General features: G+C 43.5%; 2 protein-coding genes and 2 pseudogenes across 3 annotated transcripts; all 4 read right to left on the reverse strand.

The window, feature by feature from the left end:
- Positions 1-2,073: 2,073 nt before the first annotated feature.
- On the reverse strand, positions 2,074-18,892 carry col6a2 (collagen, type VI, alpha 2). Of its 2 annotated transcripts, XM_056420777.1 has the most exons (32): positions 18,714-18,884; positions 17,106-17,191; positions 16,880-16,980; positions 16,604-16,747; positions 15,478-15,840; positions 15,374-15,394; positions 15,215-15,280; positions 15,021-15,119; positions 14,074-14,100; positions 13,884-13,910; positions 13,724-13,768; positions 13,515-13,568; positions 13,366-13,428; positions 13,218-13,280; positions 13,054-13,107; positions 12,939-12,974; positions 12,783-12,845; positions 12,582-12,644; positions 12,426-12,488; positions 12,285-12,347; positions 12,142-12,192; positions 11,965-12,063; positions 11,818-11,880; positions 11,615-11,650; positions 11,484-11,529; positions 10,762-10,914; positions 10,532-10,626; positions 8,212-8,393; positions 7,937-8,115; positions 7,791-7,829; positions 5,426-5,760; positions 2,074-3,158 (listed from the first exon to the last, which is right to left on the reverse strand). In XM_056420777.1, the coding sequence occupies exons 2-32, from the start codon at positions 17,173-17,175 to the stop codon at positions 2,889-2,891; spliced, it is 3,033 nt and encodes a 1,010-aa protein (XP_056276752.1). In that variant the 5' UTR covers positions 17,176-17,191; positions 18,714-18,884; the 3' UTR covers positions 2,074-2,888. The 2 variants fall into 2 exon arrangements, with proteins under 2 accessions (XP_056276752.1, XP_056276753.1); XM_056420778.1 differs by lacking the exons at positions 2,074-3,158; positions 5,426-5,760 and adding an exon at positions 5,979-7,146 and having other exon boundaries at positions 18,714-18,892.
- Positions 18,893-23,301: 4,409 nt separating this feature from the next.
- Positions 23,302-24,943, reverse strand: LOC130198450 (zona pellucida sperm-binding protein 3-like; annotated as a pseudogene).
- Positions 24,944-37,916: 12,973 nt separating this feature from the next.
- LOC130198451 (zona pellucida sperm-binding protein 3-like) lies at positions 37,917-38,867 on the reverse strand. Its single transcript, XM_056421615.1, has 6 exons — positions 38,861-38,867; positions 38,592-38,772; positions 38,413-38,518; positions 38,232-38,317; positions 38,050-38,122; positions 37,917-37,958 (listed from the first exon to the last, which is right to left on the reverse strand). Exons 1-6 carry the CDS (start codon positions 38,865-38,867, stop codon positions 37,917-37,919), a joined length of 495 nt encoding a protein of 164 aa, XP_056277590.1.
- Positions 38,868-44,001: 5,134 nt separating this feature from the next.
- On the reverse strand, positions 44,002-45,542 carry LOC130198452 (zona pellucida sperm-binding protein 3-like; annotated as a pseudogene).
- Positions 45,543-71,525: the final 25,983 nt, after the last annotated feature.

The raw sequence follows: 71,525 nt of genomic DNA on the forward strand, positions 1-71,525 counted from the left end.
CACACAATAATATCTCATGAAAATAATCATGGGCCTAGCTGAGGTCACCACTAACAAGACGGCAGTGTAATTCTTTTCAAGAAAGTTACGGATTTGCTTAAAATAAAATTCAAATATTGCCATAATATTAATAATATTTATTTTTTGCTAATTTTAAATTGAATTTAGTCAAAATCCGCACAGTAATATCTCATTAAAATAATCATGGGCCTAGCTGAGGTCACCAATAACAAGACTGTAGTGTAATTATTTTCAAGAAAGTTACAGATTTGCTTAAAATAAAATTCAAATATTGGCATCATATTTATTTTTCGCGAACTTTAAATTGAATTTATTCAAAATCTGCACAGTAATATCTCATGAAAATAATCATGGGCCTAGCTGAGGTCACCACTAACAAGACTCCAGTGTAATGTTTCAAGAAATATACGGATTTGCTTAAAATAAAATTCAAATATTGGCATCATATTAATAATATTTATTTTTCGCTAACTTTAAATTGAATTTATTCAAAATCCGCACAGTAATATCTCATGGAAATAATCATGGGCCTAGCTGAGGTCACCACTAACAAGACCGCAGTGTAATTTCTTTCAAGAAAGTTACGGATTTGCTTCAAAGAAATATCAAATATTGGAAATATATTACTATTATTTTCTTTATGAAGTGCTTTCATTTAGAAATCAAACGTCAGAATGTCTTGATTATCTCTGGGTGACACCTTGAGGTACTCTACCACGAATCAGAAGTGAAAGTATTTTGTAACTACGCACCATTGTATTCTAAATCTATTTTGAAATTAGACACACATTTGCGCATGAATGTGATTTTCTATATCTTTTATTTTGACATTTTAAATCAGAACATCCAATATTGGAATAATTACCTTCTTTTATGTATTGTATTCATCATTAATTCAATTCGTGATTTTTCATCTCTTCAATTAGTTTAATCTATCACTATGTTTGTATTTAAAGGCGTGTTTCGTCATATCACGTTCACCGGAAGTTCGCTCTTATTTTGAAGACAGTTTTCACACGCTCGTACCGTAATGCCTGGTATATACGTGTACTGAAAAAAATCGTGCGGGCTGGCTTGACTGTGTTTTCCGAAGTGGCGGCTGGCTTGACCGCAGTGGATCAAGTCGGGATCAAAGTCAAACACAAATCTAACCGACATGCACTGCGGGTCGATCGATTCTGCGCATTTTGAACGAGCCTGTTTGCACGTTACTCTGGGGCTCCCCGAGGTCACGGTTCCCTGCACTGGTCAAACCTCATGCAGACTGATCATCATGCAAAATGGCCCATGTCAGATTAATATATATTATCGGATTAAATTGTATGTATATTATGTATACACTCATGTTGCATTTTGGAAAAAGAATTCTAATTTGAATGACTGTATACACAGTTGAATAACTTAAACTATTATAATAATACATAAAGTGTTTTGGTTTATTTAACAACATGTTTTATATTTTGTGTTTTTTAACCAGAATCTACAGAGTAACTCATAACTGAAAGTGTCGAATAAATGTAAAGCAGCTTCTCTGTACAGCAGAGGGAACCAGATGCACAGATCATGTCTCTGATGGGATCATGAAGTGATGATAAATATTACATTACAAAAGCACGACAGGTGTTATGTTACGTTTTATGTTATGATCCCTATTCATTTTTTCCAAGAAAATATTGTTGAGAGCCTTTTCCTTCCTGCAGAGATTACAGTGATTTAATGGTATTATGTAACTTTGTAACACTAGTCACATGTCATCTATTGTTCTGTCCATCCTGGAGAGGGATCCTCCTCTGTTGCTCTTCTTAAGGGTTCTTCCCTTTTTTCCCTGTAAATGAGTTTTTTTCTATTTCGTGGGACTTTTTCCTGATCTGATGTGAGGTCAAAGGTCAGGGATGCTGTATGTTTCCAGATTGTAAAGCCCTCTGAGGATAATTGTGATTTGTAATATTGGGCTATATAAAATAAACTGAATTGAATTGAATGGAACACTCCACATGGATCAAAAACATATAAACACGTGACACATGAATATGTTGCAAACACAAAAGACAGTTTTGGGGTCACCACAATTGAGGCTTTATTTGTAATTCATGTTTACAGATCGGTTCTCTTACGCTGGTCTGTGAATGCAGTTTTAACCACAGCACATGCACATGCTTGTTTGTGCGATTCCTGTGAGGCTAAGTGAGGGGCATTTATGTGAGATTTGTTGTTTCCCCATGGAGAAGATAAGTGTACTTTCTTTTATTTGAATCCCCTGAACACACTTAAGTAATTACAGCATAACACAATGTAACACGGTTTACAGAACCACTCGAACGGCTATGTCCTTTATTTCTACTTTAGCACCTTTAATGTCACCACTAACTTTGTGAAGAAAGACTGTGGGGGGGGGGGGGGGGGGGGGGAAGAGAGAGAGAGAGAGACACTGCACACTGAAGAAAAAAAACAATATAACGTAAAAGCAAATTAAGGCGTGCAATTACTTTGGTAGACATTCAGTAATTGCACACCTCTCCTCTGGGGAACGTACGAGTGTCTTTGACTGGAAGTGCTGACCACAGACTTAGAAGGAGCAGAACAATCAAGTTACAAATGATACGGCATGCTTACGTGTGTGTGTGTGTGTGTGTGTGTGTCAGCTGGTCCTCTGTTTGGGCTTTTTGTAAGACAACCTTCTCCAGCGCAACCCCCGGGATGGAGTGGCCGCCTCGGTGCCTGACATCCAGTGAGGATAAAAACGACCCCAGAGATCTTGTTGGTGGCTCCGCGTGTATTTATTTAAGCGCGCGCGCGCGGAAGGCGCTCGCCCACCTGCTCACACCATGGGGCCAAATAGTATGGTGCGGCGCGTGCCAGGTCCCTCATTAGCATATCCAGCGGATGAAGCGGTCAAAGAACGACGGCTTGTTCAGCGCCGCGTAGTCGGCTCCCCTGAAGACGGCCGACATGTCCCCGAGCGACAGCTTGCGCAGCACCTCTTCGTCCGTGTCGGATCCCACGGCGATGACCGTGGGGACGCCCTCCGCACGCCTCATGGCCGACACGCCCTCGTCCAGCTGCTCGCTGGCCGTGACGCCGTCAGTGACGAACACGAAGGCCAGCTCGGCGTTGCGACGAGCCAAGCGCTCTCCCCGCTGCACAACACAACAGGCAACGTTAAAGGGTTCACGCCCCCCCCCCGCCCCCCGTGGGGGTCAAAGGTCAAAAGCGCTCTCATGTCTCTTGCGCGCGCTTGAGCTAGAAGGCAGCTTCACATAAAGACAGGAAGTAAAACCACAAGATGTTCTATTTCTGTAAGACGAGATGCGAAGATTGATACCACTCTCATCTTGGTGTGGTGATTGGCTTAGTTTAGTATTGTGGGGAAACAACTAGCTTGACTTAGTTCAAATGGAAAACACCCACTAAGAGACGCATGAATACGCATGTGTAAAAAAGTATTTCCCCCCCCCCCTCGGGACTACTTCTTGGTTGGCAGAGACTTCCTCTGGTTTTGTTCTCCACCTTGATGAAGAAATCACTGCAGCTGCAGAAAACAGTCATAATAACCCCCCTGTGAAAACACAACTCGTTGTTTTTGAAGGTATTGAACAAACAAGAGCAGCTGTAGAGCTGCAGGTAAAAGGGTTCTGTCGTATTTGGACAGAGCGAAGCGAGCTGTTTCCTGTTGTTTTCAGTCTGTGTGCCACGCTAAGCGGACCACCTGCTTCACAGGCACTTGAGTGGTATTGGTCTTCTCATCTAGCATAAGAAAGTACATATTCCATAAATCCTTTAACTCCCACGTAAAGCAAATCTCAAGGACTGCATTCTTTCATCTACGTAATATTTCAAAAATCAGGCACATCTTGTCTCAAAAAGTTGCAGAAAAATTGATTCACGCGTTCGTTACTTCGAGACTGGATTACTGCAACTCCTTATTATCAGGCTGCTCTAATAAGTCTCTTAGGTCCCTCCAGTTGATCCAGAATGCTGCAGCTCGTGTTCTCACTAAAACTAAGAAAAGAGATCACATCACTCCTGCACTAGCTGCTCTGCACTGGCTCCCAGTAAAATCAAGAATCACTTTTAAAATTCTTCTCTTAACGTACAAAGCCTTGATTGGTGATGCTCCATCATATCTTAAGGAGCTTGTAGGACCATATTGCCCCACTAGAGAGCTGCGCTCACTAAATGCGGGACTACTTGTAGTTCCTAGTCTTAAACAGTAGAATGGGAGCCAGAGCCTTCAGGTATCAAACGGACTTTTTCTTTGCTCCGTCCCGATGCGCGCAAACCGGTGTCGGAGCTCTGCGGCGCACGAGACGGTGGGCAGAGGACTGTTAACGCGACACGTAGAGACAGAAATGACGTGCTGCTGCTGTAATGTGGCGCTATAGAGAAAGTGACGGGGGGGCGGGCCCATTTTTTTTAATGTCATGCGATCTACCATACTACGCCGCGATCGATTGGCAGGTCGCCGCGATCGACCGGTCGACGTATTGAGCACCCCTGTCCTAGAGTCTTAAAAAGTAGAATGGGAGCCAGAGCCTTTAGTTATCAAGCTCCTCTTTTATGGAACCAGCTTCCACCTTCAGTCCGGGAGGCAGACACAGTCACCTCGTTTAAGAGTAGACTTAAGACTTTCCTCTTTGACAGAGCTTATAGTTAGGGCTGAATCAGGTTCACCTGGTCCAGCCCCTTGATATGCTGCTATAGGCTTATAGCTGCCGGGGGACATTTAGGATGCACTGAGCACCTATCTCCTCTTTTTTCTCTCCTTAGGGATGAATTTTCATCTCTCAATCACACGTTACTAACTCTGCTTTCTCCCGGGAGTCCTTTTGACTTCACGTCTCATGGGGTCATTGGACCCTATGAGACGGCATAGATCCTATCTGCTGATGGATCATCGAGGTCTGGGTCGTGGAATTCCTGCTACCGACCACACCACTGTCCTGTTGAGACTCCACCCACTGTTGAGACTCCGCCCACTGTTGAGACTCCGCCCACTCCTCCTCTCTACCTCCATCTGCCTGATGGATCGTGGAGGTCTCCATCATGGAATATGCCTACTATGAACTATTCATACACTCTGTCATATTCATTGAATGTATTTAAACTCTAAATCTGTCCTTCTGTACACATGACATCTATTGCACCTGTCCATCCTGGAGAGGGTTCCTCCTCTGTTCTCTCCTGAAGGTTTCTTCCCTTTTTTTCCCCCTGAAGGGTTATTTGGGAGTTTTTCCTGGTCCGATGTGAGGTTTTGGGGCAGGGATGTCTATGTGTACAGATTGTAAAGCACTCCGAGACAAATTTGTAATTTGTGAAATTGGGCTATACAAATAAACTGAATTGAAAATTGAATATTATTTAAAAATAGAAAAGTTGAACAAATCCAAAACAAGTTGTTTTTTACCTGTGGAATCACGAGGTTGTTGACAGCATAGATGATGGCGCTGCCCAGGGCGGAGGAGGAGTCCATGTATTTCACCCCCGCCAGCGAATCAGAGATCACCGTGAGGTTGTGTGTGAGCGCGAACTCCACCCTCTGTTCTGTGGTGCTGCCGTACTGCAGCAGAGCCAAGCGGGCATTCCTCTCGTCTGTCTGGCCGCTGGCCAGCGTGAGGCGGCGAGCCACGTTCTCGATGAACTCTTTGGCCTTTCGGTGGTCCTCCAGTCCCATCCTCTCAGAGCCGTCCAACAGGAACACCACGTCCACCGGCCGCTGGACACAGCTAGCCACTGCAGGCTCTGGAACAAACACACACATATTTATGTAGGTATGGAGATTTAAATCTATCACGATGTTCGGCGAACTACAGCTGGAACACAGATGCGCAGGAGTCAAATCCAGCAACACATATATGCTTTAGCACACTGTAGTGTGTCTTCTTTCATGCATGCTAGTGGCAGTCGGATTGCATCTGAACCTTCTCATATCAGTCGTGTGGCCTCATCAAGAAAAAAACTTCTTTTTTTTGTTTGCTCCATAATTTTATTCTCTTGAGATGGCAAGATATAAAACATGAATACATGTTATACAAAACAACATCGTTCACATCAGTAAGTTCCCATCACAGAGCTAACATGGTACCATGACATTCGGTGAAAGCCGGCCTTTGTCATCCTACTTTACAAGCCAAGCCACATGCAAATCCAATCAAGGACATAACATACAATAGTTCCTTCATCGTCAGTCGTTGAACCAAACCTCCACATACACCAACGTGTGACTCATGTACAGTAAACTGTCTCTAAAACTAGATCTTTTCCACATGTCACGGCCTTTTCACAAACATGACTCATTCACGGAGCACAAGAAAAAAAAGGAAAGGCTGTAACCTTGGATGTGTGCAAAACAGCAATAAAAAAATTAAAATATAAAGCCATCAGAGTGATTCAGTGTGCTGGTGATTCACAGTGGAAACGAGGCTTCATCAAAGAGCTACTGTTCACTGGAGAGGGTCACGTGAACAGCTCTGTGGACCAATCTGCCTCCAACAAATGGCATCCGCCTTCCATGTGAGTGGAACATGTTCCTCCACCAAATGATATGTATCGTATTTCCAACAGACAATACTTTTTAGAGAGACAGCTCCATGTATATTGATTTAGAAATATTCTATGAGGAGAGGGAGCATCACATTTTGATAGTAACTGTAAATAAGGCTGCTCTGAAATGTGCCAGCATCATGTCATTCAAACCCGTATGCATACAGCCCAGGAGTTTATTGCACCACTAGATTTATAAAATGCCCACAGTTTTGAGAAAACCTATTCTACGTCCAGCAGTAAGCTCGTTAGTTATTGGCGACCATGATGCCGAGGTAGCATGGTTAGCATATTAGCATTAGCAGAGTCCTAAGGCTTTCTCTGGGTCTCCCATAATGTCTCCATAGACATATTTGAAGGAGTCGATGAACAGCCGGGTCCACTGCTGCCTGTCCGTTCCCTGGGCAAGTTTGGCTCTCTGGGCGGTGTACGCCAGGGTTGCAACGCCAAACCCGTACTGCTGCTCGCTCAGGCCGTTCAGCAGGCTGGTCACACCCTTCAAAGAGGTGGGGACCAATGAGGGGCTGCCTTCCTCAGCCAGCGGCTTCCAGGGGGGAGGGGCTTGCCCCGCTGGGACGCCCCCTTCTGAAACAAGTGGGCGGAATAACATCGTGGGCGGAGTCCCACAGACACGACGCATCAACACAGCCAACAGAGATGCCGGAGCTACACCGAGTTGCACTAGTTTGCAAACGTTTGGCCTTTTTTTTGTTGGCTTTACAGCGGCATGAATTCCTTGCATCGTGGCAAAGGAGGCGAAATGATGTGTAAAAAACCACAAATTTAAGACACAACTTGTCTAATCCTGAACAGAGCTTAAAGGCGTCAGTATGCTTCAAACAAACTAGTTGGTCCCCAAGTCGCATCCGGACACATCTGAAGGCCCAGATGTTACCTTCTGTTCTGAATGGCCACGCTTAAAGGCGAGGCCAAACGCCTGCCGTCACGAGAGGGGCTGGGCGTGTTGAATCATATTAACAAGGATAACAGAGCACACTTTCAGACTCTTTCTCTCCTCAAAGGCATTCAAGGTGTTCGGTTCTACACGCAAAAAGTGACGATAAGACATTGTGTGAAGAATAAAAACAGAACTGACAGTTTCTGAGTGATACATAGTTTTGCAATTCTGACAAGCACTTCATTTCAAGCATGTTGACGCCTTAATAAAGCCGGTTACTTTGAAGTCTTTGAAGAGGACACACGAAGCGATACATATTTTAAAGTCTTACCTGATTTACAAGGGAGATCTGGGCATATGAGGATGGGATCTAAAGCCAAGATAAAGACAGAATATCAGAGAAAAAGTAGAGAACAGAACAGCGTTTGTATTCTAGCTAACGTAACTGTACATAATGTCCTTCCACAAGGAGTGTACCTGGGCAGAGCACGTTTTCAATCTTGTTGAGGAACTCCTCTGCCACCAGGTCTACAAAGCGCTTCATGCCCATCACCCTGCCCTCCTTCTGGCAGGCGATGCTCTTCAGGATCTCATTCTCCTCGATCTGGTCGAACATGTCTCCGATACCAATAGCACTCACATCGACGCCGGGATGACTGCCCATGCAAACACAAGCATTGAGATGGTTGATTTCTCATCGACACAAAATGCTAATTCTGAATCAGACCAAATACAGCTCCGGCGCAAGGCACCCGCAGAGGGAGGTGAGCAGCATGTCGTCGTCTCTGGGGTCGAAGCGTCCGTCTGTGATGACAACGACGTTGACGTTGGCTTTGGCCCTGCGGCTGTCCTTGATCAGGTGGTCGTAGGCGTACTTCAGAGCGGATGGAGTCCACGTTCCTCCGGCGATCCACTCCAAGCGCTTCACTGCATTCTGAATAGTGGAGTCGTCAGAATGTGAGACATGTGGACGTACAGTGAAGACACCACTTCCAGCTTCCATCATCTTTACGTCGTTACACTGCGGCCATTTTGAAGACATTGGTTGTGGTTCGGTGGTGAAAGATCGCAGCCATGGTTGTGGACTGCACTCGGCATAACGTTCAGAATTAGCATCTTTCAGGAGCTGCCTTGAAATTGACAGCAAACAATAACTGTCCCACTGGAGAATTGGGATTCATCCATTTGCTTTTCACAGGGAATCCACAATTAGTGTTTGTGTGCAATGTCCAGCAGTAATTTCATTAGTCACTTGAAATCATTTACATAATAGAGGAGAATGGTTAGCACATTAGCATTAGAATAGTTTGTAGCAGAGGACAGCCCTTTTCCCTCCCCCCACAGGAAAAGTGGGTGGAGTCTAAAACGAGGAAAGGGGATCCTACGCTACACGTTCTAGATTTACAGCTTTAGCTGTTCATGGCTTCCAGGTAGTTTCCCCTTTTTCTAATGTTCAAAATGGCCGCCTTGTGGTATGAGTCAGGTGAGTAAATCTGGGTTAGCAGAATATTTTAAAATATAGTTTATCTGACTAAATTAAAATAACAGAGATTTTACTCCTCTAGAACAATTGATTGCATTTTAGAAACACATGCCTGGTTAATTAGTAAGGGGGAAGTCTGTTGTTGTACTTTTTAATACTTTAATACTGCCAATAACTCTGATGAAAGACCGACACCTACAATGCAGTGGCGGGCCGTCAGGGCCAGCAAGGCCTTCTCTGCTGGCCTAAACATCATCAGAATATATATTCTTTTCTAAATATATTTTCCCACAAATATGTATTCAATTATTTCCCAGAGTAAGAGTTATTCTCTAAATTTCATAGCGTTCCTCTTGGTTGCGCTGCTGCCAGCGCCAGGTTGAGATTTGGAGGGCTGGTCTTTATGTTAGATCTTCTATCCAATCATATTCAGCCATTGTGTGTTGCCAGGGGGCTAAAATCTGCCCTTAGGCCTTCAGAATCAACATTGCGGGCGCTGGTAGCTTCAAGTGAATGGGAATGACGATGTTGTGTCAACCAATCAGCTTTAGAGTTGGCTCCTCTAGGCCTTCTAGAAGGCCCCGGAACCGGCACAGGAGCCAGCTAGCAGGCGGAGGGCGTGCACGTCTTTTGATTGGATTACCAATATTGAAAGGCGGGTCCTATGGGCAGGTAAATGCAGAACCTCAGAACTAGGAAACTGAATTTGATAAAGGAATTAATTTGCGGACTACAAAGCTGTTTTTTCAACCCACAATGGCGGAAGGAGGAGAAGATGTCGATTTGTTCGAGCAAATACTTTTAACGCCTTTCTCAAGACGAACTTTTCAAGAAAAGTTAGACATCGTAAGGAGGACTTTTTTCTTCTTCTTTTTCTCCGTCCCGATGCGCGCATTCTGCAGCGCGCGAGACGGAGAGCCGAGAGAAATGACATGCTGTTGTGTAGATACGATCAACATCAGACGGCTGTTTAGTTTAAGAAATGAACAAAGACGTGCTATAGAGAAAATGACGGGGGCGGGCCAAATTTTTTTAATGTCATGTGATCTACCAATACTACGCCGCGATCGACGTATTGAGCAGCCCTGGTCTAGAGCCATGGCATCATAATGATAGTAATAAGAGGTGGATTAATTCGGGTGGGACTGTGTAGGACCTCACTGAAGGCCCAGGCCCCAGGCCCACGGCCCGCCACTGCTACAATGTGAACCATGTTTCTCAATACTCTCACTATGAGCCCAAAGCCCACTGATAGTTTGCCACAGAAAAATTTACTTTATCGGGATTTGACCATATCGACAATACATTTTAGCTCTGTGAATTTATTGTCGGTTTCGGTCTTTTCACAGAAATGTTGACAATGTAAAAGAATATATTATTAGTCTCATCCTTGAAGATGGCTCTACCTTCTTTTGCATTCCAGATTATATGTATTGCAAAATGTGAGAAAAATAAAGAGAGGGAGCTCTGTGATGATGCCAGCCCAGATTAATTAAGATGCATCTGGACAAGAAAACACAAAAGAACAGTTTATGCTACACCCCAAAATACCCGTCAAAGCAGTTTGCACATGTGTTTGTGTTTGAGACCTTGAAAGCAGACAGTGAATCAATCTTGGGGTCGTCGAGTCGGATGGCCTGGAAGGTTCCACTGTGGCTGTACTGAACCACTCCCACTCTGGTGCCTGGGAACACATGCAACTGTGTTGATACCAAGTTGGCAGCCATCTTTTCATGTTTTTAAATTTTCTTTTGTCAATGGAAAGCCAAATCCGGAAGTCATTTGTAAACCACATGAGCATGAACAAATGCAGGTATACCTGTCTCTGACTTGGGGTCTTTGGCAAGGGATCCCAATCTGTTGATGGTGTTGATGACAAAGTTCTTCTCCAGGGTGAAGTTGGTCAGACCCACTGACTCTGAGCTGTCGATCACGAACACGATGTCCAAGGGTCCGCAGCGTTTCTCACAGTCTGCCGACAAAACCACAAATTAAGATAACCAGACGGCTGATAACATGAGATAACAAGAATGGGCACTCGGTAGAGCGCATACCTTCGCATATCACAAGATTGGGCATTGAATTATGAACATGTTGGCATTAGTTGCATGCCAATTGGATAACAATTGACCGTGCTATGGTAAAAAGAAGATTTTGACCTATCCATGACCTTGACCTTTGACCCGATTGATCCCAAAATCTAATCAAATGGTCCCCGGATAATAACCAATCATCCCACCAAATTTCATGCGATTCAAGCAGATGTTGACCTTTTCATGACCTTGACATTGACCTTTGACCCGATCGATCCCAAAATCTAATCAAATGGTCCCCGGATAATAACCAATCATCCCACCAAATTTCATGCGATTCGGTTTAAAACTTTTTTTGTTATGCGAATAACACGCATACAAATAAATAAATAAATAAATAAACAAATAAACAAATAAATAAATACACGGCGATCAAAACATAACCTTCTGCATTTTCAATGGGAAGGTAACCAGACGGCCTATCCGGGAACACAGAAGCTAAACTCACCACAGCAGCCACAGGTTTCCCTGATGTAGGTCATTACATCACATTCCTGCAGTAAGAAACATGACATCATTATATCCTGCATGTATTTCTATTGAGTGATAAAAAAGAGTGGTTTGATGAAATGTTCTCACAGTGAGGCCGGGGTCTCCCTCAGGGCCAGGATCTCCCTGTGGGGAAAGAGAACACATCAAATCTCAATCTGCCTCTCAGCTTTTGTCTGGTTTGGGATCACTAACGCTGTAATGAGTAAACATATATCAGCCAAGGTTGGCTAGATGCGGCTCCCCCTGTATGTGGGTCTAACTGCTTTACATTGCATTGTGGGTATACTTACACCACGCCCACCCTGTCCTCTTGACCCTCTCAGGCCTGGCTCACCCGTGGATCCTGGCTCACCCTGTTTTGAGGAGAGGAATTAGCATTGTGTAACTGCACTGTTCGCTTCAGTAACGGAATACATGCAACTACAACGATTACTCACTCCCTCTCCCAGAGTTCCTTTTTTCCCCGGGTCACCCTTTTGACCACAGTCTCCTCTGCTGCCGCGAGGCCCAAGACCGCCGTTCTCTCCCCTCTCCCCCTGTACGGAACGTCTCATCAGCCGGCTGTGTCACTCCGGGAATCAAATGTACTGAGGCGAAGTGCATGTGTACGTTACCGATGGTCCTCTTGGCCCAGGGTAGCTGAAGCCAGGTCTTCCATTGTCTCCCTGAATAGAAAAGAAACAGTCAAGACCAACTGCAGCTGAACACAGTCCGAGGAAGACGTTCACTCACTGACACAAACACACAGACGAAATACCTTTGGTCCGATCTGTCCGGGTTCTCCTCGAGGTCCAGCATCACCAGGGTCACCAGCGGTACCCTATCGTACAAACCGTGTTAATGTAAAGTAGATACGGTATCTTTTTCAGATGATGCCCCTTTGAAACCCTCAACCTACATTTTTCCCGAACTCTCCTGATATCCCTGGTGGTCCCCTGGGGCCTGGCAGACCATTGTCTCCCTGTTCAGAGAGGAAGTTGATGACAGGTGCAACAATAGAGGGCAGAGTTGTGTACGGTGTTCATATGAACATCTCCAAATGACATCTTCTCACCTTTGTTCCTTTGTTTCCTGATTCACCTGCAAGTCCTCTCAAGCCCTCTGGACCCATTTCACCCTGAAACATGCAATCTGCATTGAGCCCCCGAGCGGTGGAGTATTTGTAGGTCAACGAAAGGAATAATTTGAACCGATGCAAAAAGTTCAGAAGACAGACATGTTTCACACTCGTGCAGGTGTGTACATAAACTCGCACCTTGTCTCCACTTTTGCCATCTTTTCCCTGAGCGCCCTTCGGCCCATAGTCTCCTCTTCTCCCCTAGAATGTAAGAACAATGACACGATCGATGCAGGACCGATGCAGGCCAACAGGTGAATAGGAACATGATGAAGGTGAATTAGACGTTCTTACAATCTCTCCTCTGACTCCCACAACTCCAGCGGTTCCCTGAGAAAAACAACACACAGATGAGCTACATGACGTTATACAGTGTGAATACATTTATGTCTGTGGCAATAAGCCTTACTGGGCTTCCTTTCAGTCCAGGGACGCCAGGTGATCCAGGGCTTCCACTCTCTGCCTGTGGAGAAAACACCAGAGTTTAGCATCTTCATCATTCCTCAAACCAATGTCACATGACCAAAGACCAAATATCTGTCCCAGCAAAGAGCACCGATCCCTGGATTTTACCTTTGGTCCAGGCTCTCCAGATGGTCCGAAGGGTCCAGCCTTTCCAGCGCGACCGGGATCCCCCTGAAAACAGCACGCAATCACATGCTCACAGTTGGGCCGAGTTTACCCACGCTGATGGATTTTGTTTCAATTGAAGACCGTGTACCTTGTCTCCTTCGGTTCCAGCAAAACCGCGATCGCCCACGTTACCGGGGTGACCATCAGAACCCTACGAGGCATCAAACACACACCATGAATCGGCCGTAAAGCAATACAATATGCATCGATCGTGAAACATCGTGTTCGGTGTCGTACTCTGCTGCCTGGGTCTCCTTTGCAGCCGGGAGCACCGATCCGTCCGAGTTTACCCTGAGCAGAAGACAATTGCATTACACATCGAGAACTTCACTTCAAAATCATACATGCACTGTTTGTGTGCAGAATAGAGTGAGTGGTGATAATAGGTGGCACTGTGTCCCCTAAATGGACCACAACACCTGCTCCGTAAATTAAGCTGCAGCTACCATCTGTCCGTCTGTCCCGTTACGTCCAGGAATGCCAGACACGCTCTAAGGAAGAAGAGAGGAAACAATTAGAGAAGGAACGCCATATGTTTACAAAATGTATAGCAATGAATGGATTCGATGAGATAGTAAATCATAAATGGAAAAAGTAAAATCCTACCTTCTTCCCCTGTGCTCCCAGTTCTCCCTGTGAGCGGACAGAAAACCAAGCGGTCATTTGAAGTACAATCATGATGTGCTTATCCATTAACAGATTGTGAACTGTGATTTGACGAGATTTTACAAGTATTCACCGACAAAGCCATTTAATCAAAGACTTAAATCGTGCATTGATGAAGGGCACGCCTCACCTTCTCGCCTATGTTACCTCCTAGTCCCTACAGAGAGGAGGAAGAGAAGACAAGTTTAGTTTCTTTACAATACAGACAAAAACAAACGTTGTCAAACCGACTCGAATAGTGATACTTGTAAGTATTATGTTCTGATACACTTTCCTGTGGAAAATCAAGAACATTTGTATTTTTTAAGATAATCCCCTTTTGGCCTCTGTCCAGGCTGAAAATGCGTCTAAGCGCATTAAAAAGATGAACAGCAGCTTTGAGACAGTAAAGTGATGAAAGCAATCAGTTATTCACAAAAATATCATGACATGTATTGTGTGATTAACATATCATCTCTCAGATACCGAACATCATCTCTGTTATATAAACCTGCAGGGGGGAGGGGTTGCAAATACATGATCTTTTTTTTATACATTGATTCCACTAAGTAAGGTAAGCAGAAGAAGTTTTATAAAGAAAAAGTACGTACACAAATACGTACATCAGGTATTCATGAAAATATCATCAAATGTGTAAGTCTTATGTTATGAGACACTTCCTTATGGAAAATCAAGAATATATGTATTCTTAACCCTCCTGTTACCTTTACATTTACTAACATATTTTACCCTCGGGGTCAATTTGACTCCAGCAATTAAAACCTCCAGAAAATTATTAGAATTAATATTGTTTCCCAAGTTTAAGTGTGAGGTACTTTATATTTGTTTGTTGACTACCTAAATAGCCCTTTAAATATATAAAAAAGTTGATATTTCTTATATGTTTGACACAGTGAAAAACAGCCTGGGGTCAAATTGACCCCAAAGAACACCGACATTAAACATTGAATGGGGTCAAATTGACCCGAAAGGTAACAGGAGGGTTAAGGGAAATCCACTTTTGGTCTCAGTGGAGTCTGAAAATCAGTTTCCGCGCATAAAAACCAGAACGATGTCGGTGGATGTCGAGCGTCTTACTTTGGGACCGGGCTGACCGATGGGACCTTCGATACCGGGGTCTCCTTGGCGACCTGTGAACCCCTTCAGACCTGGGTCGCCGTTGTCTCCTTTGGCTCCCTGCAGTCGAGGAATTCAAAGGAAAGAAAGCCTGTGTGAAGAAAAAAGTGACTTGTGTGCGGATTCCACAAGTGTGAGTTTGTGTGGATGCTCACTTTCTGTCCTCTGGGGCCTTTTGGACCATCACTCCCTTTGGTCTCCAGACAGGCCACATTGTTACACTGCGTCACACAGAACACAAAGTCACACGGTCAGCGGTGACGCATCTCGAAACATAAATCTTCTCGATGCTCAGTCGTGTGAAACATTCTTACCTCCACGAACGTCAGATGTTTCTGCGAAGACAAAAGGAACACGGCGTGAGCAGAAGACGCATTGAGTCGCGTCTGGTGTTTTCCCGTGTGTCTTTGTGTGTTACCATTGTCTTGATGATGCCGTTGATGGTCTCCGTGTGTATGACGGCTTTGCCTGTGCTCAGATCCACGGCCATGAAATCCCTCCTGTAGAGGCTCGCAGGAGAGTTGGCGATCTCCCTCAGACCCATCTCTTCCACGTTCTTGGATGCCGCTACGACAAATATCTGGATGCCCTCCTCGCGAGCTCTCTCTGATGCCACTTTGATGCCCCTGCACGGTTCTCCGGTCACGTGGCCGTCGGTGATGACCACAGCGAATCGGTGGGTGCGGGGGTCTTTGGGTGACTTCAGCATTTCTTGCGTCATGTTGCCGATGGCGCAGTCGGTGTAGGTGCCCTTACCCAGGTATACGATCCCCCTGAGGCCCTGGAAACAATGTGAAAGGAGGGAGACTTGTGTGAGGCTGGATTACAACCGACCGGGGACGCAAGACCCTCACGGCCTCTGACGATATCAGACCACAGCCCCAAAGCAGATTCACTTGATCTGTATTGGCATTAATAAGTTAAAATAGAAAAAAATTGTAAACTAGAACAAAAGAAATAGATAACTAGGAAAATAAACCAAACACTGAAGATGAAAACTCCCCTCACATTGCTGTCTCCAGTCCTGAATGTTTCCCCAAAGCCCAGTATCCTTTAGGTTTATAAATCATCTTCAGTTTCCATCTTCGTTTGAGGATCCTTGCTTTGCAATTAGAGCAGCGCAGAGTATTATGGTATGGATTCAAAACTCTGAACTCAACTCCAGCGTAGTATAAAACAAAAATATTGGTGATGTTATTTAAGCCACATTGCTACCCTATTTTTGCATGTTATGTAACTTCCTCAACATTTGTGCTTTGGTTTCAGAATGAATGAAGACAGTTGGAAAATAATTAGAAACAAAATGGTGTTGGCTCGACAGAATAACATGTTTCCCCATGGCAACTTTCACGCTTTTTTCCTTCTAATTTAGATATACATATTTATGTGTTCCATTATCTCTAGTGGATTAGAGTGTACATAGCTGCCATAAAAAGAAATCTCACTCATAGGTTTGGGCTGACCACCGAATTTTGCAAAGTTGGGCTCCGCCCCTGTGTGTAGGCATATGTGTGTGTGTTGCCGTGTGTGTGTGTGTCACTCACAGTGATGAAATCGTTCTTGGCTGCAAAGTGACTGAACACTTTCGACTCCTGGGAGAAGTGCAGTCCACCGATCCTCCAGTTGACCCGCACAACACCGTTGATGTCGGCGTCATCCAACCGCTGTGCAAACTGCTCAACGAATCTCTACGACGACAAAAGGCACCACGCATGATACAACACACAGCCCACAGTCATTCAGGGAGGATGACGCTATGAAACAGGGGAGATATTTTTGTCCAGGATTAATTGAAAAGAATAAAAAGATGAACAAGGAACCTTGATGCTCTCCACCAGCGCTCCAGGGGGCGACTCCTGCAGGGCGATGGTCTCAGATGTGTCTATGGTGAAGTACACTTCTATGGCACAGTCATTTTTCTCTGGAGGGAACGCAAACAAAACATACGTAAGACCTCAAACAAGCCACGGCACATCACCAAAACATATCAGCATGGCATGTTACTTTGGCCACGAGGCAACACGGGTTCAGTCTCATGGCACTCACTGCTGCACTCCTGGCCCTGAGTCAGGCCTCCAAGAAGAAGACAGAGCGCGATGACCTCTAACCCCAGCATCTTCCTCTTGTCCTGTCTGACGCACAAGGGCACAAGACAGCAGACACGTGAGCCGACAATCTGTGTGGTTTCTCAAAAACCATTAAAGTAAAAATAGAAGTCGTGGGAGGATAACAAATGCAGGAAAAACACTGAATCCTACGAATGAAAAGACATTCATGTGACTAAATTAAAACCTAAAGTAATTAAGAGTGATTGTGATGCTGGTACATCTTTCTGGCTTTAGTCTAAGAACTGAATTTACTCATCATTCCACATGCTGAATGATTTCGTCACATAGTGAGTGGTAGTTGATTGCCAGAGTAATTTGTTAAATGTAGCTTTGCATCGAGTGTCAGTTTATCCTAAGAACAGGTTGCATGGCCATGGCTGCACAGGGAACGAAATGGCCGCCACAGAGTTATGGAGCAGGTTTGAAAGGATCAGCTGTTGAACATATGGCTCCTCTCCATTCTGTCAAATGGTGGAAATGGAGATGACAGCAGCTGGAAGAAGTGATTGATCTCAACATCGGCTGCTATTTGCCTCATTATGGATTATTCATGCAGGAACCTGAACAGGTTGCCAAATGTCAGCAGTAACCAACGGGAGTGCAGTCAGATCCACTAAGTAGACACAGGCCTAAGTACTTGAAGAACTCATGCACTGTTTCATCAAATGAAACCTGTAAATCCAAGGATAAATACAATAACTATGCTAACTAAACATAGTACCTCCCCCTCTCAAGTCTAGGAACATTTGAACAAGCAGTCTTTGAGTGATGACATACCATGAACAGACTTTAGATGGAAAGCAGGCTGCTGATGGACTGGAGTCAGACTCACATTTAGTTGTGTTCACACGGTTTTACTCTGCTGCCCTCCAGAGGCGTTCCCTTCCCTCACAGAACGCCTCTGTTCTTTCTTTAGGCGCTTTACCTCGCACTTTGCTCTTTGTGTGTGATTTGGATAAACACAAATGTATGTCGGGATATGCATCATGCACGTTCTGACAGGACGGGTCACGGTGCAGGACCCTCGTCTAATGGCCTCGTTAACCCCGGTTTGCATATTCTAAAACAAATTATGAATCAGTATTTCCACAAACAGCCTGGCTGTGGCTCCCTCTGGCGGACTGACAGCTGTGAGCTGCGGAGGAGTCGCTCCCCACTCCTCTCCCACTGCTGGCCAGGGGAGAATGAGTGGGAGTCCCCACAGCCTTTCACCACTGCCCCGGTGAATAGCATGCACAATCAAACATGCAGAGAAAACAGCACGACTGAGAGAACCCGCGTTGAGTTGTTTTTATGGAGAATTTGTTCCTGGGTTTTTGAAAGACTCAAAGTTTATTCTCGCAGCATTTTGGTTTGCTGAGAAAAATCCCAAATTTCTTTTGATGAGAGTAAGTTTGAAGACATGCAAAGAGAAAGAGAGCCAAAGCCAGAGGGAGGCAGAGGCAAAGACAGGCATACAATCACAAGGGGGAATAAAGGAGACAGAGAGAGAGAGAGAGAGAGAGTGAAAGATTGGCACATTGTTGTGCGTAAAAGTGCCGCTTACCCAAACTCTTTCCAACAACTTCCAAACGTAACGTGCAGCTGATCCTCTGTTGATTAACTCCTCATCTCAGCAGGATGGAAAGACGAGAAAGAAAAAGGAGATTCGGGAGGTCGAAAATGGGAAATAAAGCCCTGGATGCGCGTTTACTTCCCGCAAAAGAGCCGTCCGTTCACTCTCCTGTCCCAGTTCAGCCCCAGAAACAGGCACTGATCCCTCCTCCTGTACGCGCACGACGCACCCCAGTGCCCACTGCTGACCACTTGGAGGCGCCATGGCTCCGCCGGAACCCGTGTGAGCGCGCGCGCACGTATCGCAAGTATCACTGCCATGAACCGTTAAAAGAGGATGCCAAAGCGCAGCTGTGGGTTCGGACCGTTGCAACCCCATGGTAGATGCCTCCAAATTGCTCAAACACATTTGAATGATGGTTGAAGTTACCGGGAGAGATATGACAACATGACGGCTGTGGCCCTCAGCAGAACACATGGGAGACCCTGAGACAATGAGCTTTAACGCCTGGAGATAGAACATTCCGGTAATCTCGTACATGTGGTGAGTCGGTTTGAAATAGAACAGGATAAAGAGTAGACTCCCCCCCCCCCCACATGCACACACACGAGCAAATGGACCTCACTTGTGTCTGGTGGCCTGGTTGCAATTAGAAGGCAGAGCGAAAGCAGTTCATACTGGATGTAAACACTAACAGGCTGTCCATGTGTCTGCTCACCATGTTTACTGCTTATAGGTGCTTCAGCCGCCTGTTTGCAGGCCTATGTGTTGGTGGACATGGTGGGAGGTCTCCCTTGTTGGAGTCATGGATACATGCCATGTATGTACACATACACTCACGTCTGCCCTCTCTCAAGGTAAAGCATGTATTTCTTCGACACTCCGTGGTTGATGATCGTATGTTGGCTGCAGAAACACTCGCATTATAGAGTGTTCAAGTTGCTTGAACACTCAGATGTAGTCTGCTGAGCTGTGCGACGCATAAACCAGCAACACTGCCACTAATGCGTTCTCCAGGTCGGGAGGCGATGTCAGGAACAGGCTTTTACATCCAAGTCCACATCCGTTACATGGCAGGCAATCAGTTGGGAGAGAAGGATGACAGGGGTCGTTTGGCTGAACCGAGTACGGCAGGTGCCGATGTGAAGGATTAGTGACTGGAATCCCCATGTTTAGGAATATCACATCGAAGGGACGTTTGATTAAAAAGTGTGATTCATCATGAGAGATTGCTGCTGTTGCGCTTCTACACACAAGTTTTGACGTTTCAGTCATTTCGAGGTGGTCGGAGATGAGACAGCAGTCAGCATTTTTGCCAAATGCAGAGAAAAGCCGAGGCGGAGACGGGCAGCTGCTGGCCAGAGATATTACTCTCTGAAGTTGATCTATCGTCTTGGCCCGGGAAGAGTTTTTCCTTAAAAAGGGAAGACGAGAGAAGTGGAACAGTGTGTGTGTGTGTGTATGTGTGCGTGTGCGTGTGCATGTGATGGAGAGTGAGGGGGCTCTGGTCTCTCTTAAAGTGTGACTCATAGAATAGGAATGGCCTCCCTCCCAAATAAGAGTAAACCAGTCTCTGCCTCTCTCTCTGCGTTCTCCTCTGTTCCTCTCTTTCGCTCTCTCTCTCACTCACCCCCCCCCACACACACACACTCTTTTTCTTCCCGATCTTCTTTCTTTCACATGAACTGAAAGAGCGTTTCATTCTGAGGGGATTCATGTACAATCGCTGCAACTTTTACCTCACCGCTCCACGGAAAACACATCAGGCACGACTCAGTTCAGGTCACGCGCAAACATGCACGAAGTCGAAAGCCGAGACGACAACACGGAACATGAAAGCAAAGCGAGCATCTGCGTGCAATTGCACAAATCAAGCAGCAGGAGTTCTGTTGATGCTATCTGCAGCATGCATATGAATGTCTGCCTATGTATGGGAGGGATGAATTTCTATCAGATGCTGTCCGGTGGAGATCCTGAATCTGGAATCCACAATGAACAAACAAACAGGATATTACATAAAAATTACAAGAAGCTAACATTTACTCCTCTTTTCCTTCGTTTAATTCCTTTCCTTTCCTCCAGATGTGCTTTCTGTTCAGACAAGGCAGCTGGGAGCTGTTACCAGAGTGAATCATGAACACACACACACACACACACACACACACACACACACACACACACACACACACACACACACACACACACACACACACACACACACACACACACAGTCGTGCACACATCCAGTCAATGTGGGAATCTTATGTCACTAGCCAGATCTTTCGGTGCAAAATGGTCGCGCTGAGGTCTGAGAGTAAGATGGTATAGGGAGAGGTCCAATCACCAGGGGTTCGGAAAACAAGAGGGAGGAAACTGGTTCTCAGAAAAACGGCAGTGGAGCCAAGACAAATTTCTGAGGAACAGTCCCCCTCTCCCTCACACTTCCCCTCAAACGCACAGCCACATATGCACAAATCTTCAGATAGCACATGCACACATGTTGTAAATCATGCACAGAAATATGCATCACCATGCAAGCGGGCACATTCATCTATACACAAGCACAAACAAACACACATGCACAGCGGATCTGTGGAATGCTCTGATAAGTGCAGTTTTGGCTTTGGATCTTCAAAAAATGACTGACACTGGAAGAGCTTTATCAAACAGCGCACACACGAACAGTACAGTAGGACGGCGGGGGGAGGGGGAAAAGCAGGAAAGAAACTCAAGCTGGGACAATTCCACAGAAAGTCTGCTGCAGTCTGAGTGTGAAGGTTTGATAAAAAACATGTGTCTCAAAAACATGTAAAAGAATCAAGCTGAGACAGTTCAACTGAAATTCTGCGGTAGTCTGAGTGTGACGGTTTAATACAAACCGTCACACTCAGAAACATGTGTCTCATTGAGCCAAAGCAAAGAAGATGTTTTGTGACATTTTTTTCTTCTCTGGCTCCTCTTCAACCGTGAGGTCAGAGGTCAGGCACAGCTGCAGCACAGCAGCCCTGGCGCCGGTAGAGATGTGTTATGGGGAACTTCAGCAGGCTGATCCGTGCTTGTAGTCTGCCTACTGTCACTCTGCAATGAATCTGCTTTCTCTGACAACCTGCGTCTTAGTGATCATACTAACATGTGACTCATTACGTTATGTGCTTAGATGATGACGTCACGAAAGGATCAACAATGTAGAAAACAGACGACAGCCGTGTAAGACAGGTTGTAAACATACTCCCACTTTTGCCTCGTTTTTTGGTTTTGGGAGGCTGTGCTTCGGCACAGAGTTGCTCGAGCATAATACTCAGGTCGGTATGCCAGCATGCTTGTGATGACGACGCTCACATGCTGATGGTTACAGGTAGTGGAAATAAGTCACTCGGGGCAAGCAAAGTGAGGCTTTTCCACAGAAACAAGGTGTGGCTTTAGTTTTGAGTAGCTTAGAAATGTAGGTAATACTGCACAAATACATGTTGTTAAACATGATGTATCATGATCCTACAATTGAAGGTCAGTGGCTGGAGGCACAGCTATGTGGGCAGAGCCCCATGCTCAGTCAGCCAAGTGTGGAAAAGCAACCAGACGCTTGTCCGACGCGTTGAGCGATGAAAGGAGATGCTACGCATCTGATGCCAAGTAGGGCTGTTTGTCCCACTGCAGTTATCGTAGCATATTTTTTAAAGATAGTAACATGAACGATGTGGATTGTCTTCGACGGCACAAGTGAAAGCAAAGCTTCCAGAAGTTAAGAAATGAGTAGATATTTAACTTTAGACAAGTGTCGGCAAACGCCGACCAACATTGCTCAAGAAACTGCGTGAGACGCCAGAATCGAGTGACCGTAGAACAAAGTGGTAGTCTTTCCCACAATTCTTTTTTAAACCCGCTGTAGCAACGTAAATAGAGCTCAGCAACAAATAAACAAGCTTAAAAGTCCACCGCTCTGTTAAGGCTGTATTTATGCGTTGTAGCACTTTGAGCTAAATGCTGACAGGAGGCCAACGCTAAAATACAGATGTTGAGCAGCGAACCATTTCACAATATTAGTACTACTTTCTAATTAGCACTCAAGGTACAGCCATGAACAAACGTACTAGTACAATGATCAGTCTGAGAGGGCCAGCGCCATGTCGCCATCAGGGTAACCGATATACCCCTAGATACGCCGTTTTAGGTTACACCGAGCACAAATCTCCTGATGGATACATCTACATCTCTTCATTGCACATTAGTAATGAGGCTTCCTCCCAGGAGTCTGAGTTAGTCTCATAGGGTCCGTCGGACCTGGCTGTGTCTGAAGCCTCCTGCCTGATGAGCCGGCCTGGTGAAAATACTGGACATTGAGCCAACACACAATATCAATAAGCAAGAGAGCTTTCAAGTATAGTTATCTTTAATAACATTGGGGAAGCATTATACTTTTAGAAGTTTACAAAACAAAGAATAAAAATCAAATTCAGATTGAAGGAGCCAGTGTGCCAAATGGATCCATTCCTGTTGGAGAATAAAAAAAAACAAGGTTAGGTAGTTGTTAAGGATCAATATATAGTTCAATGCAAAATACAAGAATTACCTGAAGAGAGAGTCAATAATTAACATCAGTGATGGTCAGTGGCCCAAGGACAGCTTGTTGTGCCATACCACGCTTCCCTGTTTTAAAGTTAAAAGGTGTAAGTACAAGTCAAACCAGACAAGTTGATATAGCAGAAGTCACCAATACCTGATGCTAAACTCCTGACCCTCCTGGACTTGCAGTCAGAGTCACAGCAGGCACAGAGATAGCGGGATGCAGAGTTGTCCAACTGCTCCCAGCTGAGTTCATGAGGGTCAGAGAAGTCAGAAAATTATTCCCAGTGGTTCCATCACACAAGTCTGATGAACCCAGAGAACATTGTGAATGTTTCAGTGACATGTTTACCCATGCTCGTTGTCATAGTGACAGGCCTTCTTGCTGTTGTCCTGACCGTTGGGATCCCAAGCCACAAGTTTACAGTGGATAAACACCTGGTGAGTAAGAAGTGAGGTTGAGGGGCAGTTGGCTTCCAGTTTTACCAATAAAGCCCCGATTCTAAAAATGAACGTGGACAAGTTATCGTTACCTCTTCGCCGAGACCAAACCTAAAGGCTTGAAGGAAAGGCGGAGCTCAGAGGATTTTTGCCTTTGTTCGAATTTGGAGCGCGATACCAGACTGTCCACAAGACATCTGTGTGGGGGAGAAAGAAAGTGTCAAGTCTGATTTCTGGACAACAAAATGCTAAACGGTGAAACCAGATTACCCCTCATTGGCGATTATCGGGTACAAAGTGCTTCCAGGCTGCAGCTCCGGTGTGGTAGCCGCTACGCATTCCTCAAGAAACAGCAGCAAGGGCTGATGGGTCTCCTGCGCCACGCTAGCCATGATCGGGATAAAGGAGCCCAGAGGAAAGGTGGTGGATTCAGCGGGGCCGGAGAAGTCAGCTACAGCCGTAAACAGGAGAGGAGTCATTACGCTACAGGAGTCACTGGGAGAGCTGCCATCTCCAGTCAGGTCACGCTTCACACCCACCATTCATGAGGCCAAAGTGGAACTCTAGATCTCCCAGACCAAACGTGTTGAAAATTGGGGCATGAAGCCGCGGGTACCAGTCTTCAGGCCTGCAACACAACGCAAGAGTTAAACAGCTGCCATGTTACCAAACTCTCAAAGCTGAAGTAGTGTGAACACCCACCTCTCATATTCACAGGCAACGGGGCGAGTGAAGTCCACAGAGTCAGGAGAGGAACTGTAGGTCAGATCATTGGTGAACATCAAGCGATCCCCAGTTACCTACGAGAGACACAAATGTCACCAAGCTGCAGGAAGTACAGTGGACTCAGTTTGCAGGTACACATGTGGAGGTGCTACGCACAATTCTCCTGAAGTTACAGTCTTCGAAGTCCACGCTGAAATAAGCTTCGGTGGCCGAGAAGCTGGTGGGGAAGCAGTTACCCAGACGGAAGAGCGAGGTATCAGCCCGGGACCTGCCCTCCGTCCACACCAGCCTCACAGAGTCGGTTCCACAGTCCAGCTTCATGTCTGGAAGGAGACACAACACAAACAAGTTGATACTCAAACAGCTTTAGTTAGATCACAATAACAGAGCTTTGTGCATCATTTTGTTCCAATATTACCTGCATACACCGACATGGCAGCAGCCAGGCTCACAAGCAGTGCACGCTGCCAAAAGAAAGCCATCATGACTGGATGCTGGCTCTGGACACTGTGGGGTGTTTTTATTCCTTGTTACCGGGCAACTTTCATCAAGACAACCTCTTTCAGCTGGTGTGTGTTGACGGCCTCAGGTGCAGAGGCCATCAGACTTCTTCTTCTGAAGTTTATCTGTGGACTACAAATTAATGTTTAAGGTGCATACCGCCACCTATTGTACCGGAGTGTGTAACATCATGACTTTGGGACATTTTTCCTTTTAAAGACAGTAATATTGTTTTTATGAGAAATGTAAAACATGTAAAAACACTTCATATAGTTACCATCCTGCCTTTCAGTCTTTCTCTTTCCACGCTGAACTTCCTGCACTCTATCAATAAATGTTCAACAGTTTCTTTAAAGTTGCATATCTCACATTTATCCCACAGTCTTATGAATTAAACATTATTGTAAATTCTATACTGGCATATAAACTTCAGTTAAAGGATCTGATTGTATACTGAGGTCAAAACCTTCTAAGATTTCTGAACCTACTTTACTTTAATTGTTCCATTTAATAATAAAAAAGTCCATTGTCCAGTTGTATAAGCTTCCACATGTGGGTATGTTAATTTCACCTTTTAGTTTATCTCTCCACATGGAATCATACGCTTTCTCAATGTCAAAGAAAACTAAAGCCGTCGTTTCCTTCATGTGAAGTGTCTTTACTCTTTTCTATTTAGTTACTTAAGTTAATGAGATCATCTTCAGGTAAGTTGGTTTAAATCGTATTCATCAGATCGATCCCATTTCATATTTGTAAACGATGAAGCCTCAGTGACCATCAACGTTAATCATGGAGTTCCACAAGGTTCTGTGCTTGGACCCATTTTATTTACCTTATACATGCTTCCTTTGGTCAATGTTATCAGGAAACACTCCATAAACTTTCATTGTTATGCAGATGAAACTCAATTATAGCTATGGATCAAACCAGAGGAGTCCAACCAGCTCGCTAAAATTCAAGCATGTCTTAAAGATATAAAAACATGGATGACCTGCAACTTTCTGATATTAATCTCTGACAAAACTGAAGTTATTTTACTCTGAACACCTCAGGGATCAATTATCTGGTGATGTGGTTTCTGTAGACGGCATTGCCCTGGCATCCAACACCACTGTAAAGAATCTCGGCGTTATCTTTGATCGGGACTTGTCCTTTAACTCCCATGTGAAGCAAATCTCAAGAAAGGCATTTTTTCATCTACACTCAAAAAACCGATTCAAGCCCTTCTTAGAGGTGACACATTTAAATATTGTTTGATACATTTAAATAAATCAATTACAAAACGAAGATATTTATATTTAATGGGTGTAACACAAAATGTATGAATACTTTCATTTATTAGATTTATTTAGGTTAGATGGTGTGCATATCAACTCAAAATATATGTGTTTCATTGGGGACTACCCTTTGCGCATGCGCCAGCTGAAAATCAGTTGTTTACATGAGGTGAAGAGACTTTCAGAGCTGTACGGTGGTTTAGTGGCTAGCACTGTCGCCTTACAGCCGGAGGGCCGTGGGTTCAATTCCCAGTCCTTCCGTGTGGAGTTTGCATATTTTGTTTGTGAGTTAGTTAGTTTGTTTATCTTTTGAGTTGGACAAACACAAATTAATTTAATTTAATGAATATCGTTATTTTATTTTAGATGTATTTGATACAAATGAGTTGGACTAACTTAATTGCATTTTATTGCACTGATGTGCTAAATTTGAGTTGGAGTTGCATATAATTATTGGATGGAAAACCTGCCAACAATTTAATTGAGTTCATCCAATGAGTCATTTCTTTGAGTGTACAGGACTGTCTCAGAAAATTAGAATATTGTGATAAAGTTCTTTATTTTCTGTAATGCAATTAAAAAAACAAAAATGTCATGCATTCTGGATTCATTACAAATCAACTGAAATATTGCAAGCCTTTTATTCTTTTAATATTGCTGATTATGGCTTACAGCTTAAGAAAACTCTAAAATCCTATCTCATAAAATTTTAATATTTCCTCAGACCAAGTAAAAAAAAAGATTTATAACAGCTGAGTGTTTGTCAAGGCTCAGGAAACCCTTGCAGGTGTTTCCGGTTAATTAGACAATTCAAGTGATTTGTTTAATACCCTACTAGTATACTTTTTCATGATATTCTAATATTTAGAGATAGGATATTTGAGTTTTCTTAAGCTGTAAGCCATAATCAGCAATAAATCAGATAAAAGGCTTGCAATATTTCAGTTGATTTGTAATGAATCCAGAATGCATGACATTTTTGTTTTTTTAATTGCATTACAGAAAATAAAGAACTTCATCACAATATTCTAATTTTCTGAGACAGTCCTGTAAGTAACAATTGAAAAATCAGGCACATCTTGTCTCAAAAAGATAAAAAATACTGGAAAAAGAAAAGAGATCACATTACTACTGTACTAGCTGCCCTGCACTGGTTGGCTGTAAAATCAAGAATCAACTTTAAAATTATTCTAAACTACAAAGCTTTGATAGGTGATACACCATCATATCTTAAGGAGCCTGTAGTACCATATTGCCCCACTAGAGAGCTGCTTTACTAAATGCGGGGCTACTTGTGGTTCCTAGAGACTTAAAAAGTAGGATGGGAGCCAGAGCCTTTAGTTATCAAGCTCCTCTTTAATAAACGAGTTTCCACCTTCAGACCTGGAGGAACAGTCACCTTATTTAAAAGTAGACTGAAGACTTTACTCTTTGAGAGTCTAAAGGTGCGTTCACACCAAAAGCGAAACTATTTTTCGCGTCGCCCAAAACGCGTGAGTTTACTCGCTCGACCATTCACCGTGTTCTCACCATAAGCGTCGAGACTCTCCGTGAGGGGCGGGGCTTTTCTCCGTGTCTCGTCTCCGTAAAGACCGTTATCATCTCCTTCATCCACCAGAATAACAAACCACTAGTTCTGCTTTATACTTGTTGTGGACATCCCACACACTAACGCCCTCGTGTTTGGGTTCATGACATCACCCGTAGGCTCACTCAGCTCGGTCACTTTCACCGATGAAGTTACTGTTACGCCTGAAAGACTTCCGCTTCCAGTGCTACGAGAGCGGAACTCAAGAGCTGATTGGCCCGAGTTGCGAGATTACTGCCTCAAAGTTTAAATATTTCAACTCGGGACGAAAATTGCGCCGCTGAAAACGCGTCGGCCACATCGCGTCGCCCCAAACGCGCCGCCTGGAAAAATATTGCGTCTATCGCAGCCACAAGCGTCAGTACGTTGACTTTTCATGGGATTTGGTCACGCGAAAAAATAGTTTCGCTTTTGGTGTGAACGGACCTTAGTTACGGCTGAATCAGGTTCACCTGGTCCGGCCCCTAGATATGCCGCTATTGGCTCAAGGCGGCTGGGGGACATTTTAGGATAAACTGAGCACCTATACCCCCCTTATGGTATACATCTCTCCATCACACATACTAACTCTGCTTCCTACTGTTGGAGTTGGACAGCGATACACCACCTGGACGACACTCACTGGAAGAAAGAGCGGTAGACTTCTACGTTACATCTATAAGCGTTTTATTCAGAAATCAGGATACTAGTGGACAATCATGCATGGACCCCCCTCCAGAGCTCTGACCGATGGCCTCAGCGCTGGAGAAAAAGAGGGACGACGGTTCAAAGTGAGCGGCCATCTTAAATACCCGACGGGAACAGTTCTGATTGGACAGGAGCATAAGGGGGCGGTGTCTTCTCATTGGTTCTTGTTGCCAGCTCCCGCCTCTGCCGTTCCTTCATTGGATGTTGTGGCCAGCGCATAAATGCATGTTAATAGAAGAGGTGAAAAAAGGAAAGAAGTGTGGTAGGCAGCAAGGCGCCTTGTTTGAGGGATGGGGTCTGGATTTACCCAGAAGGCTGTCCAAACAAAAAGGGGGGGGGGGAAAGGCCTGTTCCCATGGTGTGTGTGTGTTGGGTCATAGGAAGAACATGAGAGTTAGGTCAGGGGTGGCATCTGTGTCTGCTTGGGTCAGAGGGAGGAGATGGGTATCAGGTCAGAGGGGACATCTGTGCCTGTCGTTTCTCGGGGGGAGAGGGTACATAGATCAGCCCCGGCGCCAGAATGTCTCTCTTGTAGATTCTCCAACATTCTTTCACCTTCCACTGAAGTGTGAATGCGGGGGAGGGGGCTAACAGAACCCTACCCAGCGTCACTGTCATCTTCCTGTAGACCCGTCAGACACCAGAGTGCCCCGCTGGAGATTTTAACTTTCATTCAGTGTTTTCCATCTTACACATAATATTTATGCAAACAATACTAAGCTATGCTAAACTATAATATATATTCTTTAACAATCCCTCTTTTCACATCCGCTGGATGTGAACCCTTATTCCGGGAATATTTATTTCTTTATGCCAGATCTTGTCATGGCCTGGCCTCCCTAGTGGCTATGTGTCCTGGTCTCCTCGTCCTGTCTTAGCTCTGCTATTTGATGTGAATAAGTCTCCTGAAATATAATCTTTCGTTGCCTAGATTAAGGTCCCATAAGACCTGTAAAATACCTATTTCTCGGGAGAGTGTCTCTCTGTTAGGGATGGAAATAGGGGCGTGGTTTCTGTCATGTGGTGCCCCGATCCACCCTCTTAGATCTTCCATCCTAGGGAAGTCAGTATGTCTGTGTGCGTTAAATCTGTAATGTGCAGGTGTCGAAGGAAAGAGGTGAAATTGAGAGTGGTCAGGCAGGGGGGGGTCTTGCATCCTAGCGGCTGGTGAGTAGCAGGTTGGCATCCTGATAACCAGTTGACGATCCGGTCCCCGCTGCAACTTATCTGCTTCAACCCTGGATGGGTCGGCGTCATCTGCTTCATCCTGGTACTCGTCTGCGACCTGTGGGTCTGGTCTCCTCTGCAACTCGTCTGCTTCAACCCGGTCTGGGTCTGGAAGTCCTTCTGGTCCTCTGGTCCTCTGCTCCTCTGCTCCTCTGCTGTCGATGGGGTCTTTATCCGGTGGTCTTGAACTTGATTTCGTCTGGATCGTCCTGGCCAGGCTTGTTGTTGTTCTTTCACTGGTGTCGCATGGGCCCTGGATTCGACATGACTCTCATGGGCAGCATCGTGCTCTTCATTGGCTCCTCAGTCTCTGAGCCGGGTGATGATGGTGTCCGATGCTCCTGTGGGCAGCTCCTCATGGCAGGTCCTCACAGCAGGCAGTCAGCACACGATGGAGGTCGATGCTGGAGCGTCAGGTGTAGCTGTTGAAGAGAATGAGAAAACACAACACAACAGCCACTAGGCCGGATCTATACAGAATGTGACACTTGACTATGAAAATTGTATTTTAATTTCTATATTTAATAAGTATCTAATACTTTCTAGGCTTGAATTTGCAATCTTTAACTGAGTCGGAGGAACAGCTTCTCACCCCGTGTGGGAGGAATCATCTATTAAATGGCCATCCGTCGTCCAACAGAGTCTCAATTACTTATCCAATCCAATCTAACTTTATTTATCTTTACTGGTTATGATAAATGCAATTGATCCTATCTATGGCCCTTGACTAGGGCATAGAAATATTCAAATCCTACTAGGATCTGATAGCAGGCAGGTATTCGTCCGTCAATCTTCTCTTTCGTCCTTGAAAGCATCATGGGAAAACAAACAGTCGCACCTGGTGGTGCAGCTAATGGCAAGTCTCACACAGTGAACAGTGAGAGTTGATGTCGATGCGACAACTTTCTGTGTTGCAGTCTTAACTCGCTCCTGCGCCAAGGCAGAAATGTGGAAGTGACCTCACATCTGTTAGTCAGAATTACCCTGATGAGGCAACTATTCAGCGCTGGTTGTGATTCTTCGGCTGATCTGCAAATACACAATGCTCCTAGTGGGCTTCAGCAACCTACTTGGAGAAAACTTAGACCTATTCAGTTATTTTTCCCCAGACTATGACCTGAGATTTGGCAACAGACTGCTCCGTGAATGTGCTCTAGAAATATTTCTCAACTTCTTGTAGGTGCTTGTTCCTAAATGTGGTAAGTGTTTGGTTGCAAAACTGTGTGCCGTGGTCAGACCCTAATCTCTTCATTGGCTCCTGGTCCTCTGCCCTCCTTCCGCCGAGATATCTGTTGATGAGGCCCGCTATCTCTAATCCCCAGAGTCTTAGACTCAAAATCTGCCAATCCTCACTCAAAGGTGAGTCCAGCCTTTATCACCTAGTGATTAGTTCAAAGTTCCGCTAGAACAATGGAGGGGTCAAATGTCACTAACCCATGGTCAAAATGTCACTTCGGTCAAGTCGCTAACCAAGTATTTTCACAATAAGAGTCTTCTTTTCTTGCGATTTCTCTCTTTTCTGTCTAGTTCTTCTCTCATTTGTCTCTCTCTGTCTCCTTCTTGTCTCCTTTCTGTCTCCTTTCTTTCCAACCTTTCTTTGCCTGTCTTTACAACCTTTCATTGCCTGTCTTTACAACCTTTCTTTTCCCGTCTTTCCTACTTTTCTTTTCCTGTCTTTCCTACTTTTCTTTTCCTGTCTTTCCTGGCAGGTTCTTCTCTAAACCTCACATGACTAATCCTACGATACTGGCAAGGGTCAGTCCCATGACCATTAGAACAGTTTGTCTGACTTCCAGCTGTTCCTATAGTGGTTTGCGGGGGGACCTTCTAGCTGGGCCATTAGGCTCCCCGAAACACCTACGGAACGACCTCTGTGGCATCAACATCTTTAGATCTGATTGTGTTTCTGTCAATGTCCCTGTTGGACAGGTGGCTGGGGCACAATGTGTCAGGTGGTGTCAAGGTGCCTCTGCCTTACCCTTGACCTGGACCATGTGTGAAGTAACCTCCTTCACTTCGTACAGACCAGTCCACCTAGGCTCAGTCCACTTCCTCTTGTGAACCCTGACCCTGACCCAGTCACCTACTTTTACTTTGGTTGGCTCTGCTGCCTCCTGATCGATCGTCTGGGCTCGAACAACCTGGTTTGAGAGAGCTTTGGTGAGAGAAATTAGAGCTTTTATGTATTCTGACATTTCAATTTTACAGACATCCAGAGGTGGCATATGACCTCCATCTCTGGGTGGCTCTGGCATACTTCTTCCTGTTAACAACTCACTTGGTGACATCTTCCCCCCTGGTAATGATCTCATGGTCATCAGTACCTGTGGGAGCGCCTTCGCACATTTTCCTTTTAATAATTTGATTGGCTCTCTCAACCAATCCTTGAGACTGAGGGTGATATACAGACCCAAACTTGTGGGTTATGCCCAGTGCATATCAACTTTCCCCAGCAGTTTGTTGTTAAAATGTGTTCTGTTGTCGGACCTGATGCGTCTTGTAACTCTATACCTTAAGTGTGTGCCTGTGTGCACTATATGGGATATGATCAAACACTCGCAAGTTATGTGTACAGGAGTGGCGGCTCTTCTTCGAATCCGTCGACGTTGAACCCCATCTACTATTTAAAAAATTATTTTTATGGTTCTCGTTGTAGTCACTGATTCTAAACCTACTGATATCTGATCTATTAGTCTGTACTTGTTCTGGCCTCCTCTTAATAGTCTGGCGTCAACATAGATTGTTGTGTGCTTCTATCCTCTTTTGAAATAGGATGGAATTCTAAATCCATCCTTTTCAATAATAATAATCTTAATAAACAGTCAACTTCTAGAAGAAAGGAGAAATGAAATAAAAATGCTTGCGTCTGTCACATCAATGCAGGAGAACCATGTCTTGTCTGAACTCACAGCGTCATCATTGTGCTTGGGTAAGGAATGAAGGGAGAATATTCGTTACTTTAAACAAAACTGCCAATTTAGCACGTCGCATAAATAGGTGTCAGTTTCTTAACAGCTCATGAGAAATCGATTACTCGTACGTCCAACGGACGACTGTAATAATAACCACTATTTTTCCAAAAAACAGTAAACCCAAAACTATCCTTTGAAACAGACTAAAATAAAACCTCAGTTTTGAAACGGTGATGAGAAATCAATTACTGAAGCCTAATGGCATTACTGTAATAATAACCACTGTCTTTTCCCAAAAAACAGTAAACCCAACACTATTCTCTAAAACTGTCAATCAAAACAAAAAAAATAAACAAATAAAAACTCAGTCCTGAAACAGTGATGAGAAATCAATTACTCGTACGCCTAACGGCATTACTGTAATAATAACCACTATTGTTTATCAAAAATCAATAGTAAACCCAACACTATATCTTCAACACTGGCAATAGTACTCAAAGAAAAATATCTCTTAAATCCAAATTGTCAAAATGTGTTGGTGAAAACAGCAGCAGCATGTAACTGGTGTGTCGGATGTAATTTACAACAACAACCACGTAATGGCGTCCTCTACTATGCTAATGTGTCTCACCCCCACTGACCTCGTGTCTTCTCACAAAGGAACAAGGAAACATTTTGTTTGACCTGGCCCTTGGTTAATCCGACTCGCACTTTTTTACCCCATGTATAGTATTAAAACAAAAATTAGCACGTTGATCTGATCATAATAAGTCGGCCTAATTATTAAAGAACGGGTTACAAATTTATTTATTGGCCCCAAATCAAGGCCCATTTTCCAAGTTTAGGAGATTAAGTAATTAATGTATTCCAGGGAGCCCTCGTCCTCTCCAGTACACCTTCCTATAACAACCATTCTATGATTTAAAAAATATATCTACAGTCTGTTCCATCCTTAAGGGATGCTGGTGACGATTAAATTGGAATCGTGCGGTTTTAACTCTATCTCTACGGGAGCTATCGGAATCAGTCACACATCAGTTCACCCTTTAGTCCTAAAAGTGTCTGGAAATAAGTTTCGCATGTTGTCAGTGTCCCCATGATCAGTGTTCTCTCTACTATGTGTGTGTCTAAGCATGTGTCTCTAATACTAACTGGACCTCCGATGTGTGTGCAGTTCTTTACATGTTCTCAAATGTGGAGTAATGCAAGTGTTCATTTTGTTTGTGCACCCAGTCCGTAGCCTCAACCTCTGCTTTCACCATTGTTCTTCTCTGTGCCTCCACTCTGGACAAACACTGTGATGTGGAGCTGCGGTGTCAACGACTGCATACAATCTGCAACTCTGGTGTTCATTCACGAGCCGCTGCTACTCCTTGCTTCTCTGCATCGATCTCCAAGCCTCCTCAGCTGGGTCTTCATGAACCTCAATCTCGTGTTGCAGGCAGTCCCTCAGGATCTCAGATCTCATCTTGTATCAAGGAGGAGTTAAGGGCACAATGTCTTTGGTCCCCTGGTGGCGAGTAGGGATGCAGGACTTTGAACCAAAGTCTCCACTGCTGGCTGTTGTCATGCAGAGGTGTGATGTCATCATCATCTACTCTGTCCCACCGGACGCTTTGCTTCCTGTTCAGTGTCTCTTTAGTCTCCAGTTGAATCATTGGGTGACTAGTGGGTGTAGCACATTTCTGTTCAGTGGATACAGTTCGCTGTCAGCTGTTGGATCTGGGCACGCCTAATTCTGTGTCTCTGGTCCGGGCCTGGTGCCGTGGATCACTATTGCCTTGTGGCTGTGGCTATGTGTTGGGTGCTTGTTGTGGCGGGGTTTAGACATTATGAGAGTACTGAAGTGGTCCTGACTGAGACTGCTTAACCCTGTGGTGGATAAGGACAAAAATTAGCCCAATGTCCAGCCTGACTATAATTAAAAATTTATTAATACTCGTCTAAAGCCTCCGTTGCCCCAGTTGTTACTCCTTTTACTCCTGAACGGGCTTCTTTTATGCATATTCTCTCTCTGTTGTGGGCCCCATTCATGGGCTGCTGACCCACCTGTTGCAGGACATAAGGTTTGAGGGAACTAAGCTTGAAGCGGTGCAAACGTGGCTTGCTGTGGCTGTTGATAGATCAGTGCTTATGGATTTGGAGGAGGGGCTGGATACAGACTATGATGTATTGTGGTTGTGCTGCTGTCTGCTGCAGAGGGGGGGGCTGTTGAGGGGGAGTCTGTAGCTGTGGAGGCTGTTGCTGTTGTTGAACAGGGTTTCCCTGGGGTCCATTATAACCTCCAGGTCCTCCATAACTTCCTCCTCTGTATCTTCCTCTTCCTCCTCTTCCTCTGCCACCTCTAGGCCTCTTACAGTCTCTGGCAAAGTGCCCTGGCTTGTCACAGTTGTAGCAGTAGTACGGGCCTGTTGTCCTGTCTCCTCTACCAGGTACATAGTTGGAGTCGTTATGGTGTCGTGTGTCGTCAGTCTGTCCGTACCCCCCGTTATTCAACGGCTGGGGATTCATCTTTGGGGACCGTGTGGGTTGGGGAGGGTAGACGGGAGGAAGGGGGCTAATTGTTGTTGTTGTGTTCTTTTATATTTTATCTGAACTGCAAATGTCCGTTTTCTGTTAATATTATAAAAAATACGTACTTATTAAAAACTATGTTTCAGACAGAAAGATGATGGTCACACACTCTATCAATTAATAGTTATCTTCAAAAAGAATTCTTCAGTCACTGTTCTGGCTTCGCTCCGCTCTCACTCTGCTCTGCTCTGAGACAGACGCGCGCAGCGAAGTGGGTAGGGGAGGGGCTGCTCTGTCTGTGAAGGCGCGTGCGCTCCGCGCGGAGACGCGCAGCAGCTTGTCTCCTCCTCCTGTGTTTACGTTTCTGCTCTTGTTATGCGGAGTTTCCTCGTTGTTTCTCAGTATTCTCCTCAATCTCAAACTCGTACCTGCTCTTAAACGTAGTACATAATCGCCATACAATGTGTTCTTTACTCGGCAGCGTGCCTTTCAAAACAATAAATCCTCATTTATCACTCGTGCAATTCAACAGACTAGAGCTTGCGTTGACACCGTGAGGTTTCGACTCTGCTCTGTTGATTCCACTTTGACAACATGTATTCACCACCGGTATTCAACATTCATTCACAGATTATGCATACACATGTGTTCTGATGCGGGCCCCTGACCCGACTTCGGCCCCTGACCGGCTCTCTGTAGAGTCTTCTACGCGGCCCCTGACCCGACTTCGCCCCTGGCGCTTCCTATGAAGTCTTTCTGCGGGCCCTGACCTGTCTTGGCCCCTGGCCGGCTTCCTATGAAGTCTTTCGTGCGGGCCCCTGACCCGTCTTCGGACCCTGGCCGGCTTCCTATGAAGTCTTTCTACGTGCGGGCCGCTGACCCGTCTTCGGCCCCTGGCCGGCTTCCTATGAAGTCTTTCTACGTGCCTCCCTGAGGACTTCAGTCCCTGACTGGCTCTCTGTAGAGTCTTTTAATGCCTCCCTGAGGTCTTTCTGTCAAACTGTATCGTGATTTCCCTTTTTACGCTTAATTTTATTATTTAAATCAAGTCAAAAATTTGGCAGTTTCAATACTCACTTCCAATACTCCTGATCAATTTTAGAGTGTTCAATTTGACTGATTTGAAATAAATAGGTTCAGTCCTACCTTATTTTGACACCTGCGCAGGTTCGATCAGTTTCTCGGAGCGGGCCTTGAACGCAGTGGTCCGTCCGGGGGTCTCTCGTGCTCGTCCTCCTCAGGTCTCTGGATCGGATTTCACAACCATTCTCTTGCTACCATTTGTTGGAGTTGGACAGCGACACACCACCTGGACGACACTCACTGGAAGAAAGAGCTTACATCTATAAGCGTTTTATTCAGAAATCAGGATACAAGTGGACAATCATGCATGGACCCCCCTCCAGAGCTCTGACCGATGGCCTCAGCGCTGGAGAAAAGAGGGACGACGGTTCAAAGTGAGCGGCCATCTTAAATACCCGACGGGAACAGTTCTGATTGGACAGGAGCATAAGGGGGCGGTGTCTTCTCATTGGTTCTTGTTGCCAGCTCCCGCCTCTGCCGTTCCTTCATTGGATGTTGTGGCCAGCGCATAAATGCATGTTAATAGAAGAGGTGAAAAAAGGAAAGAAGTGTGGTAGGCTGCAAGGCGCCTTGTTTGAGGGATGGGGTCTGGATTTACCCAGAAGGCTGTCCAAACAAAAAGGGGGGGGGGAAAGGCCTGTTCCCATGGTGTGTGTGTATTGGGTCATAGGAAGAACATGAGAGTTAGGTCAGGGGTGGCATCTGTGTCTGCTTGGGTCAGAGGGAGGAGATGGGTATCAGGTCAGAGGGGACATCTGTGCCTGTCGTTTCTCGGGGGGAGAGGGTACATAGATCAGCCCCGGTGCCAGAATGTCTCTCTTGTAGATGCTCCAACATTCTTTCACCTTCCACTGAAGTGTGGATAAGGAGGAGGGGGCTAACAGAACCCCACCCAGCATCACTGTTATCTTTCTTTAGACCCGTCAGACACCAGAGTGCTCCGCTGGAGTTTTTAACTTCCATTCAGTGTTTTCCATCTTACACATAATCTATATGCAAACAATACTAAGCTATAATATATATTCTTTACACTACCCAGTCTTGGTGACTTCCGATCTCATAGGTCCATTGGACCTGGCCGTGTCTGATGCCTCCTGCCTGGTGAGCCGGCCTTTAAGTGATACAATCTAGTTCCTAGTCCAGAAAGCTTGTCAACCCCTTGTAAAATACTGTATTTAGCCTTGAAAGACCCTTGCTTGAAGAAACAATATGCAGAGGGTTTTTAGAAATGCATCAATTCTGATTTGTGTATTATGGAGCAACATATTAAGCCATCAATATCTTACCATGACAGATTAGGAGGTTTCCAATGACAGACCTTCAATCAAATCTGATGAATTTGAGATCTAGTTAAAGCTCTTGTGTATGTTGATGACAAGCTGTGCAAGTCAAGCAGTCACCAAGAAAGAGATTACTATAAAAATACTGGACCTTGAGCAAACACACACTATCAATAAGCAAGAGAGTTTTCAAGTATAGTTATCTTTAATAACATTGGGAGGCATTACACTTTTAGAAGTTTACAAAACAAAGAATAAAAATCCATTTCAGATTGATGGATCCATTCCTGTTGGAGAATAAAAGACAAGGTTAGGTAGTTGTTAAGGATTAATATATAGTTCAATGCAAAATACAAGAATTACCTGAAGAGAGAGTCAATAATTCACATCAGTGATGGTCAGTGGCCCAAGGACAGCTTTTTGTGCCATACCACGCTTCCCTGTTAAAAAAAGAGAAAAGGTGTAAGTACAAGTCAAACCAGACGAGTTGATATAGCAGAAGTCACCAATACCTGATGCTAAACTCCTGACCCTCCTGGACTTGCAGTCAGAGTCACAGCAGGCACAGAGATAGCGGGATGCAGAGTTGTCCAACTGCTCCCAGCTGAGTTCATGAGGGTCGGAGAAGAGTCAGAAAATAATAGTCAGTAGTTCCACCACACAAGTCTGATGAACGCAGAGAACATTGTGAATGTTTTCAGTGACATGTTTACCCATGCTCGTTGTCATAGTGACAGGCCTTCTTGCTGTTGTCCTGACCGTTGGGATCCCAAGCCACAAGTTTACAGTGGATAAACACCTGGTGAGTAAGAAGTGAGGTTGAGGGGCAGTTGGCTTCCAGTTTTACCAATAAAGCCCCGAATCTAAAAATGAAGATCCACAAGTTAGCGTTACCTCTTCGCCGAGACCAAACCTAAAGGCTTGAAGGGAAAGGCGGAGCTCAGAGGATTTTTGCCTTGGTTCGAATTTGGAGCGCGATACCAGACTGTCCACAAGACATCTGTGTGGTGGAGAAAGAAAGTGTCAAGTCTGATTTCTGGACAACAAAATGCTAAACGGTGAAACCAGATTACCCCTCATTGGCGATTATCGGGTACAAAGTGCTTCCAGGCTGCAGCTCCGGTGTGGTAGCCGCTACGCATTCCTCAAGAAACAGCAGCAAGGGCTGATGGGTCTCCTGCGCCACGCTAGCCATGATCGGGATAAAGGAGCCCAGAGGAAAGGTGGTGGATTCAGCGGGGCCGGAGAAGTCAGCTACAGCCGTAAACAGGAGAGGAGTCATTACGCTACAGGAGTCACTGGGAGAGCTGCCATCTCCAGTGAGGTCACGCTTCACACCCACCATTCATGAGGCCAAAGTGGAACTCTAGATGTCCCAGACCAAACGTGTTGAAAATTGGGGCATGAAGCCGCGGGTACCAGTCTTCAGGCCTGCAACACAACGCAACTTTCATCAAGACAACCTCTTTCAGCTGGTGTGTGTTGACGGCCTCAGGTGCAGAGGCCATCAGACTTCTTCTTCTTCTGAAGTTTATCTGTGGACTACAAATTAAGGTTTAAGGTGCATACCGCCACCTATTGTACCGGAGTGTGTAACATCATGACTTTAGGACATTTTTCCTTTTAAAGACAGTAATATTGTTTTTATGAGAAATGTAAAACATGTAAAAACACTTCATATAGTTACCATCCTGCCTTTCAGTCTTTCTCTTTCCACCCTGAACTTCCTGCAATCTATCAATAAATGGTCAACAGTTTCTTTAAAGTTGCATATCTCACATTTATTCAACAGTCTTATGAATTAAACATTCTTGTAGATTCTATACTGGCATATAAACTTCAGTTAAAGGGTCTGATTGTATACCGAGGTCAAAACCTTCTAAGATTTCTAAACTTACTTTACTTTAAATGTTCCATTTAATATTTAAAAAGTCCATTGTCCAGTTGTATAAGCTTCCACATGTGGGTATGTTCATTTGAATTATTAGTCCATCGCTCCACATGGAATCATACGCTTTCTCAACGTCAAAGAAAACTAAAGCCTTCGCTTCCTTCATGTGAAGTGTCTTTTCTATTTAGTTCCTTAAGTTAATGATTCTGGCCTGGGAGAAGAAGACAACACAGGCCACTCACACATGAACTTTCAACACACTGATATGCATTCACAACCCTCACCCACCATCCCACGCCTTCGCCTGTTTCCAGTTGCAAGTCATGTTTAAATGTATGTGCTTATGTGCTGAGGTGTGTGTTTTCCGGCTCCCACACTGTACTCCTATAGAAGCGTAGTCTGCAGGCTGTTTCTTCTCGCCTCTCTACCCTCATGTTGTGCTGTAATCTTTCATCATTTACGTCACTTCCAGGAGTGAACGCTTAGCTCTCCGGTTGTCTTAACTGTAACTGTTTTAATGTGTTGTACGGCGACCTTGTGTGCCTTGAAAGGAGCCTTATGAATAAAATGTTTGTTATTTATTATTATTATTATGATGAGATCATCTTCAGGTTAGTTGGTTTAAATCATATTTATCAGATCGATCCCATTTTATATTTGTAAACGATGAAGCCTCAATGACCAACAACGTTAATCATGGAGTTCCACAAGGTTCTGTGCTTGGACCCATTTTATTTACCTTATACTGTATATGCTTCCTTTGGGCAATATTATCAGGAAACACTCCATAAACTGTTATTGTTATGCAGATGAAACTAAATTATATCTATGGATCAAATCAGAGGAGTCCAACCAGCTCGCTAAAATTCAAGCATGTCTTAAAGATATAAAAACATGGATGACCTGCAACTTCCTGATGTTAATCTCTGAGAGAACTTAAGTTATTTTACTCTGAATACCTCAGGGATCAATTATCTGGTGATGTGGTTTCTTTGGACGGCATTGCCCTGGCATCCAACACCACTGTAAAGAATCTCGGCGTTATCTTTGATCGGGACTTGTCCTTTAACTCCCACGTGAAGCAAATCTCAAGGAAAGCATTTTTTCATCGATGTAATATTTAAAAAATCAGGCACATCTTGTCTCAAAAAGTTGCAAAAATACTGGTTTACGCGTTTGTTACTTCTAGACTAGATTAGTGCAATTTATCAGGCTGCCATAAAAAGACTCTTAGGTCCCTCCAGTTAGATAGATAGATAGATAGATATATACTTTATTAATCCCCAAGGGGAAATTTGTCGTGACAGTAGCAGCAACACACAAGAGTAAAAACAAAACACAAAATGTAAGAAACAGGGATGAAAGATATAGAAGTATACAAGTAAAATAAAAGTAAAATACAAAACAAAATATATATGTAAATATACAACACATGCATACACAACACACAACAACACTGACAAATCAAATACACAAAATATTAAATATAGATAGAGTGCAAAAAGCAAAGTGTGTGTATGAGTGCAGAGCAAATGAAATGAAATGTGTGTATGTGTGTAGTGCAAACAAATGAGATGTGTGAAGTGCAGATCAACATAGTGTAAGTATTCAGTTATTGCACTATGATCTGGCAAGAGGTGATCTGTTGTAGAGCCTCATAGCCGGCAGGAATGTTCTCCTGTATCTGTCCTTGTGGCAGTGGAGCGTGAGGAGACGTCTGGAGAAAGTACTCCTCTGTCCCTGTAGGAGGTGGTGGATGGTGGTCCGGGTTGTCCAATATGGACACAAGTTTCTTCAACGTCCTCCTCTCCACCACCTGTTCCAGGTGCTCCAGCTGGCAGCCGATGATGGAGCCAGCCTTCCTAACCAGTTTGTTGAGGCGGCTGGTGTCACGGCTCGATGCTGCTCCCCAGCAGACAATGGCAAAGTGCAGTACACTGGCGATAACCGACTGGTAGAATAACTCCAGCATCTTGCTGCACACGTTGAAGGATCAAGCTTTCTCAGGAAAAGAGTCGACTCCTCCTTCTTGTACACAGCGTTGATGTTGGCCTTCCAGTTCAGTCGGCTGTCGATGGAGACGCCCAGGTACTTGCTCCTCCACCATGTCCACGTCCACTCCCAGGACACTCAGAGGTGGAGGAGCTCTTCCTCCTGAAGTCCACCACCATCTCTCTGGTCTTGGCCACGTTCAGCCGCAGGTGATTCTCCCCGGCCCACTTTACAAAGTCGCTCACCACTGCCCTGTACTCCTCCTCCCGTCCATCCCTAATACACCCGACCACTGCAGAGTCATCAGAGTACTTCTGCAGATGGCATGACTCCGTGTTGTACTGGAAGTCACTGGTGTACAGGGTGAAGAGGAAGGGAGACAGAACAGTTCCCTGTGAGGCTCCAACATCACTGACCACCGTTCCAGACAGCACACGCCCCATTCTGACAAACTGTGGTCTGCCTGTGAGGTAGTCAGTGATCCAGGAGATGGTGGACGCATCGACACCGACCACCCGCAGCTTCTCACTCAGCAGCAGTGGCTGGATGGTGTTAAATGCACTGGAGAAGTCAAAGAAAGTGACTCTCACAGAGACACCGGTTCCATCCAGGTGCGACTGAGCTCGTTGCAGCAGGTAGATGATGGCGTTGTCCACTCCCACATGAGGCTGGTAAGCAAATTGCAGAGGGTCCAGCGACGATTTCACCTGCGGCGAGGTGGGCAAGACCAGCCTCTCCAGCACCTTCATCACATGGGAGGTGAGGCGACGGTCGGTAGTCGTTGAGGCCAGATGGTGTTGACTTCTTTGGGACAGGGACCAGGCACAACGTCTTCCACAGCACCGGGACTTCCCCCAGCCTCAGGCTGAGGTTGAAGAGGCGCTGCAGGACACCAGACAGCTGGGTGGCGCAGGTCTTTAGGACCCTGGGGCTGATGCCATCAGGACCTTCAGCTCTGCGCTGGAGTAGTTTCTCCAGCTGTCTTCTCACCTGGTCAGTCGTCACAGAGAGGGAGGTGGAGGAGCCCATTGTTATTGAGGGCTCGGTGGATGTGCAGCTCAGCAGGGGGGACAGAGGGGGAGGTGTTTGGGAGGTGTGATGTGTGGAGGAGACAGGAGAGGGCTGTGAACTGAACCTATTGAAAAAACAGTTCAGCTCGTTGGCCCTCACCAGGGAGCCCCCTGGCTGTCTACCTCCCACCTTGAAGCCAGTTATCTGCTTCATCCCAGACCACACCTCCTTTGTGTTGTTCAGCTGGAGTTTGGCTTCCAGCTTCCTCCTGTAGGAGTCCTTGCCCTCCCTGAGCTGCACCTTAAGGTTGCGCTGGGCTCTCCTCAGCTCATCCCTGTCTCCAGACCTGAAAGTTGATCCAGAATGCTGCAGCTCGTGTACTTACTAAAATAAAAGAGATCACATTACTACTGTACTAGCTGCCCTGCACTGGCTGGCTGTAAAATCAAGAATCAACTTTAAAATTCTTCTAAACTAAAAAACTTTGATAGGTGATGCACCATCATATCTTAAGGAGCCTGTAGTACCATATTGCTCCACTAGAGTGCTGCTTTACTAAATGCGGGGCTACTTGTGGTTCTGAGAGTCTTAACAAGTAGGATGGGAGCCAGAGCCTTCAGTTATCAAGCTCCTCTTTAATGAACCAGTTTCCACCTTCAGTCCTGGATGCACACAGTCACCTCATTTAAGATTAGACTGAAGACTTTCCTCTGAGATTCTTATAATTAGGGCTGAATCAGGTTCACCTGGTCCAGCCCATAGATATGCTGCCATAGGCTCAAGTTTCCTGGGGGACGTTTTAGGATAAACTGAGCACCTATACCCCCCTTATGGATGAATTTACATCTCTCCATCACACATACTAACTGCTTCCTACCCAGAGTCTTGGTGACTTCTGGTCTCATAGGTCCATTGGAACTGGCCGTGTCCGAGGCCTCCTGCCTGGTGAGCTGGCCTTTAAGTGATACAATCTAGTTCCTTGTCCAGAAAGCTAGTCAACCTCTAGTAAAAATACTGTTTTTAGCCTTGAAAGACCCTTGATTGAAGAAACAATATGCAGTGGGATTATATAAATATGTGTATTAAGGAGCAACATATTAAGCCTTCAATATTTTACCATGACAAAGATTAAGAGGTTTCCAATGACAGCCCTTCAATCAAATCTGATGAATTTGAGATCTAGTTAAAGCTGTTGTGTATGTTGATGACAAGCTGTGCAAGTCAAGCAGTTACCAATTAAGAGATGACTATAAAAATACTGGACCTTGAGCAAACACACACTATCAATAAGCAAGAGAGTTTTCGAGTATAGTTATCTTTAATAACATTGGGGAGGCATTACACTTTTAGAAGTTTACAAAACAAAGAATAAAAATCCATTTCAGATTGAAGGAGCCAGTGTGCCAAATGGATCCATTCCTGTTGGAGCATAAAAGACTGGGTAAAATAGTTCAGGATTAATATATAGTTCAATGTCAAATTCAAGAATTACCTGGAGATTCAGTCAATAATTCACATCAGTGATGGTCAGAGGTCCAAGGACAGCTTTTTGTGCCATACCACGCTTCCCTGTTTTAAAGTTAAAAGGTTTAAGTACAAGTCAAACCAGACAAGTTGATATAGCAGAAGTCACCAATACCTGATGCTAAACTCCTGACCCTCCTGGACTTGCAGTCAGAGTCACAGCAGGCACAGAGATAGCGGGATGCAGAGTTGTCCAACTGCTCCCAGCTGAGTTCATGAGGGTCGGAGAAAAGTCAGAAAATTATCTTCAGTGGTTCCATCACACAAGTCTGATGAACCCAGAGAACATTGTGAATGTTTCAGTGACATTTTTACCCATGCGCGTCGTCATAGTGACAGGCCTTCTTGCTGTTGTCCTGACCGTTGGGATCCCAAGCCACAAGTTTACAGTGGATAAACACCTGGTGAGTAAGAAGTGAGGTTGAGGGGCAGTTGGCTTCCAGTTTTACCACTAAAGCCCCGATACTAAAAATGAACGTGCAAAATTTAGCTTTACCTCTTCGCCGAGACCAAACCTAAAGGCTTGAAGGGAAAGGCGGAGCTCAGAGGATTTTTGCCTTTGTTCGAATTTGGAGCGCGATACCAGACTGTCCACAAGACATCTGTGTGGAGGAGAAAGAAAGTGTCAAGTCTGATTTCTGGACAACAAAATGCTAAACGGTGAAACCAGATTACCCCTCATTGGCGATTATCGGGTACAAAGTGCTTCCAGGCTGCAGCTCCGGTGTGGTAGCACGCATTCCTCAAGAAACAGCAGCAAGGGCTGATGGGTCTCCTGCGCCACGCTAGCCATGATCGGGATAAAGGAGCCCAGAGGAAAGGTGGTGGATTCAGCAGGGCCGGAGAAGTCAGCTACAGCCGTAAACAGGAGAGGAGTCATTACGCTACAGGAGTCACTGGGAGAGCTGCCATCTCCAGTGAGGTCACGCTTCACACCCACCATTCATGAGGCCAAAGTGGAACTCTAGATCTCCCAGACCAAACGTGTTGAAAATTGGGGCATGAAGCCGCAGGTACCAGTCTTCAGGCCTGCAACACACAGCAAGAGTTAAACAGCTGCCATGTTACCAAACTCTCAAAGCTGAAGTAGTGTGAACACCCACCTCTCATATTCACAGACAACGGGGCGAGTGAAGTCCACTGAGTCAGGAGAGGAACTGTAGGTCAGATCATTGGTGAACATCAAGCGATCCCCAGTTACCTACGAGAGACACAAATGTCACCAAGCTGCAGGAAGTACAGCAGACTCAGTTTGCAGGTACACATGTGGAGGTGCTACGCACAATTCTCCTGAAGTTACAGTCTTCGAAGTCCACGCTGAAATAAGCCGTGGCCGAGAAGCTGGTGGGGAAGCAGTTACCCAGACGGAAGAGCGAGGTATCAGCCCGGGACCTGCCCTCCGTCCACACCAGCCTCACAGAGTCGGTTCCACAGTCCAGCTTCATGTCTGGAAGGAGACACAACACAAACAAGTTGATACTCAAACAGCTTTAGTTAGATCACAATAACAGAGCTTTGTGCATCATTTTGTTCCAATATTACCTGCATACACCGACATGGCAGCAGCCAGGCTCACAAGCAGTGCACGCTGCCAAAAGAAAGCCATCATGACTGGATGCTGGCTCTGGACACTGTGGGGTGTTTTTATTCCTTGTTACCGGGCAACTTTCATCAAGACAACCTCTTTCAGCTGGTGTGTGTTGACGGCCTCAGGTGCAGAGGCCATCAGACTTCTTCTTCTTCTGAAGTTCATCTGTGGACTACAAATTAACGTTTAAGGTGCATACCGCCACCTATTGTACCGGAGTGTGTAACATTATGACTTTAGGAAAATGTTCCTTTTAAAGACAGTAATATTGTTTTTAAGATATATGTAAAACATGTAAAAACACTTCATATAGTTACCATCCTGCCTTTCAGTCTTTCTCTTTCCACGCTGAACTTCCTGCACTCTATCAATAAATGTTCAACAGTTTCTTTAAGGTTGCATATCTCACATTTATCCCACAGTCTTATGAATTAAAAAATGTTGTAAAAAATATAATGCCATATGAACTTCTGTTAAAGGATCTTCTCTAACAGTTTGACCCGATTGTATACTGAGGTCCATTGCCCATTTATATAAGCTTCCACCTGTGTCTATGTTCATTTTAATTATCAGTCCATCTCTCCACATGGAATCATTCGCTTTCTCAACATCAAAGGAAACTAAAGCCATCGCTTCCTTTATGTTGAGGGTCTTTTATATTTAGTTACTTAAGTTAATGAGATCATCTTCGGGTAAGTTGGTTTAAATCCTATTCATCGGATCGATTCCATTTCATATTTGTAAACGATGAAGCCTCAATGACCAACAACGTTAATCACGGAGTTCCACAAGGTTCTGTGCTTGGACCAATTTTATTTACCTTATATATGCTTCCTTTGGTCAATGTTATCAGGAAACACTCCATAAACTTTCATTGTTATGCAGATGAAACTCAATTCTAGTTATGGATCAAACCAGAGGAGACAAACCAGCTCGCTAAAATTCAAGCATGTCTTAAAGATATAAAAACATGGATGACCTGCATCTTTCGATGTTAATCTCTGACAAAACTGAAGTTATTTTACTCTGAACACCTCAGGGATCAATTATCTGGTGATGTGGTTTCTGTAGACGGCATTGCCCTGGCATCCAACACCACTGTAAAGAATCTCGGTGTTATCTTTGATCAGGACTTGTCCTTTAACTCCCATGTGAAGCAAATCTCAAGGAAGGCATTTTTTCATCTATGTAATATTTCAAAAATCAGGCACATCTTGTCTCAAAAAGATGCAAAAATACTGGTTTACGCATTTGTTACTTCTAGACTAGATTAGTGCAACGTATCAGGCTGCTTTAATAAGTCTCTTAGGTCCCTCCAGTTGATCCAGAATGCTGCAGCTCGTGTACTCACAAAAAGAAAAGAGATCACATTACTCCTGCATTAGCCGCTCTGCACTGGCTGGCTGTAAAATCAAGAACCAACTTTAAAATTCTTCTAAACTACAAAGCTTTGATAGGTGATGCACCATCATATCTTAAGGAGCCTGTAGTACCATATTGCTCCACTAGAGCGCTGCTTTACTAAATGCGGGGCTACTTGTGTTTCTGAGAGTCTTAACAAGTAGGATGGGAGCCAGAGCCTTCAGTTATCAAGCTCCTCTTTAATGAACCAGTTTCCACCTTCAGTCCTGGAGGCACACAATCACCTCATTTAAGAGTAGACTGAAGACTTTCCTCTTTGAGAGTCTTATAGTTGGGGCTGAATCAGATTCACCTGGTCCAGCCCATAGATATGCTGCTATAGGCTCAAGTTTGCTGGGAGACGTTTTAGGATAAACTGAGCACCTATACCCCCCTTATGGATGAATTTACATCTCTCCATCACACATACTAACTCTGCTTCCTACCCAGTCTTGGTGACTTCCGATCTCATAGGTCCATTGGACCTGGCCGTGTCTGATGCCTCCTGCCTGGTGAGCCGGCCTTTAAGTGATACAATCTAGTTCCTAGTCCAGAAAGTTAGTCAACCCCTTGTAAAAAAATACTGCATTTAGCCTTGAAAGACCCTTGCTTGATGAAATAATATGCAGAGGGTTTTTAGAAATGCATAAATTCTGATCTGTGTATTATGGAGCAACATATTAAGCCATCAGTATTTTACCATGACAGAGATTAGGAGGTTTCCAATGACAGCCCTTCAATCAATCTGATAAATTTGAGATCTAGGCTTCTTGAAAATAAAGCCCAGTGTTAAAGCTCTTGTGTATATTAATGACAATATGTGCATGTCAAGCAGTTACCAAGAAAGAGATGACAATACAAATACTGGACCTTAATCCAACACAATATCAATAAGCAAGAGAGCTTTCAAGTATAGTTCTTTAATAACATTGGGGAGGCATTACACTTTTAGAAGTTTACAAAACAAAGAATAAAAATCCATTTCAGATTGAAGGAGCCAGTGTGCCAAATGGATGCATTCCTGTTGGAGAATAAAGGAAGGATTAATTTATACAAAAAAAAAATTTACCTAACAGTTTACCAGTATGGTCAGGGGTAAACAGCTTTGTCCATAATTCCCTTTTAAGAAAAGGCAAGAAACGAGTTGATATGCAAAGTACCAAACCTTTAAACCCTGATCCTCTTCTCATACAAGGCACAAATGTGAGAGTTTCCCTGCTCCCAGTGATTCAGGGGCAAAAGTGTTTCGTGGTTCCTCAAAAGCTATGCCCAGAAACAGTGGGGTTTTGCATTTTTCCCTGCCGTTGTCATATGACATTTTCTTTTGTCCTGGTTGGGATCCCGCCCAATTTACAGGGATAAAACCGGGTGAGTAAGAATGGGTTACGTTCCAGTTTCCCAAATGCCCCCTAAAAATAATGTAAAAGGTCTTCTTAACAGTTTACCAAGTCTGGGGTCCATTAGTTATAAACCATCCCCCTTTTTTGTTCATTTTAATTACATCCATCTCCCAAAATCACTCAAAAAACCCAAACCTTCAGGAGGAAATTTAGAAGGAAAGAGAATCTCTTCTTTTAAAGCCCCCGATTTATTTAAATTTTTTTCATAAAATAAACAATGTTTAATTTCTGTATTTCCGGGGAATTTTTGATTCCATCACCAAAGGGTGGGAGGGGGGAAACAGCACTGTAAACCCAGAATGGAACCTCCGATAACAAGTGTTAAAGCTACGAACCCTTAACTTTAGTAAAAGGATTCGAAAAGCGTTTTGGTAAGTATTGAAATTTTGTTTTTTTCCATTGGAAGAGAGAGCTAAAATGCCCCACCCCCGGGGAACCAAACGGGGTTTAAACACTATGTTTAATAAAGCTTTTGCCCAAGAAAATTTATTTAGTACTTTGCCTCGGCCCCTTATTAGTGGTCTAAAGACTTTCCAAGTCTGGCAATTCATTTTTAAGCCAATTTAAATTACAAATTTTCTGGGGAAATTGTAACAAGCTTTAAAACCTCACATCGGATTGGAAAATAAAATTTCAAAAAGGGAAGAAATCAGAGAAAAAGAGGAGGACCCTTCGGGTGGAAAGAACAATAGATTTGGTACAAAGGGTAGAGTTAAAACTTAATAATAAGAGTAAAATTTTCGGGGCAACCCGGAAACCCAAATCCATCGGCAGATGGATGAAAAACGTTAAAGGGACATTTTTGCAGGGAATTAGACCAGCCTGATACGGCAGTTTCTTTCATGGTATGCCAGGCAAGCCCCAAAGGACAAAACAGATTGAACTTGAGGAGGTAAAATTATTCTTTGGAGAAAAAGAAAGGCAGTATCCTAAAAGTCAGCAGTTGAATTCCAGGGGCTCCGGTGAAATTAGTAATATCTTGCAAAAGGAAAGTTTAAAATGGGTGTTTTGGATAAATTGGAAGCGGGTTATAAAAAATTGTCCAAACCTGGCCCCCATTACTTTTTAGACTCTAAATACAATAGTCCTTTAACAAGCCTGTAATATCCCCCTTTAAGATAATGGACCCCCCACAAGGTTTTAAAAGAAAAAAATTTTATTCGCCATGACATGAATTTAAACAGTTTTTGTTTTTTCAAAAAAATTTTTCTCATAAACTTAAAGACACCCTGAAACCCAATCGGAAGGAAATTAAATCCCTTAAAAAAGGAAAAAACCTGGGAGAGAACAGAGAGGTTTTCCTCCGTGGCAGAGCAAGATTAATGGTCAAAGGAAGTTTTAGAGTTATTCAAGAATAGACGTGTTGAATAGCTGGGGTATTCCACGGGGGAAACCCCCAATCCACAGGCAATCTGGGGGCATCCCGGGACAGTGGCAGTTAACAAATTAAACGTCCATGGGAAAATTTTTCTTAAAGAGCAAAGTCAAAAGGACTCGGAAAGCGAAGTAAGGGGATTGAAGAGAAATTCATCCAAAGAGAAAGGGGATAGGCCAGGCATCCAAATGCAGTATGCCATGCAGCTATCGGGGTGGACCGGGGCAAACCTTTCAGCTTTCTTAAAAGAGGAAGGTCTTATCTCAGGGCTGTGCTGCCCCCACAAATGTTTGGCCTGAGGAGCTTGATAAAAAGGTTATTCTTTAAAAAGGGAATCGCAAATTTAGTGAGTATTCATTTAAGAAAGCCCAAGATATAAATAAAATAAGGGGGTTAAAGAAGAATTTTAAAAGATTATTTTCGAAAAACAGATCAAGTGTGGACCTTTTAGTTTTTGAAAACAGGCAATTTCGATCAACTGAGGAAAGAGTTTTTAAGGCACTTTAATAAGGATATAACCCTCTCAATAAAACCAGAAAACCTTTTTTTTGATTTTTGAAAAAATTCCGATTTTTAAATTTTAAGGTGAAAGAACAGTTTTGAGTTTTTAAGGGATTTAAAGAAAGCATAAAAATAAGGTTTTTAATGGTTTGGATAAATGTACAGAATCCACAAGAAATTGACCTTGAGGGTCATTAAATTAAGTTTCTTTTTTAGTTTTGAGAACAATCAGATTCTGATTAACTGGGGGACCAGCTTTTAGAGCAGGATAAAAGGACATAATAGTCTTAAAAACGCTGAAAAATTTTCTGATTTTTAAACTCCTTTTTTATTTTGAAAGAATATTAAGTTAAAAGGGTAAAGGGACAAGCCCTATCAAAGAGAAAATTCACAGTGGGTTAGCAGCAATGCCATCCCGAAACCCATCCGAAATTGATTTGAGGTAATTAAAATTTCTTGGTTTTTCGGGGAAAACTCAAAAATTGACATCCAATTTTTTTTTTTTAAGACAGCAAATTTTACTAGGGGGGTTTCGGTTTTATCAAAATGTTGATATCTCTGCAAAAAAATGAAAGTTTATGGGGGTTTGATAATATTCCCAAAGGAAGCTTTATGGAAAAAATTTGGGCCCGCACAAAACCCGGGAATCCCCCCGGGGTTTGGGGATTAAAAACAAACTTAAAAATAGGATTTCCAACTTAGGGGCTGAAAGAATCACTGCTAGCCTTAAAGAGCACAAGGTGTCTCCCAAGGAAAAAAGAAAAAGGGGCCTTTTCTGTTTTTTAAAAAGATCATTTGTAATTTTCACGGGGCTGCTGGTGTTTTTTGACTGAAATTTAAAAAAAAAACATTTGAAGAAAGTAAACAACTTTTTTGCCCCACTTTAAGGTCTTAAAAATTGAGATCTCTTTAGCAACCCCCTTTGGATCCGGTCTTTTCAGGAGAGGGGTTACAGATTTTGAAGGAAGAGGGGTAAACAAAGACACATTGACAAGGGAGGCCCCATACAAAATTTTTTTAAACAGCCTATTCCGAGACAAGGGAAAAACCGAAATAATGGCACGTTGAGGAGAAAAAGCCTCAAAAACCAAACGGGTCCCAACCAACACTTGAGGACAGTTAATGTTGGGGGCAAGGAAAATCGTCCCCAAAAAATTTTTATTAAAGCCGTCCCCCGGGGCTAGAAATGCCCACAATTTACCTTCCCCAAGGGAAGGAAACCTGGGTTGTTCTTTGCATTATGATGATAATGGCCCTCATGGGGTCATAAGTTTGAACCCAAAAGGGGATTCCGTTTTATCTTAAAGTTTGACGAAATTTCCCTGAGGTTCCCAGGAGCAACCCCTCCCTCAGCCCAGAGGCATAACCGTGTCTTTTTAGTAGTTTTACCCCCCAAAGAGCAACTGGGAGGACTAAACTTGGGGATCCTCTTTTAGAACAGGTTTGAAAATGCAGAAAACCTTTTAAATTTGAAATCCGTTGCTCGGTTAAACTTGACAACTGTCCACCCAGTAAAATTTCGTTATAAGGTTGTGTCTACAAAGAGGTTTTTTAAGAAAATGTTTCACGCCAAAAAGAAAAAAGATCTGGGGCCAAACTGAGTGTTTGACTTAAGGAGGGTCCAAAAAGAGATAAGGGGAATTAAGGAACTAACTTGAATATTAAAATTACAATAAACTTTAATTTTAAAACCAGACTTGTAAAAAAAAACAGTTAAACCAAAAGGACCGGTTTAAAGTCCAGAATTTAGTTTTTCCCATTTGAGGGAAAGCTAAGAACAACCCAAAATGGGGAGAATTTTTTTAGGAAAAGGCTAGCAAAATGGCTACCCACCCTAGGTGCCCGAGGAAAGACGGGAGGATAACCCACAGACTATCTTGGGTTTCACCCAGAAAAGGGGCCATAAATCAATGTAACCTGATAAAAAGAAACAGCTTTAGGAAAAACAAAAAACCACATTTAATAGTTGTTTTTTATTGAAATAATGGTGTTAACGAAGGTTATTATCCCCTTTTTTGAAAAAATTTAATTTAACAAACCCATCTATGGAGCTCGGGGAGGACTGTAAAGGCCCCAATTCTAGAAACACTACTTGTTTCTTTTATGACATGAACTCTTGTAAAGATAGGGCCCCTTTGATCAATTTGGTCATGAAGAAATGAGACCCCTTAACAGGGATGTTCCTCATCAGATCAGGTTTTAGAAAGTCTTCCAGGTCTACGAGCACATTATTCGCTGGGCACCACCTGACAGCCATTGAAGCCCATTGAAAAAATTTTGGCCCAAAAATTTTGGGGAGAGGCCAGAAAACCCGAAAGTCTTCATAAGAAAGTTCCACTTTTTTTAGGACTGGGAGTAAACCAGGTAAAATTTTACTGTACCCCCTTGTCCTAGCCAGCAGTTTCAAACAAGTCAGGCTTGGGGGACAATTGGTGGGCTATTTTCACGCCCACAGACTATAAAGGGTTTTCCCTCGGGGTGTGCTGAGCAGGAAAAGTTCAAACAAGGGGTTTGGACCTTAAGACTTTTTTTAACAGTTCCACCTGGGGAAACCCGGGAACAGTTAGCAAACGCCCCACGGGGCTAACAGCATATGTTGAGTTTAGGGAGGGGGGCCATCAACCCATTAGACCTGCCCCCAACCCCAAAATGAACACACTTCATGTATCAGAGGAAAATACAGGGCACTGAGCAAGAGAAAAAGGGTTGCTCGCTGCTGAGTGGCAACGGGAAGAGATGCAGCAAAGAGTGAGATGATCTTGATTTCAGTTCTCTGATTTGACCATCCATCACTGGTCCTGAACTGCTTGGTCACGGCAATCCATAGCTTCTTTCCCAACAGTCATCCTCAGCCCCAAAAAGCTATGATTGGTAAACAATACGTAGTGGATATTTTACCCAAGCGGGGTCAAAAACTTCGGGGACATAGAAACCCCTTCAGACAAAGATCTGTAGGGGAAAGACCAAATATCGGGTATCATTAAAAGCCTATTGCAGCGGATTATTTAACCATCATTGACAGTAACCCTCTTAAAAATGAAGCCAATTTTGTGTACATCAAGCAGTCACTAAGACTCTATAAAAATACTGGACCTTGAACAAAACAAAAGAAGAATAAGCAGAGTTTTAAGTATAGTTATCTTTAATAATCTAAAATGAGGCAATTACACTTTTAGAAGTTTACAAAACCAATAAAAAAATCCATTTCAGATTGAAGGAGCCAGGGGAAAAATGGATCCATTCCGGGAGAAAAAAAAGAAAGGTTGAAAAGATTATTATAGTTCAAGAAAAATAAAAATTACCTGGAGAGTCAGTCAATTTCACATCAGTGATGGTCAGAGGTCCAAGGACAGCTTTTGTGCCATACCACGCTTCCCTGTTTTAAAGTTAAAAGGTTTAAGTACAAGTCAAACCAGACGGGTTGAAAAGCAGAAGTCACCAATACCTGATGCTAAACTCCTGACCCTCCTGGACTTGCAGTCAGAGTCACAGCAGGCACAGAGATAGGGGGATGCAGAGTTGTCCAACTGCTCCCAGCTGAGTTCATGAGGGTCGGAGAAGAGTCAGAAAATTATTCTCAGTGGTTCCATAAACAAGTCTGATGAACCCAGAGAACATTGTGAATGTTTTCAGTGACATGTTTACCCATGCTCGTTGTCATAGTGACAGGCCTTCTTGCTGTTGTCCTGGTTGGGACCCCCCCTTTACAGTGGATAAACACCTGGTGAGTAAGAAGTGAGGTTGAGGGCAGTTTTCCAGTTTTACCAATAAACCCCCGATTCTAAAATGAAGTACAATTTAAACCTCTTCACGAGACCAAACCTAAAGGCTTGAAGGAAAGGCGGAGCTCAGAGGATTTTGCCTTTGTTCAAATTTGAGCGATACCAGACTGTCCACAAGACATCTGTGTGGGGAGAAAGAAAGTGTCAAGTCTGATTTCTGGACAACAAAATGCTAAACGGTGAAACCAGATTACCCCTCATTGGCGATTATGGGGCAAAGTGCTTCCAGGCTGCAGCTGGTGGTGGCCGCATTCCTCAAGAAACAGCAGCAAGGGCTGATGGGTCTCCGCGCCACGCTAGCCATGATCGGGATAAAGGAGCCCAGAGGAAAGGTGGTGGATTCGGGGGCCGGAGAAGTCAGCTCGGGTAAACAGGAGAGGAGTCATTACGCTGCAGGAGTCACGGGGAGGGCCATCTCCAGTCAGGTCACGCTCACACCCACCATTCATGAGGCCAAAGTGGAACTCTAGATCTCCCAGACCAAACGTGTTGAAAATTGGGGCATGAAGCCGGGTACCAGTCTTCAGGCCTGCAACAAAAAGCAAGAGTTAAACAGCTGCCATGTTACCAAACTCTCAAAGCTGAAGAGTGTGAACACCCACCCCCATATTCACAGACAACGGGCGAGTGAAGTCCACAGAGTCAGGAGAGGAACTGTAGGTCAGATCATTGGTGAACATCAAGCGATCCCCAGTTACCTAGAGACACAAATGTCACCAAGCTGCAGGAAGTACAGTGGACTCATTTGCAGGTAAAATGTGGACACAAATTCTCCTGAAGTTACAGTCGAAGTCCACGCTGAAAAAGCCTCGGTGGCCGAGAAGCTGGGGGGAAGCAGTTACCCAGACGGAAGAGCGAGGTATCAGCCCGGGACCTGCCCCCCCCACACCAGCCTCACAGAGTCGGTTCCACAGTCCAGCTTCATGTCTGGAAGGAGACACAACACAAACAAGTTGATACTCAAACAGCTTTAGTTAATCAAATAACGGGTTTTGTGCATCATTTTGTTCCAATATTACCCATACACCGACATGGCAGCAGCCAGGCTCACAAGCAGTGCACGCCAAAAGAAAGCCATCATGACTGGATGCTGGCTCTGGACACTGTGGGTGTTTTATTCCTTGTTACCGGGCAACTTTCATCAAGACAACCTCTTTCAGCGGGTTTGGGGGACGGCCTCAGGTGCAGAGGCCATCAGACTTCTTCTTTTTTGAAGTTTATCTGTGGACTTTGGTTTAAAGGGGCATACCGCCACCTATTGAGGGGGTGTAACATCATGACTTTAGGACTTTTTCCCTTTTTAAAAACAGTAATATTGTTTTTATGATAAATGTAAAGATGTAAAACACTTCATAGTTACCATCCTGCCTTTCAGTCTTTCTCTTTCCACGCTGAATTTTCTGCAATCTATCAATAAATGTTCAACAGTTTCTTTAAAGTTGCATATCTCACATTTACCCCACAGTCTTATGAATTAAAAATTGTAAATTCTATACTGGCATATAAACTTCAGTTAAAGGATCTGATTGTATACTGAGGTCAAAACCTTCTAAGATTTCTGAACCTACTTTACTTTAATTGTTCCATTTAATAAAAAAAAGTCCATTGTCCAGTTGAATAACCCCACATGGGGGTTTGTTAATTTCATTTAGTTTATCTCTCCACATGGAATCATCGTTTCCCAATGTCAAAGAAAACTAAACCCCCCCTTCATGTGAAGTGTCTTTACTTTTTCTATTTAGTTATTTAAAAATGAGATCATCTTGGTAAGTTGGTTTAAATCGTATTAAAGATCAACCCCTTTTATATTTGTAAACATGAAGCCTCAGTGACCATCAACGTTAATCACGGAGTTCCACAAGGTTCGTTGGACCCATTTTATTTTCCTTATACATGCTTCCTATGATCAATATTATCAGGAAACACCCCAAAACTTTCATTGTTATGCAGATGAAACTCAATTATAGCTATGGATCAAACCAGGGGGTCCAACCAGCTCAAAAATTCAAGCATGTCTTAAAGATATAAAACATGGATGACCTGCAATTTCCCTGATGTTAATCTCTGACAAAACAAGTTATTTTACTCTGAACCCCCAGGGATCAATTATCTGGTGATGTGGTTTCTGTAGACGGCATTGCCCTCATCCAACACCACTGTAAAGAATCTCATCTTTGATTGGGACTTGTTTTTAACTCCCACGTGAAGCAAATCTAAAGGGAAAGGGCATTTTTCATCTATGTAACACTTAAAATCAGGCACATCTTGTCTCAAGAAGATGCAAAATACTGGTTTACTTTTTTACTTCTAGACTAGATTAGTGCAATTTATCAGGCTGCAAAAAGTCTCTTAGGTCCCCAGTTGATCCAGAAGGCTGCAGCTCGTTTCTCAAAAAAAAAAAGAGATCACATTTTTGCATTAGCCGCCTGCACTGGTTGGCTGAAAAATCAAGAATCAATTTTAAAATTCTTCTAAACAAAAAAACGTTGATAGGTGATGCACCATCATATCTTAAGGAGCATGTGAAATTTGCTCCACTAGAGTGCTGTTTACTAAATCCCTACTTGTGGTTCTGGGGTCTTAACAAGTAGGATGGGAGCCAGAGCCTTCATTTTCAAGCTCCTTTTTAATGAACCAGTTTCCACCTTCAGTCCTGGGGGCAAAAGTCACCTCATTTAAGAGTAGTGAAACCCCATGAATGTTATTTATGTCATTTGTAGTAAGTTTGGTTGAATATATTATTTGTACAACTTTTTATTGAATGTTGGTTTTTTTTGTTTTATTTTTGGGTGAACTTTTTTAGTCCTGTTTCCGGGGGATGCATTTGATTGCAACAATCGAGGTGAACATGTGGTTGAAGCTAGAAGTGCAAGGGGGCTGGAAGAGTAAGTAAAAGCAAGAAGAAAGAAGAAGTAAGTGAAGCTAGGAAGAAAGGAAGCAAGGGAAGCTGGGAAGTGCAAGTGGAAGCTGGGAAATGCAAGTAAGAGAAAAAACGTTTAAGGGCCCCTTCCTGTTTTGAGCCAGTGAGGTATTTTATGTTTTTTTTAATGCGAAATATTTGTCAACTGTTTTTTATGTAATGAAGCCAACCTTGTTAAATTTTTTTTGTTACGGTGGATTGAAGGTGGATCGGCCCCCGCATCCAAAAACATCTGTCAGTAAAGAAAAGAACAACGGGGGCCTAATTCCTGGAGGGAGTGATATAACTCCCTTGTTTCCCCGGACCTGCTGGGCAAGACAGTTTGGACGGAGTCACAGCCACTGTCAAAGGACACCCAGTTCATCCTTTTTTCATGAAGACGTGTAAGTCAGGCACTTATGTTTTTCTAAAAGGTGACAAAGGATTGAAAAAGTAAATGGACTCAATTTAAAAACATAACAGTTTTTGAAGATATTAAGTCTTTAAAAGCAAGATATTTAGTGATATTGATCATTAAATTTCATTAAAATAGTTAATTGATTTTTAAGAAAAATATTTTTTGTTTATTTCATTTAAAGCTGAAAGTGAAGTTTAAATTGGTATTTTATTTGAAGGGTTAATTTAAAAACAGTAACAACATGGCATATCCTATTCTTGAGTATGTTTGGAAAATGTATTGTAAACTGCAAACAAGACAACTTGATTGGTAATATTTTCAAATAATCTAAAATGTCACAAATGAGTGAAGAAGTTTAAAGGATCATTTAACAAGTAGCAGAGGCAGAGGGGAGATGACTCTAGGGTTTAAAAAACAGAACAGTTCAAGAGCCCCCAAAAAGATAGAGCCCGACACTAACAGAAAAAAAAGAATTGCAGAAAGAAAAGAAAAAGCCCCCCCTTTGACAATATTTAGGCTGAAGGCCTTAACTAATGGCTAAAAATCTGTTATCAAACAAAATCCTAGCAACATCCTACAAGATCACATCAGCACTATTGAAAGAGAATCATCTGAACTGAATATTTTTTGAAGATTATCAAGGATAAACCCCGCTAGATCCAAGCTGGATAGATGTATATCAGTCACCAAGATTGTTTTAAAAACAGTCTCAAATTCAAAGAACAAAGGAGGAACTGATTTGGCCTGATGCAAGCTCATTCGCCCCACAATGTCCAGTGTTTCATCTCCGGACTCAAAATGTTCAACTTTCCATTGTAACTTTTCCAAAAAAACAAGAAGTCGGGGGTATGGCTACCAGATTTTTGAAGATTATGGACAAGACTGCCAGCAAGAGAAACTGAAAACTTAAATTGAAGAAAAGGGTAGTTGCAGACCGAAGCAGTTGCATTAACTGCCTTTAAGGCAAGAGAAGAGACTGAACGGGGGAAAGAGACTGAACGGGAGAGAAGAGTAACAGATGAAAAGGAGACACAAAAGGCTTCTCAAAGAAACAGCAGGAAGAGAATGCCAAGAAAAGGTTCTTAGAAGAGTTGAAAAGAGAGCTTGGGCGTTTAGAGGAGCAAAAGACTGGATGCAGCCAGAGCAAGGTTTAAATCTATGAAAAAGAGTTTTTCCCAGACCAAAGGCTGAGTCCACATAAGTATGAGCTGCCAGGTTCAGCAAATTTACCAGGGAATCCCGATCAGGACCCCCAACCACTAAGAAGAGATGTGGCTCCCAAAAAGTGCTTCAAAACGACACAGGAGAGCTTAAAGTCCTGGCTGAGGCCATATCAGCAAATAGGCTTCCCCTTCCAGAGCCTACAACCAGTGGGGTCCACGTTTAGAAAGTCTTCATTTCAGACCCTAATTGAGAGAAAAAATTCCCAAATGCAGAGAAAATTTTTTCCCTTTAGAAATATGGAGGGCCTAAAAAACAGAGAAGGTTATTTCCCGATTGATTCAAAAATCGACCAGCATGGGAAAGTTAAAGGAGCCTTTTTATTGCCAAGGCCTTCAGACAAACACATGGGGCCAAAAATTTGCTAAGGAAAGTGACGATTAAGAAATTTTGGACTTTCAGGGTGATTTCCTTTTCACAATGGGGTTTAAAGGTTCTTAATGACAATTTAGAACCAAAACTAACTGCCAAACACCCACTGGTTGTACCAGATGGAACCAACACAATACCAAATGGAACACAGAAGGTTCCGTTTAATTTTTTGTGATTCCTGTCAATGGAAGCTAGGCGAACCCATAACATCTTACAACGACACAAAAACAACCTGATAAAGCAAAGATCAAGAATCAAACCCCTTTGTCACAAGAACCAAACTGTAGGTGCGATCTTCCAACCAACACCAGTGAAAGAAACATAGTCACATGTGTTATGTAAGAAATTAGGACACAGTCCACAAGTGCCACAGATTCAATGAAAGGACTGTCGCTGACAGAGTCAAGTTCATTCAGAGGAGAGACTTGGGGTGTTTAAAGCCTGGACATCAATCCAAGAGCTGCAGTAGCGGATGATCCACACCTGTTCAAAAGTCATCCCCCTGCCACACAAGATCCAAAACAAGAACAAGAACCAAAGAGAAACTATCTAAATAACAAGGAAAAAAAGCTACAGCCAACACAACTGCAAGACGTTTAAAACCACATCAAACAGAGTTTGCAAGATGGTAATACCAAAAGAATTTGTCTTTTCAAGCAAGATGACCCAAGTAAAGAAGTTCTTGTCTATGCTCTGCTAGACACAAAATGATTCTTCCTTCATTCTCAAAAAGGGGAAACGTTGATACAACACTGAACAAGTGAAGGGAAAATATCTACCATGTCCAAAAGTACAATTGTTTTTGGGCTCAAAGACCTACAAAAAGAGGATATTCTCCAAGAAGATCCCGTGCCAACAATGTACACTTGGGAAATTTTTCCTGCTAATCGGACACATTCCAATTTAGAGAGCTAAAGTGGCCTCATTTAGCATCTTGGAAACATTGCGCAAATGGGGGAAAATTTGGGCTGCCCCCATACAATTGCCCGCCCCAAAGCCTAAAGAAGTGGGGGGAAAAACCCAACCCTTTTCTCAGAAAAACCCATCAGGTTGGGGTATGTTTGGTGACCAAGAGCACTACAGGGCGCAAATTTGGGGTAATCCGATCATTGTAAGAAAGTGACACCTGAACCCAAATCAACAATCCTCAAAAGTGGGGTTTACTATGTTTGAAGACTCAATAAAAATGATGTCCAGATGATGTAATTGGGGTTTGAATCTGACTTTTGTGAAAGAGTTGAAGATGCAACAGTCTCGGAAGATCTTCACCCTTTACTAAACTAAAAATGAAATCAAAAAAACAAGATGGACATTATGAAAAGCCCCCAAAAACAAACCAAATCTAAAAAAGGTCATGTGCTGTTCAGCCAAAAGGTTTGGGAAAAAGCTCAAGAGAGACCAGAAATACTGCTCAGACTACATGCACCAAAAAATATCATTGCTCGTGGTGATAGAAGGTTCCCAAAAAAACTCAACAATCAAACCTTTTTTATCACGGAGTATACCACCACAAGCCTGGGGAAAATAATGGTCTTTTATTGCTCAGCAAGATTCCCAAAACACCCCTTGAATCCCTTTTTCTGGACCTGAGCTCACAAACACCCCGGGGAGTTCTCTTGGTTTCAAGGGCCCGATGCTATTATGTGTGATGTTGAGCATGTTCCATCAGTTTCATGAACAAGACCAAGATTACCTGAGGTTCCCAAGAATTTACCTGGCATTTCCCCCATCAACTTTGGATGAAAGTCCATCTGTTTGGGCCCCCCACTTGCCCAAATTTTTGGGCTTAAACATCTAGCAATTGAAGGTCAAATCAATTCAACCAAAATTTTCAAATTATTCAAAGGAATTTTATGTTGAAATGGACTAGTATTTAAAGCTGATGCTGAGGGAACAACCTCAAGGAAGCAAGAGGTCTTTGCAGCAAAAGGGAAGACTAAAAAGTTCATCTCCAAAGCAAGAATGTATTGAATTCAATACCAAAGGAAGAGTGTGCTGAAAGTGTCAAAGACCTTGATATGGCTTTGGGGGAGCCACCCTGGAAAGAGCTCTGGGGTTTAATGGTGGGGTCATCTGATGACTTTCAGTTCAGAGTTAAAAGGGAAAACCCCTTGACCGAAAAGGAGTATCTCCTTAATTTAAAAACCCAAAATGGCAAAAGGATAAGAGCTTGGCAAGAAAAATCGCATCCTAAAAAAATCCCAAAAACAATGGGAAAATTTGCAAGAGTAGCAGGGGCCCAGCACTGATGGAAGAGTGAAAGGTAAAACTGTTAATTAGTGACTCAACCAAAAACCCGGAAAACACCCCTAAGCCAGTCTATCTTGACAGGCCCGACACAAGACAGTTTTTCTTGGGAAACAGAATAAATGTCATGGTTATTTTTAAATGAAATCTCAAAAAATGTGATTTGGTGGGAGTGTAACTGGAATGTTATTTTTTCATTTGTGTAAGTTTGGTTGAATATATTATTTGTACAACTCGTTTATTGAATGTTGGTTTGTTTTTGTTTATATTTGGTGGGGAAAATTTTTTTTGGGCCGGGTTCGCTGGGGCATTTGATTAACAATTGAGGGAACATTGGGACAAAATAAGTAAAAAAGGGAAAAAAAGGGGAAGCTAGGAAGAAAATAAAAAAATAAGGGAAACTAGGAAGTGCAAGTAAGAGAAGAATAAAGTTTATGGACCCATTCCCCGTGGTTTATGTGCAGCCAGTGAGGTAATGTTTTATGTTAATGGATATATTTGTCAACTGTATTTTTTGAATAACGCCCAAACCCTTTTTAAATGTATTTTGTACAGTTGAGGGGGATTGAAGGATCCCCCCGCATCCAATAAACATGTCAAAAAAAAGAACAACTTGTTTAAATTCCAAGGGGTAAATAGACAAGACTTTCCACTTTGAGTCTTATAATTAGGGGTGAATCAGGTTCACCTGGTCCAGCCCATAGTATCTCAAAGGGTGGGGGTTTTAGGATAAACTCCCCATTCATGGATGAATTCATTTTCCATCAACATACTTTGCTTTATCCAGAGTCTTGGTGACTTCTGGTTAGGTCCATTGAACCGTGTCTGATCCTAGCCCCTTTTAAGAATAAGTGAAAAACCTATTAACCCTAAAATTGTTTCTTTAACCCATCCTTAGTTATTAAACATCTTTGGTAACAACTTTAGCCCCTTTAATATTTACCAACAATAAACAATCGTTCAATCAACTGAGTTTAATTGTAAACGTTTAGTAGAAAGCAGTCAACCCCTTTAAAAATGACCCTTAAAACCCCGATTAAGAAACAATATGCAAATTTTAAATAATCTTTAATAAATTTTTGGGGGCAACTTTTAAATTTTTCCCAAAAAAGATTTAAATTTCCCAATGAAGCCTTTCAAATTGATAAATTTGGACATTAAAGTGGGTTAAAAGTTCAAGTAAAGTTCCCAAATTAAATCAAAAAATACTGGAATCAGCAAAACACCCTCAATAAGAGAGTTTTTTAAAAAGCTTTTTTGGGGCATTTCACTTTTAGAAGTTTAAAAACAAAAAAAAATATTTAGAGAAGGACCAGTGCAAATGGGCCTTTCCCGTTGGAGATAAAAAACGGGAAATAGCTTCAGGTTAATATAGTTCAAGTAAATTTAAAATTACCTGGAACAGTCAAAAACAACAGTGATGGTCAGAGGTCCAAGGACAGCTTTTTGTGCCTACCCGTTCCCGGGTTTTAAAATTAAAAGGTTTTGTAAAAAAAAGAGGTTGAAAGCAGAAATACCAATACCGATCTAAATCCTACCCTCCGGACCACAAGTAAGAGGCCAGAGATGCGGGATGAGGGTCCAACTGTCCCAGCATTTGGGTAGAGAAGTCAAAAAAATTATTTCTGGCCCCAAAAAAGTCGTGAACCCCGAAACATTGGAATGTTTTCAGTGACTGTTTACCCAGCTTTCAAGGACAGGCCTTCTTGCGTTGCCTGACCGTTGGGGCCCAAGAAAGTTTACGGGATAAACACCGGGAGTAAGAAGGAGGGTTTGGGGAGTTTCTTCCAGTTTTACCTAAACCCCCATTCTAAAATGAACCAAAATTTTTTCCAGACCAAACCTAAAGGCTTGGGGAAAGGGAAACCAGAGGGTTTTTTGTTCAATTTAGCGGATACCAACTTCCACAAGACACGGGGTGGGAAAAAAAGTGTAAGTCGATTTTGGACAACAAAATCAAACTGAAACCAATTACCCCTCAGGGATTTTCGGGACAAAATTTCCCGGTCAGTGGGGTGCACGCATTCCTAAGAAAACAGCAGGGGTGAGGGGTCCTGGGCCAGAGCCTGTGGGAAAAGGACCCAGAGGAAAGGGGTATTTAGCCCCGGGAAGTCGCACAGCCTAAAAAGGGGGGAGTCATTAGCTAAGGAGCACAAGTGATCTCCAGTAGGTCACCCAAAAAATTCATAGGCCAAATAACTCTAGATCCCCAGCCAAACGTGTTGAAAATTGGGGCTGAACTGGGGTACCTTTACCGCAACCAAAGCAAATTCAGCTGTGTTACCCCTCAAAATGAAAAGGCACCCACCTCTCATATTCACAAAAAAGGTGAAGCCACAAGTCAAAGGAAATTAGGCAGTCATTTAAACAAAATATTATAAAGAAAAAATGTAAACTCAAAGTACATCTCAGTTTCAGGAAAATTGGATCTACAAAATTCTCCTAAGTTCATCCCAATCCACGCTGAAAAAGTGGTGGGCCAAACTGGTGGGGAACAGTTACCCAGACGGGGAGCAGGTATAGCCCACCTGCCCCCCGTCCACACCACCTCACAGATCGGTTCCACAGTCCAGCTTCATGTTGGAAAGGGAACAAAAAACGTTGATCTCAAACAGTTTATTAATCACAATAACAACTTTGTGATATTTTTTCCTATTCCTGCATACCCATGGGAGCGCCAGGCTCACAAGCAGGCACCTCCAAAAAAAGCCATCATGCGGGTCTGGGTTGGACACGGGGTTTTTTATTCCTTGTTACCGGGGGAACTTTCTCGCAACCTCTTTCATTGTTTAGGGCCCCAGGGGCAGAGGCCTCAGATTCTTCTTCTTTTGAAATTTACGGAACAAAAAAGGTTTAAACTCCCCAACTAAAGTACCTTTAACATTTTTTTTAGGGAAAAATTTTTTTCAGTAATTTGTTTAAAATTATTAAAAAGAAAACACTTCTTTCCATTTTTCAGTTTTTTCTTCCCCGTAATTTATTTTTCAATAAATTTCAAATTTCTTTGTTCAATCTCCCTTTTCCCACATCTTAGAAAAAAAATTTGAAAAAGAAAAACTTCAAAAGGATCCTCAGTTTTTCCCATTGTATACGAGGCCATTTAGTTATATTCCCCCCTTTTTATGCATTTTAATTTCAGTCCCTTTTCCCCATGGAATCCCCCTTTTCAAATAAAGGAAACTAAAGCCCTGCCCCCTTTTTGAGGAATTTAGTTCGACTTAAAAGGGTTATCGCGTGGATTTTTTTTCTGCCCTCTGAATTTTTATTTTTTCCCCTTTTTTTCAACAACGAAAACAAGTAGTTTTTATTTTGATTTTTTTCATGGAAGAAAAAGGGGGCTGCATTGGGGTTTTCAAACCATGCAGCCCCCTCCAGCAACGGGAACCTATGCCAATAAATTTAAGAAAACTAGGAAATTTCCTTGGTAACGTTCATTAAGGATTACTGAAAAAATCTGGCTCCCTTCATTTTGTCAGATTTCAATTTGTTTAATAGCCCATTGTGAAAGAAGCTCCAGAAATGACCCATGCTGTAGTAAAGGAAATGGGTTTTAAAAGCCCCACTAGTTTAAGTAATAAACTTTTGTTTTAAGAACAATATTTCTTGTTACTAGACTTTGCCCTTTTACACCTTGAATGGAAATGCCAACTGACTTTCTCTTGCATGGATTTAATTGATTCAGTTTATTTGTATAGCCCAATCACAAATTACAAATTTTTCGGGTGTTTACAACACAAGAACCCTTCCCAAAATAATGGGTCAGGCTCCCAAAAACCCCTTGGGGGGAAAAAAAAATTCAGGAGAGCAACAGAGATGTTTCCCCCCGGTACGAAAATAGTGGTTACGAAACAATTTAGAGTTAAAATAAATTCAAGAAATGAAAGGTATAAATTGGGAGGGAACCCGTGGAACCCCCCGACCTACGTGGGGTAGAGGAAACAACGGACATGGTAAGGAATTCCACGTCCAACCTCGATGTCCATCGGAATAGGATCATGCGCTCATAGGTCCGGGGCCCAGAGAGGAAATCCAAAATCGGGAAAACAGATTTAAGTGTGGGTGAAAAATTATTAAAAAAAAAAACTATGATTAAAACTCCCCCCACTTTCCATTCCAGGGGCTGGAAGGTGAACCTATTAAACTATAAGCTTTCAAAGAGGAAAGTCTTAAAAGGGGATGTTGCCTGGACAAAGGGAACTGGTTAAAAGAGGGGCTTTATAAAGGCCGGCCCCTTTTATTTTAAGACCAGGAACTAAAGTAGCCTTTAGTAAAGCACTTATGGGAAAACACAATTTAAGATAAGGTGTCCCAATCAAGGCTTTGAGGTTAAAAGGAAAAATTTAAAAAGTATTCTTGATTAAACGGGGAAGAGCGCTTGCAGGGTAATGTGAATTTTTCTTAGTTTTAGTGAGAAAGGTGGGCCCGGATTAAAGGAGGGCCTAAAATTTTTGACACCGAAAAAACAAGAACCTTGTGGAACTCCGTGACTAATTGGTGGTTATCGAGGCCACCCTAAATACAAACTGAGATCGAACTGATAAATAGGATTTAAACCAACTTAGTGCGGTGCCTGAAATGCCAATCGACTGCTCCAGTCTCTGTAATAGGATGTCATGGTCAATGGTGTCGAATGCACTAAGGTCTAACAAGACCAGGACAGAGAGGAGTCCTTTATCTGCTGCCATTAAGAGGTCATTTGTAATTTTCACCAGTGCTGTCTCGGTGCTGTGGTGTTTTCTAAATCCTGACTGAAACTCTTCAAATAAACTATTATGATGTAGAAACTCACACAACTGATTTGCGACCACTTTCTCAAGGATCTTGGAGAGGAAGGGGAGGTTAGAGATCGGTCTGTAGTTAGCCAACACCTCTGGATCCAGAGTGGGCTTTTTCAGGAGAGGTTTAATGACAGCTACTTTGAAGGAATGTGGGATGTGGCCTGTTAACAAAGACACATTGATAATATCTAATAGAGAGCTGCCAATTAAAGGCAAAACGTCTTTAAGCAGCCTCGTCGGGATGGGGTCCAAGAGACAGGTAGACGTGTTAGAAGTAGAAACCGTTGAAGATAATAGGTCACGGTTGATGGGAGAAAAGCCATCTAAATATACACCAGGGCATACAGCTTGTCCTAAGGCCATTACACTTGAGGACAGATTGGCACTGGTTAAGGGCAGTTCATAAAGTCATTACTATTGAGGTCTATCGGAATACTCGGCTCCACAGAGCTGTGACTCTCTGTCAGCCTGGCTACAGTGCTAAAGAGAAACCTGGGTTGTTCTTATTGTTCTCCATTACTGATGAGTAATAGGCTGCTCTGGCAACGGAGGGCCTTCTTATAAGTTTTAAGACTATCTCGCCAAATAAGAGATTCTTCCAGATAGTTGAACGCCATATGCTTTCAAGCTGTGACGTTGCTTTAGTTTCGGGTCTGAGGGTTATACCAGGAGCAAACCTCCTCTTCCTCACTGTCTTCTTCTTCAGAGGCTATCGAGTCCAGTGTCATTCTGAGTGAGCCTGTGGCACTATCAACAAGATGATCAATCTGGGACGGACTAAAGTTAGACCAGGAGTCCTCTGTTATATTGAGACGTGGTATTGAATCAAATGCAGAAGGAATCGCTTTAAATTGAGCTATAGCACTGTCAGTTAGACATCTGGTGTAGAAACTTTGACTAACGGTGTACACTCGAGTATAAATTCAAAAGTTATAAGGTTGTGGTCTGACAGAAGTGGATTCTGTGGGAAGACCTTCAAATGCTCAATGTCAACGCCATAAGTAAGAACAAGATCAAGCGTGTGGCCAAAGCTGTGAGTGGGTTTCTGTACTCTGACAGAATCCGATCGAGTCCAACAATGAGATGAATGCAGCACTGAGGCAATCATTATCAACATCCACATGAATATTAAAATCTCCTACAATAATAACTTTATCAGTTTTAAGAACCAGACTTGATATAAATTCTGAAAATTCAGATATAAACTCTGAATATGGACCTGGTGGCCGGTACAGAATCACAAATAGAATTGGCTGTAGTGTTTTCCAGGTTTGATGTGAAAGACTAAGAACAAGGCTTTCAAATGAGGTGTAGTTTAATTTAGGTTTAGGATTTATTAATAGGCTCGAGTCAAAGATGGCTGCTACTCCACCTCCTCGACCGGTGCCTCGAGGAATATGACTTGGAGGAGTCGATTCATTTAGGCAGACATATTCTTCATGGCTCAGCCAGGTTTCAGTTAGACAACATAAATCAATGTGATTACCTGATATTAAATCATTTAGTAACACAGCTTTAGATGACAGAGATCTAATATTTAGGAGACCACATTTAATAGTCCTGTTTTGTTGCACTGCTGAAATAATGGTGTTAACTTGTATAAGGTTATTGTGTATCACTCTTCTGCTTATTTTGATAGAATTAATTTAAGTTTAAGTGGCCGTGGGACAGACACAGTCTCTATGGAGCTCTGGGAGGGACTGGGTGAGACGAGCTCAGGATGTGCTATGGACACTGGGTGAGAAGGCCCAGTCTAGGGGACACTGGGTGAGAAGGCATCATGACAACAGGGCTACTCTGTTTCTGCTTTATGACATGAACCCTACGTTGTCACAGATATGGCTGTCCGTGATCAACTTGGTCATATTGCAGAAATGACGCGCTCTCAACGTGGGATGGATGCCGCCTCCTCATCAGATCAGGTTTTCCCAGAAAGTCTTCCAGTTGTCTACGTAGCACATTATTCGCTGGGCACCACCGACAGCCAGCGTTGAATGACGACATTCGCAAACAATTCAGTCAGCAAATTTGGGAGAGGACCAGAGAAAACTACTGTCCGACAATGTCTTGGCATAGCACACACCGATTCCACATTAATTTTAGTGACCTCCGACTGGCATAGTCGAGTCTACCACCGCTGTATTACAATCTTACTCTATCTACGCTTGTCCATAGTCAGCAGCTTCAAACAAGACTCAAGCCGCCCGCCTGGCCCAGGCACACTGTGGTCCACGGCTCGCATTTTCACGTCCTGACTAAGAGCGATAACCATGTGTCCTCAGCTGTGTCGCTGAGCAGGAAAAGCTTCAAACGTGAAGTGGTTGGCACAGCGGGCTTCTGTATAGACTTACTACTCCTGCGAACAGTTACCCAGCCTCCCGGCTGCACGGGCAACACTGGGGAACAGCTATCAGCTGACTGTAGCTCGCGCAGCACGAGAGCGGCTAACAGCATAGCTGTCTGAGCTGATGCGGAGTCGCATCTAACCCACTTAGACCTGCCTCCAACCTAGCAAATGAACTACACTTGTTGCATGTATCAGAGGGATAACTATACATGAGACACTGAGCAAGAGAAGAAGATGTCATGCTCACTGCTGAGCTGGCAACCGAAGAGTGAGATGATGCGTTGATTTCAGTTCTCTGCATTTGACCATCCATCACTAGTGACCTTTTAAACACTCTGGTCCTGAACTGCTTGAAAGTTGTCACGGTCTGCCAATCCATAGCTTCATAATCCCAACAGTCATCCTCAGTCCCAAAAGGTATGAATGGTACTTTAACAATAGACGTTGTTGTCGGCAATATTTTATCCAAGCGATGAGTCAAAACCATTCGCCATCAGACATGGAAAGCCACTTCAGACAATGTGATTGGCCTTGTAAGACCAACATATCCGAGGTATCACTAAACTTATTTGCAGCAGGATCAATTAACCATCATTGACAGTATACACTCTTCTTGAAAATGAAGCCAACCTTTAATGTGTACATCAAGCAGTCACTAAGACTCTATAAAATACTGGACCTTGAACACAATCACACAGAAGAATAAGCAGAGCTTTCAAGTATAGTTATCTTTAATTGTATATAATCTAAAATGAAGGCAATATTACACTTTTAGAAGTTTACAAAACCAATAATAAAACTCCATTTCAGATTGAAGGAGCCAGTGTGCAAAATGGATCCATTCCTGTTAGAGAATAAAAGACTGGTTATAGTTGTTCAGGATTAATATATAGTGCAATGTAAAATACAAGAATTACCTGGAGAGTCAGTCAATAATTCACATCAGTGATGGTCAGAGGTCCAAGGACAGCTTGTTGTGCCATACCACGCTTCCCTGTTTTAAAGTTAAAAGGTTTAAGTACAAGTCAAACCAGACGAGTTGATATAGCAGAAGTCACCAATACCTGATGCTAAACTCCTGACCCTCCTGGACTTGCAGTCAGAGTCACAGCAGGCACAGAGATAGCGGGATGCAGAGTTGTCCAACTGCTCCCAGCTGAGTTCATGAGGGTCGGAGAAGAGTCAGAAAATTATTCTCAGTGGTTCCATCACACAAGTCTGATGAACCCAGAGAACATTGTGAATGTTTCAGTGACATTTTTACCCATGCTCGTTGTCATAGTGACAGGCCTTCTTGCTGTTGTCCTGACCGTTGGGATCCCAAGCCACAAGTTTACAGTGGATAAACACCTGGTGAGTAAGAAGTGAGGTTGAGGGGCAGTTGGCTTCCAGTTTTACCAATAAAGCCCCGATTCTAAAAATGAACGTGCAAAATTTATCGTTACCTCTTCGCCGAGACCAAACCTAAAGGCTTGAAGGGAAAGGCGGAGCTCAGAGGATTTTTGCCTTTGTTCGAATTTGGAGCGCGATACCAGACTGTCCACAAGACATCTGTGTGGGGGAGAAAGAAAGTGTCAAGTCTGATTTCTGGACAACAAAATGCTAAACGGTGAAACCAGATTACCCCTCATTGGCGATTATCGGGTACAAAGTGCTTCCAGGCTGCAGCTCCGGTGTGGTAGCCGCTACGCATTCCTCAAGAAACAGCAGCAAGGGCTGATGGGTCTCCTGCGCCACGCTAGCCATGATCGACAAGAGCCCAGGAGGAAAAGTGTGGATCCAGCGGGCCGGAGAAGTCAGAACAGGGAGAGTGAGCCATTACGCTACAGGAGCCACTGGGAGAGCTGCCATCTCCAGTGAGGTCACAATACACCCACCATTCATGAGGCCAAAGTGGAACCCTAGATCTCCCAGACCAAACGCAGAAATTGGGGGCACAGTCGCTGGGTACCAGTCTTCAGGCCTGCACACAAAGCAAGAGCAACAGCTGCCATGTTACCAAACTCTCAAAGCTGAGTGAGTGGTCACTCCACCTCTCATATTCACAGACAACGGGGCGAGGTAAAGTCCAGAGCCGAGAGGAACTGAGAATGATCATTGGTGCATCAAGCGATCCCAGTTACCTACGAGAGACGCAGTCACCTGGGCTGCAGGAAGTGCAGTGGACTCAGTTTAGGTACATGTGGAGGTGCTAAGCACAATTCTCCTGAAGTTACAGTCGTCAAGTTCAATGCTGAAAAAGCATCGCCGCTTATAGTTGGTGGGGGAAGCAGTTACCCAGACTGGAAGAGTTTAGGTATCCGTCCACACCAGCCTCACAGAGTCGGTTCCACAGTCCAGCTTCATGTCTGAAGGAGACACAATGTACAAATGTTGATACTCAAACAGCTTTAGTTAGATCACAACAGAGCTTTTGTGCATCATTTTGTTCCAATATTACCTGTATACACCGACAAGACAGCAGTTGTAATACGCGCACGCTGCCAAAGAAAGCCATCATGACTGGCGCTGGCTCTGGACACTGTGGGTAAGCTATCTGGGTATACCTGGGCAACTTTCATCAAGACAACTCCTTTCAGTTGGTGTGTGTTGATCGGCCTCAGGTGCAGAGGCCATCAGACTCTTTCTTCTTCTTCTGAAGTTTATCTGTGACTCAAATTAAGGTTTATGTATACTGCCACCATTGTACCGAGTGTCTAACATTATGACTTTAGAAATGTTCCTTTAAAGACAGTAATATTGTTTTTATGATAAATGTAAAACAACGCTAAAGAAAACTAAAGCCGCCGCCTTCATGTGAAGTGTCTTTACTCTTTTCTATTTAGTTACTTAAGTTAATGAGAGATCATCTTCAGGTAAGTTGGTTTAAATCATATTTATCAGATCGATCCCATTTTATATTTGTAAACCATGAAGCCTCAATGACCAACAACGTTAATCACGGAGTTCCACAAGGTGATTGGACCCATTTTATTTACCTTATACATGCTTCAAGCAATATCAGGAAACTACCAGTAAACTTTCATTGTTATGCAGATGAAACTCAATTCTAGCTATGGATCAAACCAGGAGACCAACCAGCTTCGCTAAAAATTCAAGCATGTCTCAAAGATATAAAAACATGGATGACCTGCAACTTTCGATGTTAATCTGGCATAAACTGAAGTTGTTTTTACCTGAACATTTCAGGGATCAATTATCTGGTGATGTGGGTTGTAAAGAATATATATTTTATTAACATACAGCCTAGTATTGTTTGC

This window comes from Pseudoliparis swirei, chromosome 8, assembly GCF_029220125.1.
Source record: "Pseudoliparis swirei isolate HS2019 ecotype Mariana Trench chromosome 8, NWPU_hadal_v1, whole genome shotgun sequence".
Taxonomy (NCBI): Eukaryota; Metazoa; Chordata; class Actinopteri; order Perciformes; family Liparidae; genus Pseudoliparis; species Pseudoliparis swirei.

Coding starts and splice junctions, on each gene's coding strand:
- col6a2 (XM_056420777.1), bottom strand. CDS start 17,175: ATGCTGGGGTTAGAGGTCATCGCGCTCTGTCTTCTTCTTGGAGGCCTG. Junction 15,281..15,373: donor AACATCTGACGTTCGTGGAG/GTAAGAATGTTT, acceptor TGTGTGACGCAG/TGTAACAATGTGGCCTGTCT. Junction 13,281..13,365: donor CTGGAACCGAAGGAGACAAG/GTACACGGTCTT, acceptor TGCTGTTTTCAG/GGGGATCCCGGTCGCGCTGG.
- LOC130198451 (XM_056421615.1), bottom strand. Junction 38,519..38,591: donor CCGATAATCGCCAATGAGGG/GTAATCTGGTTT, acceptor TCCACCACACAG/ATGTCTTGTGGACAGTCTGG. Junction 37,959..38,049: donor CTGACTGCAAGTCCAGGAGG/GTCAGGAGTTTA, acceptor TTTTTTTAACAG/GGAAGCGTGGTATGGCACAA.